At 41.0% G+C, this 72,089-nt stretch overlaps 1 protein-coding gene across 1 annotated transcript; it reads right to left on the bottom strand.

The window, feature by feature from the left end:
* Positions 1-15,089: 15,089 nt before the first annotated feature.
* pitpnm3 (PITPNM family member 3) lies at positions 15,090-70,625 on the bottom strand. Its single transcript, XM_063016455.1, has 19 exons — positions 70,543-70,625; positions 58,785-58,855; positions 57,888-58,108; positions 55,448-55,637; positions 53,228-53,350; positions 47,130-47,210; positions 47,026-47,081; positions 45,541-45,695; positions 45,063-45,233; positions 38,669-38,860; positions 37,324-37,472; positions 36,161-36,277; positions 24,821-24,937; positions 20,462-20,610; positions 20,186-20,335; positions 19,519-19,702; positions 17,795-17,923; positions 17,315-17,688; positions 15,090-15,173 (listed from the first exon to the last, which is right to left on the bottom strand). The coding sequence occupies exons 1-18, from the start codon at positions 70,622-70,624 to the stop codon at positions 17,374-17,376; spliced, it is 2,652 nt and encodes an 883-aa protein (XP_062872525.1). The 5' UTR covers position 70,625; the 3' UTR covers positions 15,090-15,173; positions 17,315-17,373.
* Between the last annotated feature and the right edge of the window lie 1,464 nt (positions 70,626-72,089).

Below are 72,089 nucleotides of genomic sequence, written 5' to 3'. Positions count from 1 at the left end.
TTTAAGGTCTTGTAAGGTCTAGTACACTCTAATAAGGTCTAGTATGGTCTGTTAAGGTCTAGTAATGCCATGTAGGGTCTGTTAAGGTCTAGTAAAGTCTTTTAAGGGCTAGCAAGGCCTAGTAAAGTCTGTTAAGGTCTAATAAATTCTAGTAAGGTCTGTTAAGGTCTTGTAAGGTCCAGTAGATTATGTTAAGATGTAGTAGGGTTTGTTAAGGTCTAGTAAGTTCTAGTAGGGTCTGTCAAGGTCGTGTAAGGTCTATGAGGGTCTGTAAAAGTCTAGCAGGGTCTGTTAAGGTCTATTAAGGTCTTGTAGGGTCTTTTAAGGTGTTGTAAGGTGTAGAAGGGTTTGTTAAGGTCTTGTAGGTTTTTTAAGGTCTAGTAAAACTATGTAGTGTCTGTTAAGGTCTAGTAAGGTCCAGTAGGGTCTCTTAAGGTCTAGTAGGGTCTGTTAAGGTCTAGTAATTTCTAGTAGGGTGTAGTAAGGTCTTTTAGGGTCTAGTAGGGTCTATTAAGGTCTAGTAAGGCTGTTAAGGTCTAGTACGGTCTGTTAAGGTTTAGTAAGGTCTAGTATGGTCTGTTTAGGTCTAGTATGGTCTGTTAAGGTCTAGTAAGGCCATGTAGGGTTTGTTAAGGTCTAGTAAGGTCTATTCAGGTCCTTTAAGGTCTAGTAAGGTCTAGTAGGTTCTGTTAAGGTCTAGTAAGGTCTAGTAGGGTCTGTTAAGGTCTTGAAAGGTCTAGTAGTGTCTGTTAAGGTCTAGTAAGGTCCATTAGGGTCTTTTAAGGTCTTGTAGGGTCTGTTAAGGTCTAGTAAGGTCTAGTAGGGTCTGTTAAGTTCTTTTAAAGTTCTTTAGGGTTCTTAAGGTCTAGTAAGGTCTTGTAAGGTCTTTTAAGGTCTAGTAAGGTCTCGCAGGGTCTGTTAAGGTCTGGTATGGTCTGTTAAGGTCTAGTAAGGTATAGAAGGGTTTGTTAAATAAAAGTCAAAGCATTTCCATATATTCCCAACATTTCCTGATTTTGGGTTGTACATGAAATACCCAAGGTGTTACTGAGGTGTAAAAGAATTACTATTTATTTTTTAGTATTTTTATTTTTACAGTCCAAAGGTGTAATAAACAAGCAGACATGAGGGCATGTATGGGCACGCTTCTCCACACAACTTTCAAAAAAGAAATGAGCTAATGCACTGACAAGGAATACAGGAAAAAAGTAATGATATAGAAAACCATTCCACCTGGAGTGTATCAGTCCTCTAGAGTCACAGGTGAATGTCATTAAGAGAATGGTGACAGTGTGACTCCATGCTCCCTCTGCTGACCAATATAGCCTGCACAGTAGGGCACAACTCTTTACTGTAATGGTTCTGTGGCGTTTGTGGGACTTACCACTCTTCCCTGACGTCACAGGCCTTACAGAGCAGTACAGAGCTAGGCCTTTAATAAGAGGCCAGCTCGTTAGGGTGAACGACCTGCAGCTGCGGCTCCCTTATTTAAGGGCACGCCGCCTGGCTGCAGGTGTCGCACCTTTTGTCTTGTTTGCTCCTTTTGTTTTGGGCACTGCGGTGTCCGTGGGGACTGCTGACGGCTCCCCCACGCTTCTTTTGTAGTTTTAGAGGTACCCCCGGTGGCATTAGGCCATCAGGGTGTGTAGACTGCAAGGTTGAGGTAATTAGCTTTTCTTTTACCTTCTTAGAAGTAGTGTGGTGCGATGTCGTGCAGTCCTCGTACTGTTTTTATTTTACCTGTTAGCATTTAGCATTAGCGGGTGAAGCCAGCCCCGTGACACGGCGCTGGTCCTCTCCCCGCTAATGTGTACCTAGCTAATCTAGCTGTGGTATTCGGCAGCCGGTGGGTGGCGTCTCGGTAAGACACTCGGTTGGTCTGCCAGCACCCCCGGTTCGAATCCGCACTAGGAGCTTGGGTAACTGTTTTGTTAACCGGTTTTCTTTACTCTGTTTTGTGTGCTTTAACAGATTGGCTCTAGCTGCGGCTGATGAAGGAGCCGTCTGTTACCCCGAACTGCGCCTGAGGCGATTTCGGGGCTTTGTAGCGTAAAACAAGTATTCTGGGATTCAGCAACCGCTGGGTGGCGACACCGCTAAGTGCGCGGCTGTCCTGCCAGCCGCCCCGGTTCGAATCCGCACCCTTTTGTGTGCTTTAACAGATTGGCTCTAGCTGCGGCTGATAACGGAGCCGTCTGTTACCTCGAACTGCGCCTGAGGCGATTTCGAGGCTTTGTAGCCGAAAATAATTGTAGCGCCTTAAGCGCATGAAGTCATCTGCTTCCCCCCGCGGCAGCAGCGCGCTGGTTACGCGCCCGGCTCTCACCCGAGCGGCCGGGGTTCGCGCCCAGCGTCTTTTAGTTTTCTTCTTTTCTTTTTGTTGCTGCCTGCATTCCCCAGCTAAAGTCCATCGGGGTTCCTTATGTTTGTTTTTGAGTTCTGTCTTGTGTGTGATGTTCTGTGTTTTTCTGTTTATAAATAAACTTTTATTTACTTTAACCTCCGCATTTGAGTCCTTTCTCTCCCACGTAACATTTACATGGGTAAATCTTCATTTAGCAGCAGTTACACAGAGGAATACATCAATCAGTAGCGTAACTACAGGGGGTGCAGAGGGGGGGGGGGGGGTGCAGAGGGGGGGGGGGGGTGCAGGTGCACTGGGGCCCATGGCAGGGGGGGGCTCAACCACCCACCTCACTAGCTGATATACTGATATATATGAAATTTGTTGAGGGGGACCCAATATTTTTTTTTGCACTGGGGCCCATGAGCTCCTAGTTACGACACTGACAGTGCAGTTTGTTTTGACATGCTTCTGCTGTTCTCAACATATTTGCATGAAAGAATTCTCATTTATGAATTTATTCATACGTTTATCTTTGATTACCACTTTACATTTTTAGATCTGGGTTGCAGTGTATCTCAAATCGATTTCAAAATGAGACCTTTTTACACACTCTTAACTGCAAGAGAGAGGCTGGGGATGAGAGGATTGCTGAAAAAAATTTAAAACATGGCAAACTGAACCTAAAGTTTATTAGGATCTTTACATCATGTTTTACACACTTTGAGTACATTCATGACAAGACAGGTAATTACTGGTTACACAAGATTCATTAGTTCAAGTCTTTAATGTCAAACACAGTCATGGACAATTTTGTATCTCTAATTCACCTCCCTTGCACATCTTTGGACTGTGGGAGGAAACCAGATCTCCCAGGGGAAATCCACACAAACACAGGGAGAACATGCAAACTGCACATAGAAAGACTCCCCTTAGGAATTGAATCCAACAATGCCACCCACCGAGCAATCATGCCACCTGTAAACTTAAAGAGAATTAAACCTCTGTCTGTCTGTCTGTCTGTCTGTCTATCTATCTATCTATCTATCTATCTGTCTGTCTGTCTGTCTGTCTGTCTGTCTATCTATCTATCTATCTATCTATCTATCTATCTATCTATCTATCTATCTATCTATCTATCTATCTATCTATCTATCTATCTATCTATCTATCTATCTATCTATCATCATCTAACTGTATGTTTAGTTTTGTTATCCACATAAATAAATAACAGTGCAGTGGTCAGCATAGAGCAAGACTTTCCCAGGCTAAACACTCAGTGGGAGATTAATTCCCATGAGCCTGCTGTTTGACCCTGCAGATATAATAAATGTGTGCACTGAATAGAAACATGTATTTAGAATAAATATATCTGATCTTCACGGTACTACTTATCTTTGTCCAAATTCCATGAATGTGCTGGAGACATGTTACTACTACTACTAATAATAATAAAGTAATAATAATAATAATTATTATTTTGCTAGTTTCATTAAGTCCCATTACTTACAGTTTTTCCCAATTGCGTTGGTGCATTTCTCTGATCAGAATTAAAATTCTCATAACTGTTAGTTCAGCCTCCACAAGATTTAGTCATTTGTGCACATCACAGTAGCAGCTTCTCATTTCTTCCAACAAATTGCAAATGCTTTTGGACATGCATCAATTGCTTCCATACAATTTTCTGCTGTTTTATAACATTATCATTTGCTTATGTCATGTCAGTCAAAATGAATTATACTTATGAATGCTGAATAGTCATCCCCTATTAAACTAATAATTCTCATTTCATTGCTTAAATCATTACATACAAAAATGTTGAAGTAGTTGTCAAAATCAGTCAAGCAAATCTTACCACAACATTTGCTGACTGTTTTAGACACTCTTTACAGGGACATAATCCCTGAGAATGAGAGGGGTCTAAATGAAGACCATCTGAACAAGTATGTTGTAATATGGGATAATGTGCGTTTTCACTACTCAGATTTGGTCAGACAGTGGTTTGCAGCACATGAAAGGATGCTGGTGGAATATCTCCCTCCCTACTCCCTGTTCCTTAATCCAATAGAGGAGTTTTTCTCTGCCTGGAGGTGGAAGGTACAGGGGTTGGACAAAATAACTGAAACACCTGGTTTTAGACCACAATAATTTATTAGTATGGTGTAGGGCCTCCTTTTGCGGCCAATACAGCGTCAATTCGTCTTGGAAATGACATATACAAGTCCTGCACAGTGGTCATTTTAAGCCATTCTTCTTGCAGGATAGTGGCCAGGTCACTACGTGATGCTGGTGGAGGAAAACGTTTCCTGACTTGCTTCTCCAAAACACCCCAAAGTGGCTCAATAATATTTAGATCTGGTGACTGTGCAGGCCATGGGAGATGTTCAACTTCACTTTCATGTTCATCAAACCAATCTTTCACCAGTCTTGCTGTGTGTATTGGTGCATTGTCATCCTGATACACGGCACCGCCATTGGATGCACATGGTCCTCCAGAATGGTTCGGTAGTCCTTGGCAGTGACGCGCCCATCTAGCACAAGTATTGGGCCAAGGGAATGCCATGATATGGCAGCCCAAACCATCACTGATCCACCCCCATGCTTCACTCTGGGCATGCAACAGTCTGGGTGGTACGCTTCTTTGGGGCTTCTCCACACCGTAACTCTCCCGGATGTGGGGAAAACAGTAAAGGTGGACTCATCAGAGAACAATACATGTTTCACATTGTCCACAGCCCAAGATTTGCGCTCCTTGCACCATTGAAACCGACGTTTGGCATTGGCACGAGTGACCAAAGGTTTGACTATAGCAGCCCGGCCGTGTATATTGACCCTGTGGAGCTCCCGACGGACAGTCCTGGTGGAAACAGGAGAGTCGAGGTGCACATTTAATTCTGCCGTGATTTGGGCAGCCGTGGTTTTATGTTTTTTGGATACAATCCGGGTTAGCACCCGAACATCCCTTTCAGACAGCTTCCTCTTGCGTCCACAGTTAATCCTGTTGGATGTGGTTTGTCCTTCTTGGATTACCCTGGATACCGTGGCTCTTGATACATCACAAAGACTTGCTGTCTTGGTCACAGATGCGCCAGCAAGACGTGCACCAACAATTTGTCGTCTTTTGAACTCTGGTATGTCACCCATAATGTTGTGTGCATTGCAATATTTTGAGCAAAACTGTGCTCTTACCCTGCTAATTGAACCTTCACACTCTGCTCTTACTGGTGCAATGTGCAATTAATGAAGATTGGCCACCAGACTGGTCCAATTTAGCCATGAAACCTCCCACACTAAAATGACAGGTGTTTCAGTTATTTTGTCCAACCCCTGTTTATGAACGGCATCCCAAACCCAAATGGCCCTGCTAGTGGCCATGGATGCAGCATGTGATGACATCACAGCAGAGTCCTGCAGAGGGTGGATTCGCCACTTTCCTTGCTGAATTGCCAGGGATGATATTCGCTGTGATGTCGATGAAAATATGTGGCCAGACAGACAGGAACGTCTGGATGTGCAAGAATGATTTACAGTACTGTGTATGTTGTATGTTCCAATTCAGTTCCAATATGTACTGCAATATTGTTTACAGTTGTGCACAGCTCTACCCAAAAGGTTTTTCTTATGTTTGTTGTAAATAAGTTTGTATTTTGCTTTAGCACAATGCTGTGAACAAATTAGAATTGCAGAGAGCATATGCAGTAAAAATGTGAAGCATATGTATTGAGTGTCTTGTACTCATTTACCTCACTAAATACAGTAATATGTAACTTAACTGTAGATTTCAAATGGGTGCTAATAGTGTACAGTGCTGTCTTGAGCATTTTCAGGTAGTGTCACCATGATCTGACTTTTTTACATTGGAAAACACTTACAGAGTGAACTGTCATAAAGAAAACATGACAAAGCCATTTAACTATCTTGTTCATAAACAATGGTGTCAGGACTTTTTATTTTAATGACACTGACACTTTCATTGACATGAATACTTGCTTTTGAGGAATGAACTATCCATTTTGAGCAAGTGACACGCTTTTGCAGGTTATCAACTAGGTTTTGCAGTTTGTACTAATTGTTTTGAGAAATGCACTTACTGTTGTGCAAATGTTAATAGTGATGTGAGAAATGCACCAAAGTGACTGAGAAAAACTGTAATGTGTCAATACCTTATTTATTACCTGCCTCATGGGATCACTCTAGATTTGCATACATTAAATAAAAGTCTATTTAATTATGACCAAGGTAAAATAATGAGACAAAAACAGCAATAAAGTAGAGCACTAAGTGAGAGTAGATGAAAACAGACAATGAAGCACTCACCTCAAAGCAAGTTCATGGCCTCACATCCTAACAGCAAAGATCCCATGGGAGCTGTTCCAGAATTAACCCTGACCATGTCATGCAAGCTTTCTGTTCAGCACATGCTGTTTTTCAGAGTTAAATGGACTCCAGTATTAATTATTAACAATATATATCTTCTTTCTGATTGTACTGAATACAATGTACCGGCAAAGGTATGTAGACGATCATTTTAACAAGTGAATTCTGAAATTTCTGACTCATTTATTGCTAACTGGTTTATTAAACAGTGGCAGTAAAATATGCAATACTGAAAAGCTCAGCAACCCTCAATAGGGCACTGTCATTAAATGCCATCTTTTCAATGAGCCAGTAAAGCATAAAGCATATGGAAAACATTCTCTCTGATAGTTTATAGATGTACACTGATAAGGCATGACATTATGACCACCTTCCTAATATTGTGTTGGTCCCCCTTTTGCTGCCTCATACACAACAAACTGTGATGCACTGTGTATTCTGACACCTTTCTAACAGAACCAGCATTAACTTCTTCAGCAATCTGAGCTACAGTAGCTCCTCTGTTGGATGGACCACATGGTCCATCAGTGAGCCTTGGCCGCCCATGACCCTGTTGCCGGTTTACCACTGTCCCTTTCTTTGACCCTTTTTGATAGATACTGGCCACTGCAGACCGGGAACACCCCACAAGAGCTGCAATTTTGGAGATGCTCTGACCCAGTCATCTAGCCATCACAATTTGGCCCTTGTCAAACTCGCTCAAATTCTTACGCTTGCCCATTTTTTCTGGTTCTAACAATTCAACTTTGATGATAAAATGTTAACTTGCTGCCTAATCAATCCCACCCACTAACAGGTGTCGTGATAAAGAGATAATCAGTGTTAATTACTTCCCCTGTCAGTGGTCATAATGTTATGCCTGGTCGGTGTATCTGGGTTTAATGGGTAAAACAACCTTCCAGTTGACAACCATAGTGTCAAGCATGTGGTTTAGTGAGGGGAGAATACTGGCCTGAGGTATTTTACAGTATTCAATCCAGGTTAAGGACCTTTCCCAAGGGGCCAACAGTGGCAACCTGGCAGTGGTAGGGCTTAAACCAGTGACCTTCTGATTACTAGTTCAGTACCTACAACTACCCTATTTTTATTGATTGGCCTGTGTGATAAAGCATGTTCCCGGACTACCATAAAACAAGTAGGAAAGGACACTCTTTATGGGTAATGTCGGGCGAATGGTCGAAAGCACTGAAAAAAAAGGAAAAAAAATAGCAGGAGCACAAAAGTTGTCCTTTTTCCCCCCCATCACCTTTATTTGTTTATTTAACAATCAAAATATTTACAAGCGCACCTTTTTTTCTAGAAAGAAAAAAAACATAGTAAACACGACCTCTACCACCAGAGGATATAGACTTATGACTGCAAAATCACCTTAGTCTCATTATCTTAAACATCCATTATCACAAAAGTAGCAAAGCGTTTATATCCACAGTCATGGACAATTTAGTGTCTCCAATTCACCTCACTTGCATGTCTTTGGACTGTGGGAGGAAACCGGAGCACATGCAAACTCCACACAGAAAGGACCCGGACCACCCCACCTGGGGATCAAACCCAGGACCTTCTTGCTGTGAGGCAACAGTGCTACTCACTTAGCCACCGTGCCGCCCCCAACAGGTTTGAGAGGGATTCAAATGTAACCTGCTCTCTTGCCCAACTTCAGCGCACAGCTGACCTGATGTTTAGTGTCAAAATGAAAGATCTCTGCAGCCATGTTCCAAAACCTATAGTAAAAGCCATATTAGAAGAGTGGGGGCTCTTACAGTAGCAAAATGGTCGCAACTTTATATTAATGTCTAGGGCTCTGGATGCGATGTTCAGGTGTCAAGTGTTATAAGCTTATGGCCACAACATTTGGTACAGTATATTCAATAGAAATGTTAGTTTTATGTGTATGCTTTAGCTCTGTATTGATTTTGCTGTAGTTCTTAGTAGTCTGTAGTTTTTCTCCCTTTTTAGCACGTCCAATTGCCAGATTGCATCATGCATCCTCTCCACCAATGCCGATCCCTGCTCTGATTGAGGAGAACGAAGCTAACCCACGCCCCCTCCGACACGTGAGCAGAATGCCGGATGCATCTTATCACCTACACTTTGACGAGTGCAGTGCAGTGCAGCTTAACGTTGTGTACAGAGAGACACACGCTAAGAGCACTCTTTTCTCATCTCTGTCGAGGCGCCACCAATCAGCCAGCAGAGGTCATAACTGAGAGAGAGACCCCATTCGTTGTTCATGTGGCCGCTCAGCCTCAGCCGACAGGCAGAGCTGAGATTCGATACGATGTATTCGAGATCCAGCTCTGGTTCCAGCGTGTGTTTTTACCGCTATGCCACCTGAGCAGCCGCTGTAGTTCTTTTTAACATAGTGTCTACTCATACTGATTCAAAAGAAATGTTATTGATTTTAACAAGCACAACTTTGTTATACAAATAAATATATTACAAATATACTTTGCATAACATATCCTGAATACCTAATTGTCTATATGTCTGAAAAGACGTACAACTGTACACACAATGTTTATAAGGCTTTACTGTAAAATCAATATACTGTTCATACTTAGTAATGTTTTACAATTGTTTAGACAATTGTTCACATTGTTCACGATAACAAATCACAAAAGCTCATTTAAAACAACCATATAAATACATTTGTACTTATATACAAATTTCTAGGCTCATATTTATCAGGCATATTTATCACACGCCTGCCTGAAAAAGGGGAAGGAATTACTACTCTTTATTATAAATATGTACAATAAATACAAAAAGATACAAGTTTACAGTCTTTACAATGTACGATTGAAGTCAAAAGTGTACATACACTTGTAAAGGGTGTCATGGGATTTCAATGATTTGTGCACGTTTTTATTCTGTGGCTATAAGAGACTTTTATTCATTGGTTCCATGAATTTGTGGGTTGTTGGATATATAATCAAGCAACTAAGATTTCTTTACTTTTATTTTCATGATGTAGAAAGTTGCAAATGTACAACCCCAAATCAGAAAAAGTTGGGACAGCATGGAAAATGCAAATAATAATAAAAAAAACACAGAGTATGAAGCTGAGATATTTCATGTTTTGTCTGGTCAACTTCATTTCATTTATTAATAAACATCCATTCCTGCATTTCAAGCCTGCAACACATTCCAAAAAAAAGTTGGGACAGTAAAGCATTTACCACTTAGTAGTGTTGCTACTTCTTTTTACCACACTCACCGCATTAATGCTGCCATCATAGAAGTGTAAATGACTTTTGCCAAGGGCACTGACACAGCCCCATACCATGCCAGACCCTGGCTTTTGGACTTGTTGCTGATAACAGTCTGGATGGTCCTTTTCATCTTTGGTCCGGAGCACAGTGTCAATTTTTTCAAAAAAAAAAAAAAAAAAGACCTGGAATGCTGATTCATCTGACCACAGTACGTGTTTCCACTGTGTGATGGTCCATCTTAGATGCCTCCAAGCCCAGAGAAGTTGACGCCACTGGACATGGTTAACATAAGACTTTTTTTTTGCACAGTAACAGCAAGTTTTTAAGAGGCATTTGTGCATGTAACTCTGTATTGTAGTGCTTGATAAAGGTTTGCCAAAGTAATCCCTCACCCATGTGGTTATATCAGCTAATTTTAAGTGGCGGTTCTTGATGCAGTGCCATCTGAGGGTCAAAGATCACGAGCATTCAGCTAAAGCTTGCGCCCCTGGCCTTTAAACACTGAAATTCATCCCGATTTAATCGTTTAATGATTTTAAGCACTGTAGAGGGAGAAACATGCAAATACCTTCCAATCTTTTTTTGATGTACATTGTTTTTAAACATTTCAATCATTTTCTCACACATTTGTTGTCAAACTGGAGATGCTCTGATCATCTTTGCTCATCAAAGACTCAGCCTTTCCTGGATGCTGCTTTTGTACCAAACCATAATTACAATCACCTGTTAACATCACCTGTTTGAAATCACATTACTATTTAGCTTTTTCACCTCATTACTAGCCCTAAAATGCCCTCGTCCCAACTTTTTTTGGAATGTGTTGCAGGCCTGAAATGCAGGAATGGAGGTATATTAACAAATGAAATGAAGATGAGCAGATAAAATTTAATATCTTGGGTTCAAACTGTCTGCAATGAAATAAAAGTCAAAGTAAATAAAATAAACTCTGTGTTTTTATTTTATTTGCATTTTCCATACTGTCCCAACTTTTTCTGATTTGGGGTTGTAATCTAATCTTGTGGCATGACATTCTAATTCTTCATTATTAAATCTGATTTAGTATATATGTTGGGTTCTATAGAACTAGTTACTAGTACCTAATGGACAGTTAAAGTTGCCTAGAATCCAAGGGCTATTTTGTAACAAAGCTGCCTAGATATTTTTTTTATTGTATGCCTTAGCTAATAGGTGCATTCAAACTAGCTATGGTTTTATCACAAGCTATAGTCAGTCATAATCACAAGTTAGAACTGTAAGGGTTGGCCCTGGGGCTAGTCCGACTCCAGCCACTAGGGGTCAACAATGAGCCGGCAATCAGGCCTAAACCTCAACACCTGTGAGCAGGTGTACCTCTTTTGAGCTTATTGGTCTTCAACCCACATTTGAGCCATTTTCTGGCTGGGTGGTAGAGTGTTTGCTTAGTAACACAGCAGCCTGGGTTTGAGTCCCACTCAGAAAGTCTTTGTTCTTTAATTTATTTATCTGTTCCACAATCAGATTACTGAGCATTTGGGTCCTATTCCTAACTAGTCTGGTAGCTCACCTGGTAAAGACACCTGTGTGGTACGCAGGGGTCTGTGTTCAAATCCACCGCTGGGCGAGCACCGTTACAAAAAATTATTCGATTTCCAAAACTGATTTGACATACAAGTCCCTTACAAGTGTATGTAAACCTCTGGCACACACAGCTGCACACATCCATAAATACACCCACACACTGCATTCATTTATACAAAAATGTTAATTACTTTGGTTAAGCAAATAATACATGCAATGCAATGATGAGTTCCTTTTATTATTACAAATGCAACCAGTAAAACACAATGAACTAAGGAGACATCTCGCTCTCTCTTCATTTAACTATTTATCTGCAGTCCTAAAGAATAGAAGCATTTTTAAGCATGTTAGTTTAACCAAATTCTTTTCTTTTTATTATATATGGATGTTGTGCATTTTCCAATGTATTATTTCAAAAATGCTTGTATAGTCTTTGTAGAGAACCGTTTTTCATATTCCACTAAACAAATTTAAAAGAAAAGCCCATAGGGATCTTTCCTCAGCAATCAACCAACACATCTGTAGAAATGTCTGTGAGTTTAGTCTCGTTCCCACTGCCACTGTGACTTTACATACATACATACATACAATACATAGGTACATTTTAGTTTAGTTAACTGTTTAGGTAGAAGTTGATCCATTCCAAAATGATTTGTCTTATAAGGTATTTAAAGAAGAGAAGACATTATTTACTTAAAGGTTATGATTACACTGCTGTTAGTGTGCTATACATCTTTATATATAAATGAAAAAACGTTGGCAGCAACCAACAGGTTTGTACATACACAACATTAACATACTATATTTAAAAGTTTAGGCCTAGAGATAACCAGATTACTCTAGCAAAACTTACAGCAACTCAACTCCTTTTAATGCCCATGGTTCCACCCTCTGCCAGTATAATAAAACTTTTTACATATGCAGCCTTATAGCCAGTAAGACCAACAGATCATGCCAAAAGGCTACAAATTATTTAATACGTATTAATTATTTAGTTACTTGATGCGTATTTTTCTGGCACACAGTATCATGGTCCTGGGAACCAGGATTTAAACCCTGCCTCAAATGACTTTCTTTGAGCAGTGTGGCATTTTCTTTCTGTGTCTGTACAGATTTTTAGCTTTGAAAAATGACGGCTGTTATTTTCATAATTACTTCAGAATAGCCCATAGTTGTAGTGCTTTTACTCTTTAGTGTACATGAATGAATTGTTAATATGTAAACGATATCATTATCAGATCAAGAAATTGGTAATAATGTGGCAGTACAGTAACAACATTGTAAACTACAATGATAACCATTACAATACAAATACAATTTAATCAATTTTGGGCTATAGTAAACAATTCTGTACTTAGCTATAGACTATGCCAACTATACAGTACCATAATCTATTAAAATTAGTGCAGTTGCCACATAAGTAGGAACATAAGCAACATCACAATGTACAGAATACACGTGATACCAGTGAGTTGCCCTACACTTTCAAGTTCTGAATCACAGCTTATAATAATAATGCTTTTTTGACACGCATTTGTAGCTTTGCATATGTTACAGATTAATATTAAGCACATATACACAGAATATTAGGCACAAGAGGAAACCACTTGCAAGAAACAGCAGATCTTGGGTCAAACTGCCACTCTGTCATGGTTTTAGCATACATCGGTTTAGCCCCATTAGACTAGTCTCATCAAATTATTGCCAAGAGCATAAGCTCTTGTCTTCAGCTGTGCAAATTACAAACCCTACTTCCAAAACAGTTGTAATGATTGGTAAAATGAAATAAATAAAAAAAAATCTGTTATTTGTTCATTCTATTGAATCAAAAGCAGAAAGTGTTTCCAGTGTAGTAAATTTGAAGAAATTTAAAATTAGATGCCTACAACACATTTAAAAAAACTTGGGTATGGAGGCAAAACAAGAGTAAAAAGTTGATAGAATATTGAAGTTACAGTGTTTTGAAACATTCCACAATAAGCAGGTGAATTGGTAATATGTGAGGGAATGATAATTAGATGTAAAATGAGAAAGGCTCAATCTGTATAAGCAATAGTGGGTTATGGGGCTGAGCGGTAAGACCAAAGATTTGTATCACAGTATTTTTTAAGATTCTGTTTCAAGGTATATCACGATATGTTTTATTTTTTGTATGACGGACTTTTTATATGTCTGTGGCTGTTTTTACTGTCATACACTGATCAGCCATAACATTAAAACCACCTCCTTGTTTCTACACTCACTGTTTATTTTATCAGCTCCACTTACCATATAGAAGCACTTTGTAGTTCTACAATTACTGACTGTAGTCCATCTGTTTCTCTACATACCTTTTAGCCTGCTTTTACTGCTTGTTCTTCAATGGTCAGAACCCCCCCAAGACCACCACAGAGCAGGTACTATTTAGGTGTTGGATCATTCTCAGCACTGCAGTGACACTGACATGGTGGTGGTGTGTTAGTGTGTGTTGTGCTGGTATGAGTGGATCAGACACAGCAGCGCTGCTGGAGTTTTTAAATACCGTGTCCACTCACTGTCAACTCTATTAGACACTCCTACCTAGTTGGTCCACCTTGTAGATGTAAAGTCAGAGACGATCGCTCATCTATTGCTGCTGTTTGAGTTGGTCACCTTCTAGACCTTCATCAGTGGTCACAGGACGCTGCCCACTGGGCGCTGTTGGCTGGATATTTTTGGTTGGTGGACTATTCTCAGTACAGCAGTGACAGTGAGGCGTTTAAAAACTCCAGCAGCACTGCTGTGTCTTATCCACTCATACCAGCACAACACACACTAACACACCACCACAATGTCAGTGTCACTGCAATGCTGAGAATGATCCACCACCCAAATAATACCTGCTCTGTAGTGGTTCTGTGGGGGTCCTGACCATTGAAGAACAGGGTGAAGCGCCCCAGTAGTAACGCCGCTTAACCGTTTGCATCAGATGCTTCCTCGTTGTTTAGTCAAAATGCTGTTCAATGCTGTTCTAAGAATTTGAACAGCCTTTTTCTCGGGAGCGCATGTAGGATGACGTAAAATGCGACCATGTACAGAGCTGGTTAACAAGTGAGCTGTATCTAATCTGCACAACGCTCCATAGCGCTTTTAACGATGAACAATATTATATGATTTGCTGCCTTACAGCTGTTGTATTAACTATGCTACGGTGTGGCGGTATATGAAAAATCCATACCGTACGAGGAATCAAAGACGGTATACCAAATGTACCATCAAACCGCCCAGTTTTAGTTATGACTTACCACTGTGTTCCAAAAGCTAACGGAACACAGTGATAAACATGCCTCTTTTAATTAACAAATCACAGATTTACAAAATGTCCCAACTTTTCTGGAAATAGGGTTTGTAATTGGGCTTCAGACACCCCAAGATTTTGGCTTAAATCTTAATGGATGTCCACTCAACTCACCCCTGGATTTAAATGCCTTAGAACAGGATGTGGATCATTTCCTCAATGGACTCCTTACAACAAACTCAAAACTTCCACACACATTACTGAATTTTAAAATGTTTGAAGCCCTGTTATTCATTAAGCTTTGCTTAAGACTTTAAGACAAGGTATTAGGTCAATACATGAAGTGGAATCTAAAATCCATGAAGACGAAGCAGGTTGCTTGGATCTGGGTACATCATTAGCTGCAGGCCGAGACCAGGCGAAAGTGCTGCAGGGAAGGAATAGAACAACAACAACAACAACAATGAGTTTCTGACTCATTATCAGAGCTGTAACACAATACGTGATCTGATACATATTGTAAAGCAGGCATAATTACACATTAAGTAACAGCTGGTTTTAAACATGCCTGTATATTAGAATGTAGCTACAGCCGGCACAAATGGACATTTGTATTCAGATTTGGGCATTGGTGAAAGCAATGACTAAGTGGGAGGACCAGTGAGCTCAGACAATAGAAATGCTGCTCCTAATAATAGCTCTACCTTGGGTTTGGTTATGAATATGAATAAGGCTTCCCTGTAGGAACAGAAGCTCTTCTTAGCACAGTAAATCAGAAGGATATCTCTGCTTCCATACAGCCTTTAATGATTCATATCTATGCCAGGACAAAACAGTCAATTCTAATAGAGAAATGTAATGCTTTGAAGATGCTTCTGTTCAGATGACGGCTCAAAGGATGTGCCTGCTCACTTCAAATTAAAATGATTTGCAAGCTGAAGATACAACAAAACATGAGTGACCTTCAAATGACTGTGTTACTCTGCTATGTCAATGCTGAAGTAAAGCTGAATTTACTCAAAAATATATACAAAACAACTTAGATTAATACTGGCAATATAAAGAGTTCGATTAAAACTTCACTCACTCACACACTTTCTTAACCGCTTATCCAATTAGAGTCGTGGGGGGTCCCAGCTCTTCAATGGGCGCAAGGCACACAGTAACACCCTGGAGGGGGGCCGGTCCATTCATGTTGTTCTTCAAAGGTCAGGACCCCCACAGGACCACTACAGAGTAGGCATTATTTAGGTGGTGGATCATTCTCAGCACTGCAGTGATGCTGACATGGTGGTGGTGTGTTAGTGTCTGTTGTGCTGGTATGAGTGGATAAGATACAGCAGCGCTGCTGGAGTTTTAAACGCCTCACTGTCACTGCTGGACTGAGAATAGTCCACCAACCAAAAATATCCAGCCAACAGTGCCCTGTGGGCAGTGTCCTGTGACCACTGATGAAGATAGATCAGCGATCGTCCCTGACTAGGTAGGAGTGTCTAATAGAGTGGACAGTGAGTGGACATGGTATTTAAAAACTCCAGCAGCGCTGCTGTGTCTGATCCACTCATACCAGCACAACACACACCAACACACCACCACCATGTCAGTGTCACTGCAGTGCTGAGAATGATCCACCACCTAAATAGTACCTGCTCTGTGGTGGTCCTGTGATGGTCCTGACTATTGAAGAACAGGGTAAAAGCAGGCTAAAAAGGTATGTCGAGAAATAGATGGACTACAGTCAGTAATTGTAGAACTACAAAGTGCTACTATATGGTAAGTGGAGCTGATAAAATAGACTATGTGTAGAAACCAGGAGGTGGTTTTAATGTTATGGCTGATTGGTGTATATGGATTACTGGCCAGTAGTGTTTATACATTCAATTTCACAACTATAGACAATAATATAAGCCCCCTTCCCCCAGTGCTTTAACAGAATCCAGTCTTCTGGGGGGAAGGGGAGTGTAATTACATTCTAGGTGTTCCCCTATTTTTTGTTGCATTTTCCACAATTTTCCTCCCAATGTAGTCGTATCCAATTAGCCGTTTGCATTACGCTTCCTCTCTACTGGTGTTGATCTTCGCCCTGGTTGAGGAGAGCTGAGACTAACGTATGCCCCCTCCGACACATGTACAGTAGCCGACTGCATGTTTTCTCCTGCACGAGATGACATATGCAGATCAGCTTTGTGTACTAACAGCCACATCAATCAGCCAGCAGAGGTTGTAACTGCCTCAGTTATGAGGTCCCGTCCGGCTCCCACCTGTGTAAACAACAGCCAATCATTGTTCATGTAGGTGCCCAGCCTGTTGGAAGGCAGAGCTGAGTTTCGAACTAACAAGTCTAACTAACGCTGCCATGTTCCCCTGTGTCTGCATACTTGCTGAGTTTGGTATTGGGAAGAAATATCCCAGGAATAAACCCTGACCTCAAATCCAAACATCAAACACCTTTGAAGTTAATTGGTACACTAACTGCAAGCCTGATCTTATTAATGCTCTTGTAGCTAAACGAAAGTGAACCTAATTAGTCATGTTCCAAAAGCCTTATTTAGCATAGAATAGACGTACCTAGATCTTGCCCACTAAGAAACCTTCTCTTCCTCTACACTGATTTTCTCTCTTTGTGGTCAGGGAGTGGTGTCCCCCCGATGCATGCCCCCCCGCATCCAAATTACGTGACCACCTCTTTCTTCAGCCTCTTTATCAGATTCAGGTTGGCTTTGTGCACGCTCTGGTTTGTGATTCAGAGCTGTGGGTGGCTCAGCCTGCTGCACAGACATGGTGCGACGAAGGTGGGTGCGCTTGGAGAGGAAGTCTGGCTTTGCAGACAGGCCGAAAGAGCTCTTACGCAGCACCATGCGCATTGACGAGTTCTTCTTGACCCGGGTCCGGTGACCAAATTGCAATGAAGACAGGTGCACTGCATATCCATCACTGAGAAACTACACAAGAGGAAAAGGAACAGGCCAAGTCAGGATACAGAGAAAATAAAACAGCAACAATCAGCATCAAGGGATTTTTGGTACATATTTTATCAAGCTGTCTCACCTGACACTGGTTTTGGTATTTCTTGGATGGTCTGCCCACTATATATATTTGGTCAGGGCTGAGACCCAGCATGCTGTAGACAGAGATGTCTTTCATTGAGCCGTAGGCTGAGTTGATTTTAATGTGACACTAATAATGGGAGAAAATATGTGGTGTTATGTACGAATGAAAGTAAACATCTTACAATTGTTAGCTAATAACCAGCTGATCTGTCTCTTAAATGCATCCAATATACTGTATAGTGTTCAGTTTTGAACACAGTTTCTATTCAAACAGGTTCAAGATTAGGTTTGAAAGGCATTGAGTTTTAAGGTATATTTTCCCATAAGAATGTATAAGAAACCTGTTAATGCGTTCCATGGTCCCGTGGAACTGCATATATTTTAGGCTAATGAAAAATAATGGGGTTGATTTTGACACTTATACACTGAAAATAACACATATGATATTAAAAACCCTGAAATACAATTGAAAACAGTTAAAAACCTGCTCTGTTCCTTTACTTACATGCTTGATCTTGAAATACTGAATTCAGTTCAGTAAAGGCACATTCACATGAGAAGTGGCACAATAGCTTTTGCGCTGCTGTGCTGTTATTTCCTATGGAGTGTGCCAGTGCACAAAGCTTAATGTGACTTACTGTACTAAATGTCATTAGTGGAGAGAACTTATGAGCAGTAATAATTAAGAGAGGTTTAGTGTTTATATGTCAGTCTTTTAATACATTAAGTCACATTGAGCATTTTTTAACGATAAGCGTTTTAGACTCTTTCCGAAAAGCTGATTCTTACAAGTTTAAAAGTGAAACAGAAGAAAAAATCCAGCTAAACAAAGATACATGTGGATGCTTTCTGAGTGAATTTGACCGTTATTCCACACAAATGCAGATTCGTCTCATATGCGCACTTTGATGATGTTTTACTGCACAGTTTCAGCCAAGCACAGAGCAAAGCAGCGGTTGGTCGCACATGCTTTGAGTTTAAGGTAAACGTTGAGTTTCAGGGTACAAATTTCTCTGCAAAGGGCTTCGAGTTTCAAAAATTTCCAACAATTTCGAGTTTAGGGGACGTAGAGTTACAAGGTACCACTGTATATACAGTAGATGCAGGTGGGGCAGGTTGAATATTTCAAATTGCATCTGTAATGTGTTAATATTACCACCATGCACATTTCTCATAGGTTCTAAGAATTATACAGTGTACATTTACAAAGTGTGCTGATTTCACCTACAGGCACTCTTTTTACGGGTTCTAAAACTTTCTTCAATTATATAGCAAATACATTGCTTTGGCCCCAGGTTTTCTCTAATTATAAATATTAAAAATTAGAACTACCTTCTTACTGCAGTGTATGCTGTGCTGACTACCACTTTTACCAGTGTTTTGTAGTTAGCTGTTTTTTTTTCACTCATGGGCACTCTCGGCAACGTTTTAGATCCTTTTCCCTTCATGTACAGTCACACTTCTTACACATTCACCCACAGTCACAAGTTTCTTTTTTGTATAGTAGGCTTTCATTGTTCACATGCTCTCTTTTCAGAGGTTCTAGAACTTTTTACTTTTATATTGTTTTATGGCTTTATAATTTATAGTTCATTCCATAAGAATACAACTACAATAACACTCATCTGTGAGAGAGTGTGATGGTGAAACATGAATACATGTAAGACAATAAAAAATATTGCAGATCTAGGAAAAAACATGGAAGAAAAACACCCAGTTTACCTCCTGCATCAGATTCCTGAGAAAGATAGTTTTCTGGCGCAGTGGGTCATGCACCAACCCCTCGGAGAAGAAGATCATGCCCTGGGGGAAGTTGTGCTGAGAAAGCCATGAAACCACTCTCTGTTTCTGCATGTCTGGACGACCAGTGATGTAGATGATCAAATAGCCCAGATCCTGCCAATGTCTACATACAACATACAATATTAGGAATATGAGAAGAAGAAGATCTGTTATTTTATATACTGTATGTATTGGTGTAGGCAAAAGCTGCAAATATAGTTTCCCAACACTGATATCTGCATATCTGATTTCTACTTTATTTAAAAACTGGTTTAAGTTTTGGTTGTGTGCTGTGCCACAGCTGAAAGGTCATGAGGATCTGCGTTTAAACCTTGCCTTCAGTTCTTTCTAAGAATGACTTTAAAATTCTTCTAGGTGTGAATAAGTAAGTGTGTAGTGCCTTATAATGTAGTGACACCCTGTCTTGGGTATATACCCTTTTCATGCCCAGCTTTCCTAGATGGAGCCAGACCTGTCATGGCCCTGAACATAACCAAGAAGTTAAATTATACTAATTATTATTAGTATATTTTGAAGTACAATTCCCTCACTCCAGTATAATGCCCAACATGCACACAATTTTGGCCATATTGTGAACACTGCTCACCTGACCACATCCACAGCTCCAGGTCGCACTTTAGGGTCACTGCCCATGATAGACACACTAGCAGCAAAGGATCCATCAATGCTAAACACTACACACTCCATCCCTCTAGGCAGCACTGTCAGAAAAGCTTCTGCACAAGTTTGATCTCCTCTAAAGGTCAGAAAAAATTTAATCAAAGGGTTGCAAAGTTTTAAGAAACACCTTAAAAAGGCTGTTCTGTGTTTACCATGAAGCAATGGTAAATAAATATCAGTAAGGACACTGGCATGTACTTACTTGACAACCATTTTAATGGGATATACACCGACAGGCAGCTTTTTGCTGTCAGGGATGGTATAGAACACTCTGCCACTGCTGTTGGTGACCTCAGTGTCAAAATGTACCCAACGTCCAGACTGAGGCTGAGTCATCAGGTAAATGTCAACCTGGCAGAAAAAATATAGACAAATATTTTCAAGCTACAGTAAATATCAAACTTTACAAAGAAAGCTACCTTTGAAAAGGTCATGTATGTCATGGCAATCTTTGCAAACGGTTCCCTCTCTATGAGTAAATACATAGGAACATACTTTTCCAGTTATTTAACAAATCAACTTAGCTAAAAACATACAAACACAAAAGTATAAGGATCGCCAATGTTTGCAGTGACCAACCTAATAGCATTTTGAATGTAATGCCTGCAAAACACTTAAAGAATTTGGAATATACACGTTTACCTCTGTGTTACACACTCATTTCCTATGACTTACAATTTTTTTTAAATTTTCTAATTTTCTCCCCTAATCTAGTCGTGTCCAATTACCCTGATTGCGTCCTCTATACTGATTTGACCCTTCACCGCTGACTGAGGATGCCTCTCAACTGACAACTGACTCCGGCACGTACAGTCAGTACAGACTGCATTTTTCACCTGCATGAGTCAAGTCACTGTGTACGGAGGGCCACACCCCCATCAGCATAATTCCTCAGCCCTGTGCAGGCGCCATCAGTCATGTTATGAGGACCTATGGTCCGACTTTTTACCCCTATGAACAACAGCCAATCGTTGTTCATGCAGCCACCCAGCCCGGTCGAAAAGGCAGAGCTGAGATTTGATACTATGTATTCGAAACCCCAACTCTGGTGTGCTAGTGTACTTTTTACCGCTGCGCCACCTCAGCGGCCACAATTTTTAATCATTTGGGACCCAAGGACTTCAGCTGCTCAACAGTCTGTGGTCATAGTTGTTTGATTTTCGTCATGGTACATCATACATTTTTAATAGGAGAATAATCTGGACTGCAGCCAAGCCAGTCAAGCACATGTACTCTTTGTCTGGAGCATAATGCACCAAGCTGTTGCGGTCTTGGGCAAGCCAGTGTATCTCATCCCAGTTCTTGCCTGCCGCTGCTATCTCCTTCTCCACCATGTGCCCAATGGCCTGCCTCTCTTCCTCTTCCCTGGTGGTGCCCTTCTGAGTGCAGCATGTGGATGTCTGGTTTTGCTCATGTCTCTGCTTCACCTCGTCTACAATGTTGTTGATGCCTGTGCCTCTGCTTATTTCCTTGTTGGTGATACCCTGTTCCCAGTGGATCCTGAGGATTCTACGGAGGCATCACCCTTCAAAGCCTCTATCTTCTTGTTGGTTCTCCAGGTTTCCAAAGCATATAGGAGAACTGAGCGGACGTTTGATTTGTAGATTTGTTGTAGCACATGCAAAATAAGGGCTGGCATAATCTTGGTAAAATGACCATAGACTTCCTGGGAAAAGATATTGCCTTGATGGTAGCATATGCCTAAAATTCTATTATATGCCTCTGCATTAATGGTACCTTCATACACATGCAAGTCACCTATGCTGTTCACCCCCATATCATGACAGATGTTGACTATTGCACCTTCTGGTGCTTTTGGACTTCAAGCAACATACTGGAGGTCTTTTTCTGCTTAGCAGCAATATGCCACCAATTGCATATAATTGATGTATGACTTTGTGTAATGCAGTAACAAATTGCTTGACTTGATGCAGTGGTAGACTGTGTTAAATGACAATGGTTTTCCAATGTACACCTATAGTCCATGTATCTATATATATCTGACTGTTTCTCATGCAGTGCCGTCTGAGGGCTCAAAGATCATGCACATTCTAAGTGTAGGACTACACAGATTGAGATGTTGACTGGATGTTTTTGGTTGGTGGACTATTCTCAGTCCAGCAATGACAGTGAAACTCCATCAGGATTGATGTGTCTTATCCACTCATACCAGCACAACACACACTAACACACCACCACCATGTCAGTGTCACTGCAGTGCTGAGAATGATCACATTTAATGCATTAAATGCACAGGTGGGGGGCCATGATTTACCTATAATTGCAAAGACTGTTTGGTGGATCCTCCAATGCCGTGCCGCTCAGGTGGCGCAGCGGTAAAATACGCTAGCACACCAGTGCTGGGATTTTGAATACAATGTATCGAATCTCAGCTCTGCCATCCGGCTGGGCTGGGTGGCTATATAAACAACGTTTGGCTGTTGTTCATACAGGGTTAGGGAGCCGGAGAGGAAGCTCATAACTGATGCGATTACAACATCTGCTGGCTGGTTGATCGTGTCTGCACAGAGTAGAGGAATAATGCTGATCAGGGTGTGGCTCTCCGTGTACAGGGCTGATTGGCATATGAACTCGGTTGGTGCAGGTGAAAAAATGCAGTCGGCTACTGCTCACGTATCAGAGGGGACGTGTGTCAGTTCGCTCTCCTCAATCAGGGGCGGGGGTCAGCACCAGTAAAGAAATAGCATAACGCAATTGGGTAAAAACTGGACGCGCTAAAAATCGGGAGGGAAAGGGGAGAAAATGCATTAGAAAAACAATGCCATGTATAAAACATGTACAGTGTATCACAAAAGTGAGTACACCCCTCACATTTCTGCAGATATTTAAGTATATCTTTTCATGGGACAACACTGACAAAATGACACTTTGACACAATGAAAAGTAGTCTGTGTGCAGCTTATATAACAGTGTAAATTTATTCTTCCCTCAAAATAACTCAATATACAGCCATTAATGTCTAAACCACCGGCAACAAAAGTGAGTACACCCCTAAGAGACTACACCCCTAAATGTCCAAATTGAGCACTGCTTGTCATTTTCCCTCCAAAATGTCATGTGATTTGTTAGTGTTACTAGGTCTCAGGTGTGCATAGGGAGCAGGTGTGTTCAATTTAGCAGTACAGCTCTCACACTCTCTCATACTGGTCACTGAAAGTTCCAACATGGTACCTCATGGCAAAGAACTCTCTGAGGATCTTAAAAGACGAATTGTTGCGCTACATGAAGATGGCCAAGGCTACAAGAAGATTGTCAACACCCTGAAACTGAGCTGCAGCACAGTGGCCAAGATCATCCAGCGTTTTAAAAGAGCAGGGTCCACTCAGAACAGACCTCACGTTGGTCGTCCAAAGAAGCTGAGTGCACGTGCTCAGCGTCACATCCGACTGCTGTCTTTGAAAGATAGGTGCAGGAGTGCTGTCAGCATTGCTGCAGAGATTGAAAAGGTGAGGGGTCGGCCTGTCAGTGCTCAGACCATACGCCACACACTACATCAAATTGGTCTGCATGGCTGTCACCCCAGAAGGAAGCCTCTTCTGAAGTCTCTACACAAGAAAGCCCGCAAACAGTTTGCTGAAGACATGTCAACAAAGGACATGGATTACTGGAACCATGTCCTATGGTCTGATGAGACCAAGATTAATTTGTTTGGTTCAGATGGTCTCAAGCATGTGTGGCGGCAATCAGGTGAGGAGTACAAAGATAAGTGTGTCATGCCTACAGTCAAGCATGGTGGTGGGAATGCCATGGTCTGGGGCTGCATGAGTGCAGCAGGTGTTGGGGAGTTACATTTCATTGAGGGACACATGAACTCCAATATGTACTGTGAAATACTGAAGCAGAGCATGATCCCCTCCCTCCGGAAACTGGGTCGCAGGGCAGTGTTCCAGCATGATAATGACCCCAAACACACCTCTAAGACGACCACTGCTTTATTGAAGAGGCTGAGGGTAAAGGTGATGGACTGGCCAAGCATGTCTCCAGACCTAAACCCAATAGAACATCTTTGGGGCATCCTCAAGCGGAAGGTGGAGGAGCGCAAAGTCTCGAATATCCGCCAGCTCCGTGATGTCGTCATGGAGGAGTGGAAAAGCATTCCAGTGGCAACCTGTGAAGCTCTGGTAAACTCCATGCCCAGGAGAGTTAAGGCAGTTCTGGGAAATAATGGTGGCCACACAAAATATTGACACTTCAGGAACTTTCACTAAGGGGTGTACTCACTTTTGTTGCCGGTGGTTTAGACATTAATGGCTGTATATTGAGTTATTTTGAGGGATGAATAAATTTACACTGTTATATAAGCTGCACACAGACTACTTTTCATTGTGTCAAAGTGTCATTTTGTCAGTGTTGTCCCATGAAAAGATATACTTAAATATCTGCAGAAATGTGAGGGGTGTACTCACTTTTGTGATACACTGTATATTGACATCATTATTGTTTTAACTAGATTTAGTTTATCATTTTATTCTTCATTAAAATGTTCATTAAATAAGTCTGTACAAAGTGAAGAATTCTGTGCTGTATGCTGCTTTCATACCTTTTCCCCTGTCAGCGTCACCATGTCCAGAGGGCCATACATAAAACGACCAACCAGAGTCTGCTGCCCTTCCTCCGTCGCAATAACATCGTTCACCCTGTGGTTGGCTGTGACATTCTGTGGAGACAGAAGTAGATCTCACAGTCTTCTTTTTTTGTCTTAAACTATCTGTTTTGAAGTGCAAAAAACTAAAACAAGATGTCAGTGTGTGTGTGCACATGACGATGCTCCTTTTTCAACATACAGCCACATTTACAGCCAAAGGATGCAAACACCCTTTCTTATTTATGGTTTTAGCTGTTGTACTCACTTTCACTGAAAATATGTGTGTAAAAATCAAGCATACAGCACTGAAATGCAAAATTAGGATATACAGTGTATCACAAAAGTGAGTACACCCCTCACATTTCTGCAGATATTTAAGTATATCTTTTCATGGGACAACACTGACAAAATGACACTTTGACACAATGAAAAGTAGTCTGTGTGCAGCTTATATAACAGTGTAAATTTATTCTTCCCTCAAAATAACTCAATATACAGCCATTAATGTCTAAACCACCGGCAACAAAAGTGAGTACACCCCTAAGAGACTACACCCCTAAATGTCCAAATTGAGCACTGCTTGTCATTTTCCCTCCAAAATGTCATGTGATTTGTTAGTGTTACTAGGTCTCAGGTGTGCATAGGGAGCAGGTGTGTTCAATTTAGTAGTACAGCTCTCACACTCTCTCATACTGGTCACTGAAAGTTCCAACATGGCACCTCATGGCAAAGAACTCTCTGAGGATCTTAAAAGACGAATTGTTGCGCTACATGAAGATGGCCAAGGCTACAAGAACATTGCCAACACCCTGAAACTGAGCTGCAGCACAGTGGCCAAGATCATCCAGCGTTTTAAAAGAGCAGGGTCCACTCAGAACAGACCTCGCGTTGGTCGTCCAAAGAAGCTGAGTGCACGTGCTCAGCGTCACATCCGACTGCTGTCTTTGAAAGATAGGCGCAGGAGTGCTGTCAGCATTGCTGCAGAGATTGAAAAGGTGGGGGGTCAGCCTGTCAGTGCTCAGACCATACGCCGCACACTACATCAAATTGGTCTGCATGGCTGTCACCCCAGAAGGAAGCCTCTTCTGAAGTCTCTACACAAGAAAGCCCGCAAACAGTTTGCTGAAGACATGTCAACAAAGGACATGGATTACTGGAACCATGTCCTATGGTCTGATGAGACCAAGATTAATTTGTTTGGTTCAGATGGTCTCAAGCATGTGTGGCGGCAATCAGGTGAGGAGTACAAAGATAAGTGTGTCATGCCTACAGTCAAGCATGGTGGTGGGAATGCCATGGTCTGGGGCTGCATGAGTGCAGCAGGTGTTGGGGAGTTACATTTCATTGAGGGACACATGAACTCCAATATGTACTGTGAAATACTGAAGCAGAGCATGATCCCCTCCCTCCGGAAACTGGGTCGCAGGGCAGTGTTCCAGCATGATAATGACCCCAAACACACCTCTAAGACGACCACTGCTTTATTGAAGAGGCTGAGGGTAAAGGTGATGGACTGGCCAAGCATGTCTCCAGACCTAAACCCAAAAGAACATCTTTGGGGCATCCTCAAGCGGAAGGTGGAGGAGCGCAAAGTCTCGAATATCCGCCAGCTCCGTGATGTCGTCATGGAGGAGTGGAAAAGCATTCCAGTGGCAACCTGTGAAGCTCTGGTAAACTCCATGCCCAGGAGAGTTAAGGCAGTTCTGGGAAATAATGGTGGCCACACAAAATATTGACACTTCAGGAACTTTCACTAAGGGGTGTACTCACTTTTGTTGCCGGTGGTTTAGACATTAATGGCTGTATATTGAGTTATTTTGAGGGAAGAATAAATTTACACTGTTATATAAGCTGCACACAAACTACTTTTCATTGTGTCAAAGTGTCATTTTGTCAATGTTGTCCCATGAAAAGATATACTTAAATATCTGCAGAAATGTGAGGGGTGTACTCACTTTTGTGATACACTGTATATACTGATCAGCCATAACATTAAAACCACCTCCTTGTTTCTACACCCACTGTCCATTTTATCAGCTCAACTTACCATATAGGAGCACTTTGTAGTTCTACAATTACTGATGGTAGTCCATCTGTTTTTCTACATACTTTTTTAGCTTGCTTTTTACCCTGTTCTTCAATGGTCAGGACCCCCACATGACCTCCACAGAGCAGGTATTATTTGAGTGGTGGATCATTCTCAGCACTCCAGTAACACTGACATGGTGGTGGTGTGGTAGTGTGTGTTGTGCTGGTATGAGTGGATAAGACACAGCAGAACTGATGGAGTTTTTAAATACCTCACTGTCACTGATGGACTGAGAATAGTCCACCAACCAAAAATATCCAGCCAACAGCGCCCCGTGACCACTGATGAAGATCTAAAAGATGACCAACTCAAACAGCAGCAATAGATGAGCGATCGTCTCTGACTTTACATCCACAAGGTGGACCAGCTAGGTCTAGTCTAATAGAGTGGACAGTGAGTGGACACAGTATTTAAAAACTCCAGCAGCGTTGCTGTGTCTGATCCACTCATACCAGCACAACACAAACTAACACACCACCACCATGTCAGTGTCACTGCAGTGCTGAGAATGATCCACCACTCAAATAATACCTGCTCTGTGGTGGTCAAGTGGGAATTCTGACCATTTAAGAACAGGGTGAAAGCAGGTTAAAAAAGTATGTACAGAAACAGATGGACTACAGTCAGTGATTGTAGAACTACCTTTATAAGGAAAAAATATTAGCTAAAGCCAGCTTTACACTACCAGTGCTTTCAGTGCTTTTCATGATCATTACTGGTCACACTGGATAATTGTCAGATTATATGATAAATTTCTAATGACTGACCTGTAATTAGAGTCATGTCACGTTATTAATCATAATATAACATGAAATGCCCATTCTTCAAATAGAACACAATTAGAATCTGTGCTGAATGTCATTGTAGGGGTCAGGCTAACCTGAAATATACAGTAGGTATAAATGAATGTAATTAAGCTGGTAATTTAAATGATCATTTGCTAAATAGCTTCAAACAATATAACAGTCACAGTGTTGCATACGCCATCCTCCTATTGGTGTATTTTAGATTAATCTGGCAGCAACACATTGTAAGATATTGATGCAAAAGAAATTCTGACACTTTTTTGGCAGCAGGTTTTGCTCACAGCAGGATTAAATTGGCTGCCTGTAAGCATGTCACACAGTCCATTCCAAGACCATCAATCCTTATTCATAATGAGCAAACCAGTAATTGCTCAGTGCAAAGGCAGCCTAAGGCAATATAATAAAAATAAGTGAAAAAGCAAATCTTTGAAAAATATGTATATTTTAGGATTTTTTTATTAGTATTAGGGGAAGTGTGGTGGCTGGGGGGTAGCTCTGTTGCCTCACAGTGAAAAGGTATTGTGTGGATTTTTTAAATTGAACATATCAGTTTATTTGTGTAAAATGTCAGATTCGTATCCTTAACAATGAATATGGATTTACACCCATGAGCCATAACATTAAACCACCTCCTCTCACTGTCCATTTTATCAGCTCCACTTACTATATAGAAGCACTTTGTAGTTCTACAATTACTGACTGTAGTCCATCTGTTTATCTGCATGCTTTGTTAGCCCCCTTTCATGCTGTTCTTCAATGGTCAGGACTCTCCCAGGACCACTACAGAGCAGGTATTATTTGGGTGGTGGATCATTCTCAGCACTGCAGTAACACTGATATGGTGGTGGTGTGTTAGTGTGTGTTGTGCTGGTATGAGTAGATAAGACACAGCAGTGCTGCTGGAGTTTTTAAACACCTCACTGTCACTGCTAGACTGATAATAGTCCAACAACCAAAAATATCCAGCCAACAGTGCCCTGTGGGCAGCGTCCTGTGACCACTGATGAAGGTCTGGAGGATGACCAACTCAAACTGCAGCAACAGATGAGCGCTTGGCTCTGACATCTACAAGGTGGACCAACTAGGTAAGAGTGTCTAACAGAGTGGACAGTGAGTGGACACGGTATTTAAAAACTCTGATCCACTTATACCAGCACAACACACAAAGCATGTAGAGAAACAGACGAACTATAGTCAGTAATTGTAGAATTACGAAGTGCTTCTATATGGTAAGTGGAGCTGATAAAATGGACAGTGAGTGTAGAAACAAGGAGGTGGTTTTAATGTTATGGCTGATCAGTGTAATCTGCTCATCAGAAGCTTGTTCATACCCATACCCATTCTTTTTATTTGAATTGTTATGCTAATTATATAATTTGTAATAAATGAAGCTTGGAGTTTGGAATTTTGGCCCCCACTGTATATATTTAAATGTGACATAAATTGCAAAAAAAGAAATAAAAATGCTTTGTGCAAATCTGGTTTTATTGTGAAATAACATTTCATATGATGATGTGAAATATATACTGTGGTAACTCGACATCCCCTAAACTCGAAATCTTTGAAACTCAACACCCTTCACCGAGAAATTTGTACCCTTAAACTCTACGTTTACTTTAAACTTAACATGTATTTGACTGCCGCTTTGTTCAGCGCTTGGGTGGAGCAGTGTGGTAAAACGTCATCAAAGTGCAAATATGAACAGAATCTGCATTTGTGTGAAATGTATCTATGTTTAGCTGGAATTTCCTCCTGTTTCACTTGTAAACTTGTGTTATAGCTCGGGGTTCTGAGAAATCAGCTTTTCCGAGAGTCTAAAATGCTTATCGTTAAAAAACGACACTAAACCTCTCTTAATTATTACTGCTTATAAGTTGTCTCCACTTATTGAAATGCGCCTTTGCTGAATGGAATACGGCATTCCAAGATCAAGCATCTCCACGATTAAGAAGTACAAGGAAACAATAAAGAAAGGTATTTAACTGTTTTCAATTGTATTTCATTGTATTTCAATTGATTTTCAGTGTGTAAGTGTCAAAAACAACATTTTTTTTACATAAGCCTAAAATATATGCAGGTTTCCCAAACATCCTTATGGGAAAAAATACCTTAAAACTCAACACCAATCCCAGAACAAATCCTGAGTTTCAAGGTACCACTGTACTGATAAAATGTATGGTATTCTGGTGGCATGTATAGAATTGAATAAAAATATACAAGAAAAAATCTAACAAAGTCTATCAGTAACAGAGAAGGAATATTCATTGACCCATACAAACAATTTTGGGATTAGATGAAAAACATCTAGTTTTCTTGACAAATGTCCATGGGCATGATTATTTAATCCCAAGCCTCAGTTCTTAGTGGAACATCCTTTTTCATTAATAACCTCTAATAACGATTTTGGTTAAGTGCCAACAAGCTTCTGACATATCTCTTGTGGCAATGTGAAAGCTTCCAGCGCTTTGCAATTTGATGGCTTTTGTGCTGCAGCAGCTTTCTTTAAATCTCACTGAAGATATTCTATGGGATTTAAATCTGGAGTCTGAGAAGGCTCTAGGAATGTTTAAAGCCTTAGCAATCCTTTTACACACCTTGCCCTTTTTGTGCAATGAAATTAATTTCTGTCTCAGATTTTGTGACAGCTTCTTAGTTTTTACCATGGTGGCAACACACCATGAATACATCTCTGGGTGGTGTTTATATATTACATCACAGCTAAAGCAAATTAAGGGCCATTAGTACATTTCTAATACAAATCAGAAAAAGTACGGATTTGATGGCAGACAGTTTGACCCCAAGATATTTCATGTTGTGTCTGCTGAACTTCATTTCATTTGTTAATATACCTGTTAATATACCTCCATTCTTGCATTTCAGGCCTGCAACACATTCCAAAACAGTTGGGACAGGGGCAATTTAGGGCTAGTAATGAGGTGAAAAAACTCAATAACGATGTGATTCAACAGGTGATGTGAACAGGTGATTGTCATCATGGTTTGTTACAGAAGCAGCATCCAGGACAGGCTGAGTCTTTGATGAGCAAAGATGATCAGAGGATCTCCAGTTTGTCAACAAATGTGTGAGAAAATGATTGAAATGTTTAAAAACCATGTACCTCAAAGAAAGATTGGAAGGGATTTGCATATTTCTCCCTCTACAGTGCATAATATCATTAAACAATTTAAGGAATCAGTTAGGAAGCTGAACGCCCATGATCTTTGATCCACATGGGCAAAGGATTACTTTGGCAAACCTTTGCACTACAATCTGGAGTTACATGCACAAATGCCACTTAAAACTTTACTGTGCAAAAAAAGAAGCCTTATGTTAACCATGTCCAGAAGCGGCGTCGACTTCTCTGGGCTCTGAGGCATCTAGGATGGACCATCACACAGTCACAGTGGAAACATGTATTGTGGTCAGATGAATCAGCATTCCAGGTCTTTTTTGGAAAAAAATTTACACTGTGTGCTCTGGACCAAAGATGAAAAGGACCATCCAGACTGTTATCAGCAACAAGTCCAAAAGCCAGGGTCTGTTTATCAGGATGTTTATTAATAAATGAAATGAAGTTAAGCAGACAAAACATGAAATATCTCAGGTTCATCCTGTCTGCAATGAAATATAAGTCAAAGTAAATGTAAGAAACTGTGTATTTTATTATTTGCATTTTCCATACTGTCCCAACTTTTTCTGATTAGGGGTTGTACATTACAGCTATAGCAAATTAAGGGTCATTACTAAATTTCTAATGAATAAGCCAATTTTAGGTCATACAGACTGGCAGTAGGTTTTAGAATCAGCTGAGTTATGTAGGGGTTTAATAACTGTGACATGGCAGTATTAATGCTACTCTAAAACATCATTCATTTATTTATTTAATCATTTTCTGTAACATAGAAGCATAATGCCTTTAGCTCAGACCAGGATATTTTTAGTTCATCTTCCTGGGCTCAGCTGCCGTCTGCACGGCCACTAGAGTAATGTGAGTGAGAAAGTGTGAAAGCAGTTTTAACACCGGGCTGTTCCTGCTTCACTCACACTGAGAACCAAATGAGACCATTATTATCAATAGATCAGCCACAGAGTGTTACGACTAATTACAGTGGAAGGTTAGCAAGCTCATTGTTTGAAGGGCAAAGAGACAAACACATCAGAGACGTGGGTGAGAACACGGTGCTTAATTATGCCATCAGGCTTCCACTGAAGCAAGGGTTGCATGTGTATGAGATAAACAGACAGCAGGTATGGCACGGATAAAAAAACAAGCATGTGGGAGTGTTAATATGTGTGCACAAACAAAAATAAGACAGACATGCAGTGAAAAAAACAACAGTCTACCACTATTCATTGTTATTCAATATAGAATATAATAGAATGCCTTTATTTGTTATTCATACATATACAGATGTACAATATAACAAAATTCTTTTTTTTGCATATCCCAGCTTGTTTGGAAGCTGGGGTCAGAGCGCAAGTTCAGCCATCGTACAGCGCCCCTGGAGCAGACCGGGTTAAGGGCCTTGCTCAAAGGCCCAACAGTGGCTGCATGGCAGAGCTTGGATTCAAACTCTCAACCTTTCAGTTGATAGCCCAAAGCTCTACCCACTAGGCTGCCACTATATGGAACACTCCTCCTAATCATGGCGTTCAAGTGGTATAGCCACACCTATTGCTTAGAAGTACATAAAATCTAATATATAAAAAGGAATTATATAATTATATGCTTCCAACATTGTGGAAACAAAATAGGAAAAGCCCTTCAAAATTTTAACAGTCTGCACAAAGCCCTGACCTCAACCCCACCAAACACCTTTGGAGAAATTGGAATTAGTTGTCCAACATCAGGGCCTAACTTCGTGAATGCTCTTTTAAAATAATAAACACCCATTTTAACAGGCACAGGGTGTGTTGTGTTCTTTTATGAAAGAAAAGACTCAGATCACCAACTAACAGTTACTTATTTATTCAATATGATGAGAAGATGAGATGAAAAGTGTGTTCCCAGCTGGGGGCTCTATCTCCAACCACCATTAGCACACAAGCATCAGGAAAGTTGAGAAGAGCAGCCCCGAAAGTCTCCAGGTGGGGGCTTAAATAGTCTTAACCACACCCATAGTCCATTTGTCCATTTCTTTGTTTCAGTCCATTTCTTCTCATCACCTCTTCCATGGGCCCGCTGCCTGTTCCTGAGCACTTCTCTTGTCCTTGTTTACACCAAAATATGGACTTCCTCTGGTCTACTGTCAATTCATTATCTTACACAATGTTATCTGACTCCCCTTATCCTATACTGTACATTCTGACCTAGCACATCAAGTGCCTCTCAGCTGAGAATGGTTTATCATAACAACTTTATAATTTATCATAACAACTTTAGTGTCATAACGACTTTAATGAACACACACACTCTTGTTAAAAAATTTAATTGCCACGGTTGACAGTTAGCCTTTCAAAACCCCATCAGTACCCCAAGGTGATGGATCTTTTCTAAACCCCAACAGGTGCTCAAAGGGTGCAGCAGTAGAACACACTAGCCCACCAGTGCTGACAATTTAAACTTGTTAGTTTAATTCTCAGTACTGCTAATGGCCAGCCAAGCACCTATAAAAACAGTAATGAGCTTGTCTACAGTAGGGAGGTCATAAGGAATCCCCATAACTGCTGCAATTATTGCCCCTGCTGGCTGATCAATGGTGATTGCACAGGGACTAATGGGGTGTACACTATATTGCCAAAAGTATTCGCTCGTCTGCCTTCACACGCATATGAACTTGAGTGACATCCCACTCTTAATCCATCGGGTTTAATATGATGTCGACCCACCCTTTGCAGCTATAACAGCTTCAACTCTTCTGGGGAGGTTTTCCACAAGGTTTAGGAGTGTGTTTATGGGTATTTTTAACCATTCTTCCAGAAGAGCATTTGCAGTCTCCGCTCTAATTCATCCAAAAGGTGTTCTCAGGTTGAGGTCAGGACTCAGGCCAGTCAAGTTACTTGCACAAATGCCACTATATGATGTCGACCCACCCTTTGCAGCTATAACAGCTTCAACTCTTCTGGGGAGGTTTTCCACAAGGTTTAGGAGTGTGTTTATGGGTATTTTTAACCATTCTTCCAGAAGAGCATTTGCAGTCTCCGCTCTAATTCATCCAAAAGGTGTTCTCAGGTTGAGGTCAGGACTCAGGCCAGTCAAGTTACTTGCACAAATGCCACTAAAAACGTTACTGTGCAAAAAAGAAGCCTTATGCTTATCATGTCCAAAAGTGGCATCAAGTTCTCTGGGCTCGGAGGCATCTAGGATGGACCATCACACAGTGGAAACGTGTATTGCGGTCAGACAAATCAGTATTCCAGATCTTTTTTTTTTTTGGCAGAAATGAACATTGTGTGCCCTTAGACCAAAGACAAAAAGGACCATTCAGATTGTTATCAGCAAGTCCAAAAGCCAAGGTCTGTCATGATATGGGTTGTGTCAATGTCCTTGGCAGTGATGGCAGCATTAATGTGGAAAAGTACAGGGGTTGGACAAAATAACTGAAACACCTGGTTTTAGACCACAATAATTTATTAGTATGGTGTAGGGCCTCCTTTTGCGGCCAATACAGCATCAATTCGTCTTGGAAATGACATATACAAGTCCTGCACAGTGGTCAGAGGGATTTTAAGCCATTCTTCTTGCAGGATAGTGGCCAGGTCACTACGTGATGCTGGTGGAGGAAAACGTTTCCTGACTCACTTCTCCAAAACACCCCAAAGTGGCTCAATAATATTTAGATCTGGTGACTGTGCAGGCCATGGGAGATGTTCAACTTCACTTTCATGTTCATCAAACCAATCTTTCACCAGTCTTGCTGTGTGTATTGGTGCATTGTCATCCTGATACACGGCACCGCCATTGGATGCACATGGTCCTCCAGAATGGTTCGGTAGTCCTTGGCAGTGACGCGCCCATCTAGCACAAGTATTGGGCCAAGGGAATGCCATGATATGGCAGCCCAAACCATCACTGATCCACCCCCATGCTTCACTCTGGGCATGCAACAGTCTGGGTGGTACGCTTCTTTGGGGCTTCTCCACACCGTAACTCTCCCGGATGTGGGGAAAACAGTAAAGGTGGACTCATCAGAGAACAATACATGTTTCACATTGTCCACAGCCCAAGATTTGCGCTCCTTGCACCATTGAAACCGACGTTTGGCATTGGCACGAGTGACCAAAGGTTTGGCTATAGCAGCCCGGCCGTGTATATCGACCCTGTGGAGCTCCCGACGGACAGTTCTGGTGGAAACAGGAGAGTTGAGGTGCACATTTAATTCTGCCGTGATTTGGGCAGCCGTGGTTTTATGTTTTTTGGATACAATCCGGGTTAGCACCCGAACATCCCTTTCAGACAGCTTCCTCTTGCGTCCACAGTTAATCCTGTTGGATGTGGTTTGTCCTTCTTGGTGGTATGCTGACATTACCCTGGATACCGTGGCTCTTGATACATCACAAAGACTTGCTGTCTTGGTCACAGATGCGCCAGCAAGACGTGCACCAACAATTTGTCCTCTTTTGAACTCTGGTATGTCACCCATAATGTTGTGTGCATTGCAATATTTTGAGCAAAACTGTGCTCTTACCCTGCTAATTGAACCTTCACACTCTGCTCTTACTGGTGCAATGTGCAATTAATGAAGATTGGCCACCAGACTGGTCCAATTTAGCCATGAAACTTCCCACACTAAAATGACAGGTGTTTCAGTTATTTTGTCCAACCCCTGTACATTGAGATTTTGTATCCTTTTTATATTCAATATTACTTTTTACACAATGGTAAAAATAACCATATTCGATATATCAAGTATGCGTAGAATATACAGATTACCATTTGAGAACATTTAGCATAAAAGCTCTGCGCGGAACGCTTTCCTTCATGTATGAGCATGTGGACTCATACAGGGAAATTGAATCACTGAATCAACAAGTCAGAAACGACTCTTTTCAAATGAATTATTCATTGGAATCGAATCAGGGAGCTGTGCTCTTTTCTGTGGTAAAGATGAATTCGTTTTGCTCACTCTGTTTCAGTTCATTTGTTGAAGAGATGTATAATCAAATGTATAAACCAATCAGAGCTTCTGAATTCAGATTTTGGGCGGAATTTCAATCTCTCTCTTCATTGGTTGTTGTATAAGTTTTTTAGTCATATCGCACAGCCCTAATTCCAACTATTTTTGGTATGTGTTGCAGGCCTGAGATGCAGAAATGGATGTGCATTAACAAACACGCAATTGGGTTCTTATTGCGTGCAATGAAATGAAAGTCAATGTTTTTTTAAACGTAAAGATGCATCCCCTCAGTCATAAGATTAGGCATACCTGACTCGTAAAAGTATCTGCAAGTGCTGCTTACCCTTAGTTTGACATGAGTACGTCTCCGTAGCCATTTCTCTCTTGTACCGGAAGGAGAAAAAGAGGTGAACTCTAAGTTGTCTGCCTCCTGAGACTTCACACAGTCACAATGCATTACCTGTCGATTATATAAGCATGCATGAGCAATTAGTAATCCCACTTACAGTACTTAGCAGATAAACACACACTGCCTTTTTTTATTTACTCAAGGTTGTGTTCATTTTAAGACAAGCAACCAAGCCATTGTTTTTCCAATCCATCATGCATCTTTTTTGCTACAGTAATTAACACTGTGGAGAGCGAGACACGCCCCCTCCGACACGTGTCCAGTAGCCGACTGCATCATGTCCATTCCTTACTCGCCTCACCTGCATGAGGCTAGTTTATATGCGGATCAGCTTTGTGCATGGAGAGCCACACCCTGATCAGCACTCTGTGCAGACGCCATCAATCAGCCAGCAGGGGTCCAGTTATGAGGTCCCTATCTGGCTTTTCCCAACCTGTATGAACAACAAGCCAATCGTTGTTTATATAGCCGCCCAGCCCAGCTGGATGAGTTCGAAGTGTCAGCTCTGGTGTGCTAGCGTGTTTTACTGCTGTATCACCTGAGCGCCCCCAAATTAGCATTAGCTTAATAACGACCTTTTTGTTGATTAATAATTTGTATTTGGTCAATCATTAACTGTGGTTCTGTGACTGGGTGAAGTACTGCCAATCAGCAGTATTCTAAAATAATGGAATTTTTTTGAGACTCTATGGTCCCAACAAGGGCTTTATGATGACACTTGGGACCAGGTGGCAGGTCAGCCATCTAAGCTGGAGGATCTGGGCGAAAAGTCAATGTTCCTGCACACGGGCAGGTCCACAAAGTCAGCTGATGGATTTGGGCAGACAAAAGAATCCATGTACTTAAACGAAAGAAACTAAACTAAAGGTTTTGAAAACTGCTGTATAGAAGCATGTGTAAACACAATGTTCATTGACTTGCTTTGAAAGCCAGATCTGCTACATAGTAGCTTAATAAGCTCAGAGTGCTCAGTAAAATTCCTCTGTAAAAACTTACCTAATCAGTGTGCATTACAACTGTAGGCATCAAGATTATTGATGTATTGATGTAAACTCAGTCATAATATTCAGACATAACATTTTAGTTTTGTTTGTTACCTGTCTGAGAAGAAAGGCCACCACATCAGTGGACTCCCAGTAGGACGCATGGAACAGATGAGGCAGAGCCACAGTGGGAAATGCTGTTAGGACATCAGGACAATACAATGCATAGTCTAACCGTTTGGAGCCCCACCAGCTACTTGTGACTGAAATCACACACACACACACACACATACACACATACACACTGACTCAAACTGGGTAGAGGTGTAATAGTATTGCATAATGTGTTTATACACTGATCAGCCATAACATTAAAACCATCTTCTTTGTTTTTACACCCACTGTCCATTTTATCAGCTCCACTTACCATATAGAAGCACTTTGTAGTTCTACAATTACTGAAAGTAGTCCATCTGTTTCTCTGCATGCTTTGTTAGCCCCTTTTCATGCTGTTCTTCAATGGTCAGAACTTTGGTCCCAGGACCACCACAGAGTAGGTATTATTTAGGTGGTGGATCATTCTCAGTACTGCAGAGACACTGACATGGTGGTGGTGTGTTAGTGTGTGTTGTTCTGGTATGAGTGGATAAGACCCAGCAGCACTGCTGTAGTTTTTAAACACCTCACTGTCACTGCTGGACTGAGAATAGTCCACCAACCAAAAATATCCAGCCAACAGCGCCCCATGGGCAGCAACCTGTGACCACTGATGAAGGTCTAGAAGATGACCAACACAAACAGCAGCAATAGATCAGCGATCGTCTCTGACTTTACATCTACAAGGTGGACCAACTAGGTAGGAGTGTCTAATAGTGTCATTGTCACTGCAGTGCTGAGAATCATCCACCACCTAAATTATACCTGCTCTGTGGTGGTCCTGTGGGGGTCCTGACCATTGAAGAACAGAGTAAAAGTAGGTTAAAACAGTATGTAGAGAAATAGATGGACTACAGTCAGTAATTGTAGAACTACAAAGTGCTGATAAAATGGACAGTGAGTGTAGAAACAAGGAGATGGTTTTAATGTTATGGCTGATCAGTGTATATATAGATGTTTCACCACACCCAAAATAAATAATAAGCTGTAAATAGTTGGCAACAGCATGGGTAAGGGTCTTTCCTGTTCTTGAATGACAATGCACAGTGTGAGGTCCATAAGGGCATGGTTTGATGAGTTTAGTGTTTGGGAAATCCAGAGACCTGACCTCAGCACCAAATAGTTTTGGAATATGATGTCCAACAAGTTTATTTTTAGACGCCTACATGCCCATGACCATATAGTGTACAGTCTATCATACACTGTTCCTCTATATAATAATTATTTTAAATTTGTGAATAAACACCTCAGTTGTGTTCTTATTGTTTGTGGGTGTGTGGGTGGACTGGTTCCATATACTCACTGTTGGCAACAGTGCAGCTAAGCTTGCTCTCCCAACAACCAGATGCTTGACTGTCTGTGCTGGTCACACTTCCTTTCCGGCCCTCACTAACTACCTGCTTCACTTCCCCATCTGTACCAGCTACACATGGGGAAGAGGGGGTTCCAGTTTCTTTATCTAGAAACACATCAGGGTGACTGTGGATGCCATCAGCTGGAAAAAAGAGATGTGAAATTATGTGTTACATAAAATGTTCATGATCATTACTTTACTAATGTAGATATTTGTCTATGGTCACTCATCCATATATAATTACAAACCCCATTGGGACTTTGGGACCTTCCAAGAAAAGTTTTTTAACACACAGTAAAAAGAAACAACTGTGATTCATTAACTTTCTTAAATGTTCATTTAACTGATAAGTTTTTACTGCTCTTTTTTTTTTTTACAAATCATTACTGATCATTGTTTTTTTACAGAAACAGTTAAATAACAGTTTATGAGAATTAACAAATTACTGATTCTTGTTTTTTTTGCATTTTAAAAATGCCCTAGCTTTTCCAAAAACAGGGTTTGTAGAACAAAACTCCCATCAAACATAGTACGGCATGAAGAAATTTAGTGGTGGTCTAGCTAATGCCTAGTTCACACTACATGACTTTTGCCCTGATTTTCGCTCGCTGACTGGTCGGCGCTAGATTTGCCGGTTTGGGAGCAACTCGGCGTTCACTATGCGATCGAAACTCGGCTCTCAATCGCTATGTGTGAACTACTTAACAACTCGATCCGAGCGGCGAGATTTCTAGCATGTCAGATATCCTAATCTGAGTTGCCCAACTGGCAATGAGTGCTATGTCGAACAGCCAGTGAGAACGCAAGATACGGGGTGAGGGGAAATGCAGGGGAGGAGTTGTAAAAAGGTGGGACAGGGACATAATATAGTTTATATCAGAATACATCAGCACACAAGTTTTACAGTATTTCTGACCTGATCGTTCTTTACAAAATATAACACCAACGTTGCATTGCAAAAATATTTATTAACCTCCAACTCACTATAGAACAATCCATGCTGTTTACGTAGCCAAATCCACTCAGATTCATTATTTTTTCTTCTTGATTTTACGCTGCACATCAGCGCACAAACTTTAATCACTCGCTACATGTTGACGTACATTTTTGGATGTGATATTATTAAACCTGTCGTCACTTCTCGCGTTTGTTTCCGTGACAGAACGTAGTTTGGGAGACCAGAGAAGCTCGCCTGCGATTCCAGTTGGTGAAAGATGGTGTAGTGTGAAACCCCCTATCGCCGATCAGTCGTGTAGTGTGAAAGCCACACCGACTTGAAAGACTCCCGATTACAAGAGATCCAGCTTTGTAGTGTGAACTGTACAGCGACTTGACGACTTGCAAAGTCGTGTAGTGTGAACTTGGCATAAGGGAGGACAAAGAAACAAAGCACACATTACTGCTGATTGCCACCCTCTAGATTGCTTACCTGTAGGTGAAAGAAAACATCAGCTTTTAGTCTCATGGGTTCTAAAATCACAAAGAACTAAGATGGTTCTCTCAAACAACAGTTTAATACCTGTCTTGCATTTACAGTTTTCATATTATTTATCTGTCTAAAATGAGCTTAGCCTCTGCATGGGACCAGTGTGAACCATGTTAATGAGAACATCCAGAAGACCATTAACAAGCAAACAGGGGCAGCTATTCCTGGGTTATGGAGACATTAATCTCATTTAAAGGCCTGCAGAACGGCTCTGTGTTGATGGTAATGATGAAACTAGCATACTCATGGGAGGCAGCATTAGAGCCACTACATGTGGCTGCAGTAATTAATTACTGCATTAAACCTAAATGAGTGAGTGTGTGTGTGTGTGTGTGTGTGTGTGTTTTGAGTGGGGGTTAAGTATTTGTATGCTGATACATATCTTCATAACTGTAACCTTCTTTTTGTCATCCACTTAAACGTTTTGAAGGCTATGCTTTATCTTTATTTGGATCTAAATAATCACAAAACTAAAGTGTTAATAAGGGTCAAGTCTTAATGATGTATATAAGTTAAGGTTTCTGTTACAATGTAAACTGTTAAAAACCAGAAGTTTACATAAAATCATAAGAGATGTGTTTCATGGCAGTACTTTTTCTGTGACACAATGAAAAAACCATTTATACACCTATTGACTTCTAGAAGAATACTGTGTGTTTTTACAGCGATCAGCCATAGCATTAAAACCACCTCCTTGTTTCTACACTCACTGTCCATTTTATCAGATCCACCATATAAAAGCACTTTGTAGTTCTACAATTACTGGCTGTAGTCCATCTATTTCTCTGCATAGTTTTTTTAGCCTGCTTTCACCCTGTTCTTCAATGGTCAGGACCCCCACAGGACCACCACAGAGCAGGTATTATTGCAGTGACACTGACAAGGTGGTGGTGTGTTAGTGTGTGTTGTGCTGGTAGGAGTGGATCAGACACGGCAGCGCTGCTGGAGTTTTTAAATACCGTGTTCACTCACTGTCACACTCCTACTTAGTTGGTCCACTTTGTAGATGTAAAATCAGAGACGATTGCTCACCTATTGCTGCTGTTTGAGTTGGTCACCTTCTAGACCTTCATCAGTGGTCACAGGATGCTGCCCAAGGGCCGCTGTTGGCTGGATGTTTTTGGTTGGTGGACTATTCTCAGTCCAGCAGTGACATTGATGTGTTTAAAAACTGTGTCTTATCCACTCATACCAGCACAACACACACTAACACACCACCACCATGTCAGTGTCACTGGAGTGCTGAGAATGATCCACCACCTAAATAATATCTGCTCTGTAGTGGTCCTGGGAGAGTCCAGACCATTGAAGAACAACATAAAAGGGGGCTAACAAAGCATACAGAGAAACAGATGGATTACATTCAGTAATTGTAGAACTACAAAGTGCTTCTATATGGTAAGTGGAGCTGATAAAATGGACAGTGAGTGTAGAAACAAGGAGGTGGTTTTAATGTTATGGCTGATTAGTGTATAATACAATATGACAAAATCATCTTTGTCAAAAATGTACATAGAGTGACATACATTTTTGTGGTGGTAAAGTAAGCCCATTAAATTATGAAGTATCCTAAACATTATGTTCCTTTTTTTCCTTAATTTAAGATTATTCAATATTTATTTAATTCTATTTTTATACCATTCAGGCTCAAGCTGGATTCTAAAAATCTCCTAAGAGCACACAGGAGAGGTTTTGAACTCTCAGCGGTAACGCACCTGGAAGATCTTTTAAATTACCAGCTCTGTTGGGCTTCTGCCTGCTGGTTCACTGGCTTTGCATTGTATGGTGTATGTTTCCCACTGACACCTAAACAAGCCGCAAGCTTGGTATATTATGTTTCCGCCGGCTTGTGTGCTGGCATTTTTTGACTTTTTTTTCGTGGAGCTTTTTCATTTTGGACAAATTATTAGTAGTTGTAATGGGGCTGGACGTAAATACCCACACATTGGCAAAAATAAAAAAAATTCACCATATAATCGAGGTAGAATAATACTGGGTCTCCAAACAATGTAACAAATAAAATACACAAAACATCAGCAGCCTGCAACAGAGAAAGTGAATAGAACAGGGATAGCACAGAACTGAAAACTGGATTTCACAATATACCAGGCTGTTCTGGCAGTCTGTGACAAGCCAGCTCTCAGAAAAAAAGAAAGAAATGGAACCTTCCAAACCTGTGGGTTCCAGCAATGCACAAACAGCACCCTAACCCCAGAAACAGATGCACCAGTACATAATGTGGATTTACAGTTGGAGTACGCTCAGAAAAAGGGATGTCACACCACATATGGAGCAAGCTGCTCTCCCTGGGAATTTACAGAACTAAACAGAATGCTGGCATCGCACACCAGCAAAAAAACAAACTGGACCAAGCAGCCCAGCACCACATGTTTTTAGAGAAATGCAAGCATGCCAACAAAAGAGCTTTCGAAACTGAGAGAGAAAAAATTAGAGGAACAATGAACAAGCCATTAAAAATGCCTCTGAAAAGGCACCACCAGTCGAAAACTGAATCATTGATTATCATATAATTTCTCATTATTATATTACAAAAAGCAAATAACTCATTAAGAACATTTTTTGAAAAATAATTACCATTAGATCTTTAAATTAGTGGTATAACAACAATACATTTGCAATCGCTACCTATATACCTGCATATCAACCCTATAAATCAACAAACAACTAACCTTTCATGCATCAATCCAGAAGCATGGCAAGTCTATAGCGCAAATGGGGGCACAATTTAGGAAATAGAGGGCTAAGACAGGTGGAGGTCAGTTATCTGCAACAAGCCTTACTGTAGAAGAAAAAGCAACACTGAGAATAATAGGCCCAACAGCGACTGAAGGGATATCTGGGGGAGTAGATGTATGTTTAAAGTTCCCATCTACCCCACCTCGGCCTGCAACCCCTGTGCAACCTTCACTTTGCAGCAGTCCTGGGTCATCTCCTGGGCTTCCTCTGCACAGTCCAGATCAACAGGACTTCATGGCCATGCAGCTTTCAATGGCAGAGTTATAGCTAACCAATGCCATCTATTTATTTGGAAGTTATACTGCCCTCTGAACAAGCATTTAATTTATTTCATTTAGATGTGTACATCAACAACTGATCTCATGTACTTCAATAAAACAAAATTATTTTTTTCAAGTGAATAAAATGATGTAAACACTGAAATAGAACATTGCATATTTTTAAAGTCAAATTTGAATGAATATGTACAGTATATGAATATACAGTATATATACAGTATATATATACAGTATATATATATATATATATATATATATATATATATATATATATATATATATACAGTATATATACAAAGGTAATGTTGCTGTGTATAGAACCAGTGCGTCTGTAAGATTTTTTTTAAGCAAATTGGCTGAATTTATCGTTTTTTTAGTAAGCTACGAACAGAGGGTTACGGGAAACACTGGTAAATTTAAGAATGTTCTTAATATGAGGTTACGAAGTACTTAGCATTACAAACGTTTTGGGAAACACACCCCAGAAGAGTTGTTACATGACCAGTTTGTATAGATTACATTAATTGTAATCAGGGCAGCTGTAGCCTAGTGATTAAGGTACTGGTCCAGTGCCACTCTTTGGCCCTTAATTGCTTAGATTGTATACTGTCACAACTGTAAATCGCTTTGGATAAAAGGCGTCTGCTACATTCCGTAAATGTAATTGTGATGGGCATGAAATTACAGATTGGATGTCTAATTTACCTGTCAATCATAAAATATGAATGGTTAAAAATATGCATAGTTACATTTTAAAATTGCTATACATTGTAACACTTCCATTATTTGATACTCTGATAGCATTTTTCCACCAAAAGAACTCTTACGTTCTGTTCAGGTTTCTTTGAACCTTGGTGTTTTTTAGAAAACCGACCCGCGTTTCCACCAGTTTTTGAGAACCAAGTCAATGGTGGGTGTTACACAACGGAAGTAAAGAGTAGCAACATGATGGCGGAGCGTGTAGATTACCTGCGAGCATTTGTGCTGTTGATACAGATGTTTGTTTTTATGCAAAAAGCATCGCTTAATTATTGCTGATAAGAAGACGTAGACGTGTTTCATGCTTCGCTCTCACCACGACCCTCAACGCAAATAGCCGCTTTACTGATCGCTCGGCTTGAGTGGTGCGGTGAAACCTCACTAAAGTTCCACGTCAAGAACATGCATTTGTGTGAAATAACCATTAAACACAGTCTAAAATACAATACATGTATCTGTGTTTAGCTGTATTTACGTATTTACGTGTGGATTTACGTGTGGTTATGCAGCTCGGGGTTTTGAGAATCAGAGTCGAAAAAGCTTAGCGTAAAAAAAGCGTAACGTGTCTGAATGTACTGAAGTATGACATAGTAACTCTAAATTTCTCCCCGTTATTACTGGTTATAAGTGCTCTGTACTGCCCAAATTTATCGCTAGTTGTTTTAGTACAACAAGCCACGTTACGCTTTATTTTTCACGTTAATCGTTCTTCATATGTTCTTGGTCACCTCATATCACACAGTTCATCTCTTTTGAGGCGCTTTGAAAATATCAGCGGCAAACTGGCTCAGAATTCAATCAGGTGAACTTAAAAAATGGAAGTTCAGCGTCAAGATCCATATGAGACAACAGCACAGCGGTTTTGCAGCTTCTCACATGAAAGCACCCAAACCTCTATACTGTGACACGTCCACAGAAGACGTCACGGTTCGTGCTGAAAAACCAAGTATTCTGTGGTGCCAGATTAGAACGCTAGTTCACTGTCTGGAACCCCTTTTTCGGTGGAAACACGCGGAACCGGTTCAAAAAGTGTGTGTGAAGTGGGCCATCATTTCATCCTCACCGATTAGGGTGGATCGGCCATCGCCTAGTGGGTAACGCTGGTATCGAGGCACAGGAAACGGCGGAAGTCTGTGAAAGTAAGAATTCAGGAGGGGCTCCAGTCTGGATGCTGAGGGGTCAGATGGGTAAAACAGATTGAAGATCTGAGAGCAGGCAGGCCGCAGTTGAGTCACTGACAAAAAGAGACCAGAAGAAAATATTACTATATACTATATAATAGTACTATAAAATGTGAAATGCTGTTTCATATAAAGTAAAGTGGTGAAAACTGATAGGTGACTGAATCTGTAATTTGGTGTAAGCAACACAGTTCACTCTGCTGGAATTGTAGACAGCCTGCCGAGGAGAAGTAAGCAGTCCATGTAGAAGACAACACAGTGAAAATTATGCTACAAATTTCCATATAAATGAAATATGTGAACAAAATAAAATGCTATGCAGTCATAGGTTTGCATGGAGGGTTTTAGTTTAAGACTCACTCTGTACTGAAGGAAGTACAGTGTGTCTCATGGCTAACACCAGTCCAAGTGGACTACCGAGCAGGAAACACTCAGAAACCTCGAAGTCAAAACAGTCTGGATTCAACATTGGACTGATGCCTTCAGAGCTTAGGTCTACTCCATCCTGGATTACACTACACACACAAACACATATATGAACACATCAATGGTTTATGCATGAACAAAAAAAATATTTAGGAAAACAACTATTATATTAGTCCTAATAACAAAGTGTGTAATTTATACACTGTCCATTTTATCAGCCCCACTTACCATATAGAAGCACTTTGTAGTTCTACAATTACTGACTGTAGCTCATCTGTTTCTCTGCATGCTTTGTTAGCTCCCTTTCATGCTGTTCTTTAATGCTCAGGACTCTCCCAGGACCATTACAGAGTAGGAATTATTTGGGTGGTGGATCATTCTCAGCACTGCAGTGACACTGACATGGTGGTGGTGTGTTAGTGTGTGTTGTGCTGGTTTGAGTGGATAAGACACAGCAGTGCTGATGGAGTTTTTAAACACCTCACTGTCACTGCTGGACTGAGAATAGTCCACCAACCAAAAATATCCAGCCAACAGCGCTTTGTGGGCAGCCTCTTGTGACCACTGATGAAGATCTCAAAGTTGACCAACTCAGACAGCAGCAATAGATGAGCGATCGTCTCTGGCATTACATCTACAAGGTGGACCAACTAAGTAGGAGTGTCTAATAGAGTGGACAGTGAGTGGACACGGTATTTAAAAACTCCAGCAGCGCTGCTGTGTCTGATCCACTCATACCAGCACAAAACACACTAACACACCACCACCATGTCAGTGTCACTGCATCGCTGAGAATGATCCACCGCCTAAATAATACCTGCTCTGTGGGGGTTCTGACCACTGAAAAACGGGGTAATAGCAGGCTTAAAAATTTTGTAGAGAAACAGATGGACTAAAGTCAGTTATTGTAGAATGACAAAGTGCTTCCATATGGTAAGTGAAGCTAATAAAATGAACAGTGAGTGTAGAAACAAGGAGGTGGTTTTAATGTTATGGCTGATCGATGTATATAAATCATTTTAAATGCCTTAAATAGCCTTAAAAAATCTTTGGTAACAGACAGTGACCAAGGACACAAATCAATCCCAGGTCTTATTGTGGCACCCACACACATCATAGCTTTTCAAAGTAATAGCATCCACACATAATAAAACTATTTCTAGCAGACTAAAAAGGAAGATGGGCTTCATCCTTTTATAGCAAACACTGATAAATTACAGGGTAAAGCAGGCTGACAATTCATTTGTATTGCAGCCCGAATCAAACAGTACCATTATGCTCTGTCCTATCAATGTAATGCATGGACCTGAGCCAAATAGTTAAATAAATATGCTAAAAAATTGAATGTATTTAATAGGTCACAATATTTGATGAACGTTCAGGGCTCATCATGGCGTGAGTGGAATCTATAAAAAGTACCTGCTAAAAAATGAATGATGCTGGCTGTTTGAAGAGTCTATGTCACACGAGTCACTCTGTTTGCGAATGAGCCGTTTATTCCGTGGACGATTCCCACCGGGCACCGAGATGTCAATATTGCTTTTGCTGAGTCGCTTGCTAGAACTTAAACTTGAGTCTGTCTCTCTCAGATACCCCGTGTTGTCCTGAAGATAAAGTGAGTATTAAAAAAGCATCAGCATTGCAGTACATACAATAATCCAGTTCATTTAAAAAACAATGACACCTTATAATAAATAATAAATCTGAAATACTATACATTTACACCGACCAGGCATAACATTATGACCACTGACAGGTGAAGAAAATAACACTGATTATCTCTTCATCACGGCACCTGTTAGTGGGTGGGATATATTAGGCAGCAAGTGAACATTTTAAGGATTTGAGCGAGTTTGACAAGGGCCAAATTGTGATGGCTAAACTACTGGGTCAGAGCATCTCCAAAACTGCAGCTCTTGTGGGGTGTTTCCAGTCTGCAGTGGTCAGTATCCATCAAAAGTGGTCCAAGGAAGGAACAGTGGTAAACCAGTGACAGGGTCATGGGCAGCCAAGGCTCATTGATGCACATGGGGAGCAAAGGCTGGCCTGTGTGGTCCAATCCAACAGACGAGCTACTGTAGCTCAAGAAGTTAATGCTGGTTCTTATAGAAAAGTGTCACAATACATAGTGCATCACAGTTGCAGGGCTGTTTTGGCAGCAAAAGGGGGACCAACACAATATTAGGAAGGTGATCATAATGTTATGCCTAATCGGTGTACAGTGTATCACAAAAGTGAGTACACCCCTCACATTTCTGCAAATATTTCATTATATCTTTTCATGGGACAACACTATAGACATGAAACTTGGATATAACTTAGAGTAGTCAGTGTACAGCTTGTATAGCAGTGTAGATTTACTGTCTTCTGAAAATAACTCAACACACAGCCATTAATGTCTAAATAGCTGGCAACATAAGTGAGTACACCCCACAGTGAACATGTCCAAATTGTGCCCAAATGTGTCGTTGTCCCTCCCTGGTGTCATGTGTCAAGGTCCCAGGTGTAAATGGGGAGCAGGGCTGTTAAATTTGGTGTTTTGGGTACAATTCTCTCATACTGGCCACTGGATATTCAACATGGCACCTCATGGCAAAGAACTCTCTGAGGATGTGAGAAATAGAATTGTTGCTCTCCACAAAGATGGCCTGGGCTATAAGAAGATGCATGGTGGCCAAGGTCATACAGCGGTTTTCCAGGACAGGTTCCACTCGGAACAGGCTTCGCCAGGGTCGACCAAAGAAGTTGAGTCCACGTGTTCGGCGTCCTATCCAGAGGTTGGCTTTAAAAAATAGACACATGAGTGCTGCCAGCATTGCTGCAGAGGTTGAAGACGTGGGAGGTCAGCCTGTCAGTGCTCAGACCATACGCCGCACACTGCATCAACTCGGTCTGCATGGTCGTCATCCCAGAAGGAAGCTGACGCACAAGAAAGCCTGCAAACAGTTTGCTGAAGACAAGCAGTCCAAGAACATGGATTACTGGAATGCCCTGTGGTCTGACGAGACCAAGATAAACTTGTTTGGCTCAGATGGTGTCCAGCATGTGTGGCGGTGCCCTGGTGAGAAGTACCAAGACAACTGTATCTTGCCTACAGTCAAGCATGGTGGTGGTAGCATCATGGTCTTGGGCTGCATGAGTGTTGCTGGCACTGGGGAGTTGCAGTTCATTGAGGGAAACATGAATTCCAACATGTACTGTGGCATTCTGAAACAGAGCATGATCCCCTCCCTTCGAAAACTGGATAACGACCCCAAACACAACCTCCAAGATGACAACTGCCTTGCTGAGGAAGCTGAAGGTAAAGGTGATGGACTAAACCCAATTGAGCACCTGTGGCGCATCCTCAAGTGGAAGGTGGAGGAGTTCAAGGTGTCTAACATCCACCAGCTCCGTGATGTCATCATGGAGGAGTGGAAGAGGATTCCAGTAGCAACCTGTGCAGCTCTGGTGAATTCCATGCCCAGGAGGGTTAAGGCAGTGCTGGATAATAATGGTGGTCACACAAAATATTGACACTTTGGGCACAATTTGGACATGTTCACTGTGGGGTGTACTCACTTATGTTGCCAGCCATTTAGACATTAATGGCTGTGTGTTGAGTTATTTTCAGAAGACAGTAAATCTACACTGCTATACAAGTTGTACACTGACTACTCTAAGTTATATCCAAGTTTTATTTCTATAGTGTTGTCCCATGAAAAGATATAATAAAATATTTGCAGAAATGTGAGGGGTGTACTCACTTCTGTGATACACTGTATATCTGCAAAGATATAAACAGTTCCTGTTCTCGGGTGGTGTAGCAGTCTATTATGCTAGGCCACCACTGCCAAGATACTGGTTCAAATCTCAGCATGTGCTACACAAACTCGGACGACTACACAAACATGATTGGGTATTTCAGTGGGGGGAACAAAGCCCTGTCCAGTCTAGTGTTTCTGAGGAAACCAAACCCACCACAAGCCTGACCAGGATAAAGCTGTAGTAAAAATAAAAATGAAATGAAAAAAAGGAACAATTCTATATAGTAAGGAAAACTATTATACTAAGTATAGCCGCTTTGTTCAGCATTACGCTTGAGCTGTGTGGTAAATTGTGATCAAAGTGCGCATATAACACGAATCTGCATTTGTGTGAAATAAACGTCAAATTCACTCTGAAAGAATTCACATGTATCTGTGTTTAGCTGTTTTTTTCCTGTTTTACTTTTAACTTGTGTTGTAGCTTGGGGTGCTGAGAAATTGTAATAATCAGCTTTTTTGAGAGAGTCTAAAATGCTTATCGTTAAAAAAAGCTTAACGTGACTTAATGTATCAAAAGAACGACACAGAAACACTAAACCTCTCTAAATAATTACTGCTTGTAAGTTTTCTCCACTAATGAAATTCCTCGCTTGTTGTGTTAGTACAATAAGTCACAGTTAGCTTTGTGCACTGGGACACTCCTTAGGAAATAGCCAGCGCAAAAGCTATTGTGCTGTTTCTCATGTGAATGTGCCTTTACTGAACGGAATGCGGTATTCCAAGATCAAGCATCTCCACGATTAGGAAGCATAATGAAACAATAAAGAAGTAAAGGGGCAGGTTTTATTGTATTTTTTATTAATTACTAACTGTTTTCAATTGTATTTGTGTTTTTTTTTTTTATTATATTTGTGTTATTTTCAATGTATAAGTGAAAACAACCCCATTATTTTACATAAAAGCCTAAAATACAGTGGTACTGTAACAGGGGGCTAAGGACAGGACAATAGGGGTGGACACACACGCAGAGGTGTATATGAAAACAAAGGATATTTATTAATAACAAGACAAAACCAGAACATACAATACCAAACAAAACTAAACACAGCTAACAAAGGCTAAATGGCTAACTAAGGCTAAATGTGGCTAACAAAGCTAACTAAGGCAAACTAAACATGAACAGAAACACAACATACCCAGAAACAAGGAACATGGCACATGGCACAAGGAAACAGAGGAAACAGAGGAAACAGAGCAAACAAAGTCCAACAGAGTCATGAACAGAAGACAAACCAAAATAGTTCCCAATGAGTCCTCCAGCTTTCCTCTTTTATGGAGAGCAGCTGGAGCTAATCAGTTCAGGGGAACCAATCATGAGCTAGGGCGTGGCACTTCAGGAGCACCAGAGCACACAGAGGCTTTCAGTGTTACATAACCCCCCCTTAAAGGCACTCCTCCTGGAGTGCCTAGAAAACAAAAAACACAAGGAGGTCCTGGACCCTGCGGGGCAAATTTGAAGACATTTAGTATATCTTGAGGCAGGCACGACAAAAGCGACAGAACATGGGCTGCTGACAGAAAACCAGCCAACGAGGGTTCAGAAGCACCCTCTGGGGTTGCTGACTTGACAGGAGCGCTATCGGGGGGCGCCAACTCGGGAACAGGAGCGCCGTCAGGGAGCACCAACACTGAAACAGAAGCGCTCTCGGGGGGCACCAACTCTGGAACAGAAGTGCCATCAGGGGGCACCAACAAGGAAACAGAAGCGCCGTCGTGGGGCGCTGACGGGGAGCCAGGAGCACCACCTAGGGGTGCCGACGGGAGTTCAGGAGTGCCGTCGGAGGGCAGCAACAAGAGTTCAGAAGCGCCGTCGAGAGGTGCTGATTTGAGAGCAGAAGCGCCATCTGGGGTGCCAACGAGAGTTCAGAAGCACCCTCTGGAGGTGCCGGCCTGAGAGCAGAAGTGCCATCATGGGCGTCGACTCGGGAACAGGAGCGCCATCGGGAGGCGCAAACTCAGGAACAGAAGCGCCATCGGGGAGCGCCAACTCGGGAACAGAAGCGCCATCGGGGAGCACCAACTTGAGGACAGAAGCACCATCGGGGGGTGCTGACTTGAGGACAGAAGCGCCATTGGGGGGCGCCGGCAAGAGTTCAGAAGCACCATCAATGGGTGCCGACGTGGGACCAGGAGCGCCATCGGGAGACGCCAACTCGGGAACAGGAACCAGCTGCGTGGAGCCTGGCGAAGAGGATTCGGGAGTCAGCTGCGTGGAGCTTGGCGAAGAGGCTTCGGGAGTCAGCTGCGAGGACCCTTGAGAAGAGAAGAGGCTTCGGAAAATTCAATTCGCATAAGGCCCTCAAACACTTGCACCCCGTTCAGCTCAGCTCCCCCTTCAGACCATAGCTTCCTAGCCCATTCACGAGCTTCCCCCCTCAGCCGAGACATCATGAACAATACTTGTTGTTTCTCAGAGGGCTGAGGGTCGCTGAGGTACTGCAGGTAGAGCTTGCACTGACAAAGGAAGCTTTCAACACCGAGGTTGCTTCCATCATAAGGAGCTGGCCTACTAAGCGTGCAGGTCTGAGGGAAACCAATGGAGTCATAGTCCGGGAACGCTTGAACAAAAAACATCTCGCTGTGTCCAAAGAGGGGAACTATTATGTAACGGGGGGCTAAGGACAGGACAATGGGGTGGACACACACGCAGAGATGTATATGAAAACAAAGGATATTTATTAATAACAAGACAAAACCAGAACATACAATACCAAACAAAACTAAACACAGCTAACAAAGGCTAAATGGCTAACTAAGGCTAAATGTGGCTAACAAAGCTAACTAAGGCAAACTAAACATGAACAGAAACACAACATACCCAGAAACATGGAACATGGAACATGGAACATGGAACATGGAACATGGAACATGGAACATGGAACATGGAACATGGAACAAGGAACATGGAACAAGGAACAAGGAAACATAGAGCAAACAAAGTCCAACAGAGTCATGAACAGAAGACAAACCAAAATAGTTCCCAATGAGTCCTCCAGCTTTCCTCTTTTATGGAGGGCAGCTGGAGCTAATCAGTTCAGGGGAACCAATCATGAGCTAGGGCGTGGCACTTCAGGAGCACCAGAGCACACAGAGGCTTTCAGTGTTACAGGTACCTTGAAGCTCAACATCAATTGGTTCTGTGACTGGTGTTGAGTTTAAAAGGTGTTGAGTTTAAAGGTATTTTTTCCCATAAGGATTTATGGGAAACCTGTTAATGCGTTCCATGGTCCCGTGGACTTGCATATACAGTATTTTAGGCTTATGTAAGGTATGTATGGTATTGTTTTTGACACTTATACACTGAAAATAACACAAATATAATATAAAAACACAAATAAAAAGCTGATTCTTACAATTTCTCAGAACCCTGAGATGTAACACAAGTTTAAAAGTTAAACGGTAAAAAAATCCAGCTGAACACAGATACATGTGGAAGCTTTCAGAGTGAATCTGACGGTTATTCCACACAAATGCAGATTCGTCTCATATGCACACTTTGATGACGTATTACCGCACCGCTCAAGCCGAGCACTGAACAAAGCAACTTGGTAATTTAAAATTAAAGAAATAAGGGGACGTTGAGTTACAAGGGGGACGTTGAGTTACAAGGGGACGTTGAGTTACAAGGTACCACTGTATATGCAGTTCCACAGGAGCAAGGAACACATTAACAGGTTTCTCAAACCTCCTTATGAGAAAAAAATACCTTGAAACTCAACTCGACTTTTAAGCTCTACACCACTCCCAGAACCAACTGACGTTAAGTTTCAAGGTATCACTGTATTTCACAAGTCTTTTTAGTGTGAATTACATACCTTTAGACTCTCCATACTGTTGTGTCTGCTTCTGTGACTGCAGCTGACATGCTGTGGGCAGTTGCTGAAACAGAGAGCATCAAAACACAGCACACCACCCACACAGTCACCCAACAAACATACCTGAAAAAAGACACACACACACACACAAAGCTTTGTAAAAACAGACAGTACTATTAGTCAAAAACATAACATTATACAGGCTTTCTGGTTAAAGGGGAACCAACACATTTGATTTACAGATATTACGACGGCGTACCAGGGCCACCTTAAAGAATTTTTGTTTTGTTTTTAAGTTTCGATTTTGAGATTAAAGTTGAAATGATTATGAGATTAAAGTCGAAATGATTTCGAGAGTAAAGTCGAAATATTATGACCATTAGCAACCTCCTTGTGTTAAATGAGGGATGTTCATGATTTGGTAAAGTTATACTTTCATATTGGTTTCACAAATAAAAATATTCTCAAATCTCTTTATTTATTTATTTATTCTCAAGCTGCACACTCTTTGGTGATAATATTTCGACTTTATTCTTATAATCAGCTCAACTTCAATCTCTAGATAATTTCGACTTTATTCTCATAATCACTTTAACTTTATTCTTGAAATTGAAACTTATATGACCTTATTCTTGAAATCAAAACTTTAAAATATTTTTTACGCCGCTCAGGTGGCGCAGTACGCCAGCACACCAGAGTTGGGGTTTCGAATACATCGTATCGAATCTCAGTTCTGCCTTTCCAACTAGGCTGGGCGGCTGCATGAACAACGATTGGCTGTTGTTCAGGGTTAGAGGGTAAGAAAGTTGGATCATAGGTCCTCATAACTGGTAACTGGTGCGACTGCGGCCCCTGCTGGCTGACTGATGGCGCCGCCACAGTACTGAGGAATAATGCTGATAGGGGTGTGGCCCTCCATACACAGTGCTCGTCAATATATATATATATATATATATATATATATATATATATATATATATATATATATATATATATATATACATATATATATATTTATTTATTTATTTATTTTTTACAGTGGCCCTAATACGCTGTCGTACAATATTCTCCAGACCTTTTCAGTAATAAATTATGCAGCTTCCCGTTCATGCCACCACCTTCATTTATGAATAATGAGTTTTCCCTTTGCATTACACACACGCACAGTAATATTATTGCTCCAGTTTACTCTGGAATTAAACATTATTAAATTGTTAATTCTTTGTAGGTTTTTTAATATACTTTAGACATGTCCAGTGCCCCCCACTCCGTTTTTTTTTGCATTATTAACCTCTGCCTCATGCATGACATTCAGCTGGCCAAAAAGAACCGAAGACTAATGCATGACCACTTCGACATGTTTAAAAACATCAGCATTTCCTTTTCTCTAGTCAGCAGCAGATTTCTACAAAGAGATGTAATGCTCAAAACACTGAACAGTATTCTTCTGCGTATGCCTTGATTAGACAGGAGCAGTCATTGTTGCAGCAGCAGCAGCAGCAAGGGAAATCCACATTTAACCTTCCTTTCAGAGCCAATTCTGTCTATAGAGCACTCGACAAGGCTGGTGGCACCATTGAGAGTTGAAACCGGATCTCGGCAGTGGTGAACTAGCGTAATGGATTGCTGTGTATTTGTTAATAGTCAAATGTGAGTGTTAGCTTTTATTATGATATCATACACTGATCAGCCATAACATTAAAACCACCTCCACCTCCAGCCCCACTTACCATATAGGAGCACTTTGTAGTTCTACAATTACTGACTGTAGTCCATCTGTTTCTCTGCATGCTTTTTTAGCCTGCTTTCACCCTGCTCTTCAATGGTCAGGACCCCCACAGGACCCCCACAGAGCAGGTATTATTTAGGTGGTGGATCATTCTCAGCACTGCAGTGACAATGACCTGGTGGTGGTGTGTTAGTGTGTGTTGTGCTGGTATGAGTGGATTAGACACAGCAGCGCTGCTGGAGTTTTGAAATACTGTGTCCACTCACTGTTCACTCCATTAGACACTCCTACCTAGTTGGTTCTCCTTGTAGATGTAAAGTCAGAGACGATCGCTCATCTATTGCTGCTGTTTGAGTTGGTCATCTTTTAAACCTTCATCAGTGGTCATAGGACATTTCTTATGTATCTAATATGTATCTTATTCGAAAATTAAAACTGGTCTTTGAAACAACAATATCAGCAATAGCAAACTGTTTATTTTAGTAACCAACCTTGCCAGTGAAACCTTGCCCATCAGGAGACCGCAAAAAGTCGTGGTAGACCTGATTGGCTTGGGTGATGACAGCTGCCACTGCATCCTGGTATTGTGGTGTAGCAATGGCAAGAAGGGGGAGAGCAGCCAGAGGCAAGTGGTCCACACTGCTTGACAAAGAGCTCTCATCATAGCTGTAAGGGTTCAGGCTGTGACGATAAAAGGGTAACAGGTTATGCCTTCAAATGAACACCACAATGAAACAACAAAGCAAAGTGTCCAAAACCTCAGTGCAACTCAGATTAAGAAATCTAGCTGTGTCAGCATTGAAGTAACATCATGTAATCTGCTGGTAGGTACTTTTCAAAAGTCTGTCTGTCTGTCTGTCTGTCTGTCTGTCTGTCTGTCTTTATTTATTTATTTAATTACAACCCCAAATCAGAAAACGCTGGGACAGTATAGAAAATGCAAATTAAATAAAACCCAAGATATTTCATGTCTACTCTGCTCAACTTAATTTAATCTGCTAATATATCTCCATTCCAAAAAAGTTGGGACGGGGCAATTTAGGGCTAATAATGAGGTGAAAAAACTATTTTCTAACTAAACTAATTATGTGATTCCAAACAGGTGATGTCAACAGGTGATTGTCATCAATTGTCATGACAGGTGAGTCTTTAATGAGTAAAGATGATCAGAAGATCTCCAGTTTGTCAACAAATGCTTGAGAAAATTATTGAAATGTTTAAAAACTGCGACGTCAACCCCGTACTGTTGCACATCTTAAGACGTGTTTGCAGAAAGAATGGGACAAAATAAAAGCTGAAACACTAAATCACTTGGTATCCTCGGTGCCAAAACGTCTTTTAAGTGTGGTGAAAAGGAATGGCAACATTACAAAGTGGTAAATGCTTTACTGTCCCAACTTTTTTTGGAACGTGTTGCAGGCCTGAAATGCATGAATGGATGTTTATTATAAAACATGAAATATATCAGGTTTATCCTGTCTGCAATGAAATAAAATTTAAAGTAAATTTAAGAAACTAGGGTTTCTTTTCTTATTTGCATTTTTCTGTCCCAACTTTTTCTGATTTGGGGTTGTATTTATTTCTGTCTGTCTGTCTTTTTATATTTATTTAAAAAACACAGCTTCAGAATCACTAGTAATGACTGCCTGGTCTCAAAACAGCCAAACTTCAGCTTGGATCAATTTTCAGTATTTTCACTCAGTAACACAACTGAAGGCTGCCAAAAACTTTTGGAGGTCAATAAGGGTTATTTGTTGGCAGGGCTAATACAGTTTGTATGTCCAATTAGTAGAAAAATTGACAGGAAAATATAAAAACATTACAGCCTATAACACAGCACCAGAAAAATTATGCGTATTATGTATTTTCCATTGCCTAAAACCATGTCCCATGGCATACCTTTAGGACTAGTAACATAACATTTTTTAAAAAGAGGCAATCAGGCTTGTTATTAAATAAGAACTAAGGAAGGGTCTAATCTTCATATAAACCAGGATGGGTCAAGGCTCACTACTTTACAAAAATGGGTCAAGGCCCTGCAGCTTATGCACAGTGAGCCTGATAGAGTTAGGCAGGATGATAATTAGACTCCTAGTGAATAGCTTGTACCGATAAAATTGGTATAGCTTTTTAATTTGATCTACACACTTATTACTGCCCCTTTGGGATAAATTAAAGCTTTGCTAGCAAGTCAAACCAGGGATAGGGTTTACATAAATACACAGTGGACAAATACATAGTCAAGTAACATAATTATGACCACGTCCTACTTTTAAAGGTGGCAGCGTGTAGCTCATGAAGGAAGTCACGTTTCGTGAGCTGGCTTGGTGGGTATATAAGGTGTGCGATAGGCTGTCTGCACATATATTACTCGTTGCTGTCATGGGTAAAATTATCTTCCCAGGACACCAAGACAATGCGACATGTCACACAGCTAGAAATCTCCGACACTGTTTGGACGACCATTACCAAGATTTCCAAGTACTACCCTGGCCCCCTAATTCCCCAGACTTGAACTCAATTAAGCATCTGTGGGACCACCTCGATTGTTGTGTTCGCTCCATGGATCCTACCCCCCTCCACGCACCCTCCAGCAGCTGTGGTATGCACTGCAGTCAGCATGGCTCCAGATACCTGTGACAACCTACCAGGACCTTACTGAAGCATGCCCAGCCTGTCTAGCTGCTATCCATGCTGCACACGGCATTTACTCTGGGTATTAGCTGGTGGTCATAATAATGTGACTCAACTGTGTAGTTCAAGGGGTTAAAGACAAATCTATAACCAAATAAAAGTGTGTACATGGTTAGAGAGTACAGGGTAGAGCTTTGGATACACTGTACCTGATCAGACCGAGCTCTTTTTGTGCTAAATACTACAAAAGTACACTTTTCTAACAAGAGAGTCTTTAAACCACTGTACGTTAATTACCTGGAGACCAGAGAGAAAGCCTCTGAACACACAGCAGGACAGGGTACCAGTTTCATCAACACATGATGGGTGGCAGCCTCAAAGTGTGCCTGTGCTACCTTATCCAGCACTGAGGCCAGAGTTGTTACATCTGCAGCCTTTGCACTTGGGTCACCACCAGCTGGGTCTAGAATGTTACCTCCATGCACCACTAGCACAAGGACCTGGGTGTTACACTTTGTCTGGGAGAGAATATATATAGGTGAAATTACATCAGCAAAGAAAGAGTTGGTCAGACAATACCACTGTTTAATGAACTTGATAAAGTAGTTTGAGATAATGTATGGTGTCAAATAATAATGGTGAAAGGACAAAGATAATAATTGCTAAATACATTATATTGATAACACAAATGTATAGGTTCAGCTAGATCAGAGGAAAAAAAAAATGTTTTTTCCATATATGTTACATGTAAGGTGATATATTATTATATACATCCGGATATATGTAATATATGTAGATATAAGTGGGTGGCACGGTGGCTCGGTGGGTAGTACTGTCACCTCACAGAAAGAAGGTCCTGGGTTCGATCCCCAGGCCGGGCGGTCTGGGTCCTTTCTGTGTGGAGTTTGCATGTTCTCCCCGTGTCTGTGTGGGTTTCCTCCGGGAGCTCCGGTTTCCTCCCACAGTCCAAAAACATGCAGTCAGGTTAATTGGAGACACTGAATTGCCCTATAGGTGAATGGCTGTGCGTATGTGTGTGTGTTTGTGTGTATGTGTGTCTGCCCTGCGATGGACTGGCGTCCCGTCCAGGGTGTTACTGTGTGCCTGGTGCCCATTGAAAAGCTGGGATAGGCACCAGCCCACCAATTGGATAAGTGGTTGTGAATGAGTGTTTAGGAATGGTCCCAACCTTACCTCAGTATCCTCTAGTGCGTCAATGCTACCCTGGTGGATACATCTAGGCTGGTCAATATGGCACAAGCTGTCTGAACAGCATGTTGGAGAAAGAAAATGAGAAGAGCGCTATTAGACAGATCGATTCATACAGATAAACATGTTACACAGACATAAATAGTTTTTTGGCCAACTGACACTTTTACGATTATTAAAAAAAACAAAAAAAAAAACTTTTAGACAGCATGAAAAAATATCTATCCCCATTGTTAAAATTAGCATGCAAGCCAAATAGATTATAATAATACATAATTTTATTTGATGTAAAAAATAAGAACATTACAAGTAAGCACAGTGTGGAAATGTGAACCTGTAGGTAGATTGAGAAGCTTTGACCTAATGTGTACACATGCAAACAAATGGAAAAATTAAATTAAAACAACATGAGCAATCACAAGATTATACACCAGTCTTCTGCTGTTTTGTCCAGACACATTCTTACAATGAGTTTACCGATCCATGCAAAAACCAGAAAGAGCAAGCTTCATCTACAACCCCAAATCAGAAAAAGTTGGAGAAAGTTGGAAAAAAAAATTGCAGTGTTCCGTACATTTACTTTGACTTTTATTTGATTGCAAGTTTGAACCTGATATATTTCATGTTTTGTCTGGTCAACAACATTTCATTTGTTTATATACCTCCATTCCTGCATTTCAGGCCTGCAACACATTTAAAAAAAAGTTGGGACAGAGGCAATTTAAGGCTAGTAATGAGGTGAAAATGATTAAAATGTTCAAAAACAATGAACCTCAAAGAAAGATTGGAAGGGATTTGCAAATTTCTCCATCTACAGTGCATAATATCATTAAATGATTCAAGGAATCGGGAGGAATTTCAGTGCGTAAAGGCCTAAGGGCGCAAGCTTAAGCTGAACGCCTGTGATCTTCGATCCCTCAGACAACTCTGCATCAAGAACCGCCACTCAACAATAGCTGATATAACCACATGGGTGAGGGATTACTTTGGCAAACCTTTGTCAGGCACTACAATACAGAGTTACATGCACAAATGCCACTTAAAACTTTACTGCCCAAAAAAGAAGCCTTATGTTAACCATGTCCAGAAGCGGCATCAACTTCTCTGGGCTCGGAGGCATCTAAGATGGACCAACACACAGTGGAAACGTGTATTGTGGTCATATAAATCAGCATTCCAGGTCTTTTTTTGAAAATAATGGACGCCGTGTGACGATCCCGTACTGTAGCACTCTTAAGACGTGTTTGCAGGAAGAATGGGACAAAATAAAACCTGCAACACTAAACTGTCCCAACTTTTTTTGGAATGTGTTGCAGGAGTGAAATGCAGGAATGGATGTTTATTAATAAATTAAATGAAGCTAGCCAGACAAAACATCAAATATCTCAGGTTCATCCTGTCTGCAATGAAGTAAATGTAAGAAACTCTTTTTCTAGTCAAACTTTTTTTTGATTTAGGGTTGTAGAACAGTGTTTTTCTGTCACCTATGTGGATTGGAGGACTACTTGGAAAAATACTTTATTATTGTTATTTCTTTTTTACTTTTCACTTTGTGACTAATACTAAAAGTAGGTTAAAGGTCTCAATTCTCTTACCAGTGTTTTACCAAAATAAAATGTAGCACACATCAAAGCTCAAAACCTAGAATAAGATCAGAGGATTATTCCCTAAGTAGCTGCGGAGGATTACAACCCACTCTTGTTTCCAGTATTAGTTCAACTTTCCACACTATGTTATGTGTTCATTTTTACAGTTTTCATGTTCTCATGTTCTCAGTCCAATGACCTTTGTTTTATGGTAATAGCATGGCTGTCACATTTAGGCCTCTGCCACGCCCACCTCTCCGGGAGCACACTCACTCAGGCCTGAGCCAACGCCCCATTTTCCATTGGTTCTCCTAGCCAATTAGCTCCAGCTGCCTTTCATTTCAGTGAGCATAAGAGGGGAGCTGGGGAAAGGCTCAAGGGGGGTTATTGTACTTTGATTTTGGTGACTCTGGCGATTTGTATTTGCTCCATGTTCCTTGCTGTTGTTTATCGGTATGTAGTGTTTTTGTTTGTTTAGCCCTGTTCACTTTGTTAGCCTAGTTAGCTTGTTTATTTTTGTGTATTTGGATTTTAACGTCATGTTTTACACTCTTTGGTTACATTCATGACAGACACACGGTAGTTACACAAGGTTCATCACTTCTCAAGGTTATATCGAACACAGTCATGGACAATTTTGTAGCTCCAATTAACCTCACTTGCATGTCTTTGGACTGTGGGAGGAAACCAGAGCACGCAGACACGGGGAGAACATGCAAACTCCACACAGAAAGGACCCGGACCACCCCACCTGGGGATCGAACCCAGGACCTTCTTGCTGTGAGGCGACAGTGCTACCCACTTAGCCACCATGCCGCCCGCCTAGTTAGCCCTGTTCACTTTGTTAGCCCAGTTAGCCTTGTTTGCCCTGTTTAGCTTAGTTATTCTAGTTTAGCTGTGTTTCACCTTGTTTTAGTCTGGTTTGCTCTGTTTGTCCTGTCTTGTTTTCTAGTTTGTCCAGTTGTTATTAATAAACTTTAGTTTTGTTATCATCTCTGCGTGTGTGTCCGCCCCTCTGTCTTGGTTCTAGCCTGGCATTACAATAGCACACAGCTTGTAGCTGTACCTACTGCCCAAAGATTTTAAACACTTTACGAGCAAACAAGGCTTGACATCTATTAAATTCATAAAAGGATAGGAAATGAAAGATGAAATGCATATAAAATACAAAGAATAACATTTCAGGTTTTTAAGTGCACTTGTAAAAGTAAAGAGGGCAGTGTTAAATATTTTTTATTTATTTAAAAAAGCCAGTGAAGGATTTCCTCTGATTCAAAAGCAAATGCTTAAAAGCAGAACAGCTTACTGAAACCATCAGCTATGCACCCAAATCATGGAGTATATATGTAATATATAGCATATAATACATAGCATATAATATATAACATTACGACCACTGACAGGTGAAGTGAATAACACTATCTCTTCATCACGGCACCTGTTAGTAGGTGGGATATATTAGACAGCAAATTAACATTTTATCCTCAAAATTGATGTGTTAGAAGCAGGAAAAATGCACAAGCGTCAGGATTTGAGCGAGTTTGACAAGCGTCAAATTGTGATGGCTAGACGACTGGGTCAGAGCATCTCCAAAATTGCAGCTCTTGTGGGGTGTTCCCGGTCTGCAGTGGTCAGTATCTATTAAGAGTGGTCCAAGAAAGGAACAGTGGTAAACCAGTGACAGGGTAATGAGCGGCCAAGGCTCATTGATGCATGTGGGGAGCGAAGGCTGGCTCTTGTGGTCCGATCCAACAGACGAGCTACTGTAGCTCAAATTGCTGAAGAAGTTAATGCTGGTTCTGATAGAAAGGTGTCAGAATACACTGAGTGCATCTCAGTTTGTTGTGTATGGGGCTACATAGCCGAAGACCAGTCAGGGTGCCCATGCTGACCCCTGTCCACCGCCGAAAGCACCAACAATGGGCACGTGAGATTCAGAACTGGACCACGGTGCAATGGAAGAAGCAGGCCTGGTCTGATGAATCATGTTTTCTTTTACATTACGTGGATGGCCGGGTGTGTGTGCATTGCTTACCTGGGGAACACATGGCACCTGGATGCACTATGGAAAAAAGGCAAGCCGGGGGAAGCAGTGTGATGCTTTGGGCAATGTTCTGCTGGGAAACCTTGGGTCCTGACATCCATGTGGATGTTACTTTGACACGTACCACTTACCTAATAGGATAGGATAATGCGCCCTGCCACAAAGCAAAAATGGTTCAGGAATGGTTTAAGGAGCACAATAATGAGTTTGAGGTGTTGACTTGGCCTCCAAATTCCCCAGATTTCAATCTAATCAAGCATCTGTGGGATGTGCTGGACAAACAAGTCCGATTCATGGAGGCCCCACCTCCAAAATTACAGGAGTTAAAAAATCTGCTGCTAACATCTTGGTGCCAGACACCACAGCACACCTTCAGGGGTCTAGTGGCGTCCATGCCTTGACAGATCTTGGCAGCAAAAAGGGGACCAACACAATATTAGGAAGGTGGTCATAATGTTATGCCTAATCATCAGCAGAGACACACATCCTGTAGCGGGTCATTAACAGTGGCCAGAGAGCCATTGGAGTCCATCATCTCAAAGTTCTTGCTGCCTTCACAGAGCTACCACCATCTGTGATGACCAAATGCACCCCTTCAACCAGCTGTTTACTGCCTTCTGGACACCACTGCAGAAAAATCATACTGCTCATACTCCCAGAATGAGGAGCTGTTTCTTCCATAGAGGAAAAAACCTCCTTAACCAGACCTCAGGAAAGTCATCCTTACTTACAACAGCAACCTACACTGACTCACAGGCACTCTGAATATTCCATAGCACATTCTTAGTGCATTTTAACACAGTACTACTGTATATGCATATCATTGCATTTTCACTGTATATTGAATACTATATATTGTGTATATTGTGTGTATTATCCATAGTACAGTGTAATGTACACTGATCAGCCATAACATTAAAACCACCTTCTTGTTTGTACACTCACTGTCCATTTTATCAGCTTCTTTTACCATATAGAAGCACTTTGTAGTTCTACAATTACTGACTGTAGTCTACCTGTTTTACTGCATGCTCTGTTAGCCCCCTTTCATGCTGTTCTTCAATGGCCAGAACTTCCTAGGACCACTACAGAGCAGGTGTTATTTTGGGTGGTGGATCATTCTAAGCACTGCAGTGACACTGACATGGTGGTGGTGTGTTAGTGTCTGTTGTGCTGGTATGAGTGGATCAGACACAGCAATGCTGATTGAGTTTTTAAACACCTCACTGTCACTGCTGGACTGAGAATAGTCCACCAAGCAAAAATATCCAGCCAACAAAGCCCCGTGGGCAGCGTCCTGTGACCACTCATGAAGGTCTAGAAGATAACCAACTCAAACAGCAGCAATAGATGAACGATCGCCTCTGAATTTACAACACAAGGTGGACCAACTAGGGAGGAGTGTCTAATAGAGTGGTCAGTGAGTGGACACGGTATTTAAAAACTCCAGCAGCGCTGCTGTGTCTGATCCACTCATATCAGCACAACACACACTAACACACCACCACCATGTCATTGTCACTGCAGAGCTGAGAATGATCCACCACCCAAATAATACCTGCTCTGTGGTGGTCCTGATCATTGAAGAACAGAGTAAAAGCAGGTTAAAAAGTATGTAGAAAAATAGATGGACTACATTCAGTAAGTGTAGAACTACAAAGTGGAGCTGATAAAATGGACAGCAAGTGTAGAAACAAGGAGGTGGTTTTAATGTTATGGCTGATCGGTATACAGTTGGGGGAAATAAGTATTTGATCCCCTGCTGATTTTGTAAGTTTACCCCCTTACAAAGACTTGAACAGTCTATAATTTTTATGGAAGGTTTATTTTAACAGAGAGAGACAGAATATCAACAAAAAATCCAGAAGAAAAACATTAAATAAAAGTTATAAATTAATTTGTATTTAATTAAGGGAAATAAGTATTTGATCCTCTACCAACCAGCAAGAATTCTGACCAGATCATTGACAAGCTCCTCCCGTGTAATTCGGGACTGACCTCACCTTTCTCAGAATCATTCTTACCCCACCAGGTAAGATCTTGCATGGAGCTCCAGAGTGAGGGTGATTGACTGTGATCTTGTATTTCTTCCATTTTCAAATTATCGCACCAACAGTGGTCTCTTTCTCACCAAGCTTCTTGCTGATGGTCTTGTAGCCCATTCCAGCCTTGTGCAGGTCTACAATCTTGTCCCTGACGTCCTTTGATAGCTCTTTGGTCTTGCCCATGGTGGTCGAGAGATTTGAACGGAAGAAACTGATTCTGTGACAGGTGTCTTTTATACAGGGACAGGACTAATTTGTGTGCCTCATGGGCACATAACCGGTCTGTGGGGGTCAGAATTCTTGCTGGTTGGTAGAGGATCAAATACTTATTTCCCTTAATTAAATACAAATTAATTTATAACTTTTATTTAATGTTTTTTTTCTGGATTTTTTGTTGATATTCTGTCTCTCTCTGTTAAAATAAACCTTCCATAAAAATTATAGACTGTTCAAGTCTTTGTAAGGGGGTAAACTTACAAAATCAGCAGGGGATCAAATACTTACAGTATTTCCCCCACTGTATATCAATCACTATTGCACATATTTTTCCTTGTTTCCATGACACCTCATGTGCAACTTTTCGGCCAGGGAGATTGTCCCCGTGGAGCCTTCTACTACCTCTCTATATCTCTTATTTGTGCATACAGACATATGCACATATGAAAGCACCGCACTTTGCTATTTTTACCTCTGGACTACACAATACATTTAATTTCTATTCTTCTATTCTTCTTTTTGCTTCATATTCGAGAAGAGCACACTCAATCTTATTGTACTTGTACAATGACAATAAAGGTATGTCTTTCCGTATTCACTGTGGGTGATTCTTAGAGGCTATTAAGGCGCTTCTCAGAGAAAGGGACATGGAGACTTGTCAGATTAATTTAGTCAAATACATGGACATCCTTGACAAAAATCTGCTTCAGAACCAGCTGCGATGACATTTCAACTGCCTTTCAATGCATTTCAATGCGACAGTGACACATCACTATGTTTCATGCTGACAAGGCTTTGAGACTTATTGAATAAAAAGCCAGCATAATGTAGTAAATGGGGCAGCAATATAAAACAGTAACTTTTACATCTAGCAGAGCTACTTTGGCTTTCAGAATGTCAATGTATGTAGGTTTTAGTATGTATAAATAAAATAATTCTTGGCTGTGCTCACCAATGAGTATTTCTCATCACCCTTTTCCCATAAACAAAACATTACTAATATGTGCAATTGCAGTATTTTTACATAGCAAAAAAGTACATCAGACACTATATTAAACATTTACATACTTACGATTAATATGAGGTACTGAACAGGATATGAACAAGTGCTCTACTGTTCTTTTTTTGGCTTTCTAATCAAGCATCACTGCTTTAAATTGAATTATGACAGCTACAGAAAGCCTTCCCAGAAGTGTGGAGGCTGTTGGAGAAACGCAGCAGTGGGATAATGTGGTAGTGCTTGGGTCGAATCAAATCCTGTTACGGCTGCATTCTGAAGCAGTTGCAGAGATTTACATGGTCAGCAACAGTACTTGAACAGGCCGTGGTATTTAATTGATGTTCTATCAATATTAAGAGGAGCAATATGAGTCAAAACAATTCTACAACACCATACACCACCAGCAGCATCCTATAGTAATAACACAAGACAAAATTTGTGCATGGTCTGTTACAATCAATCATGCCACAGTTAAAATCGCTCTTGTTCTTGTTTAAGATGATGTTCTTGCCCTATTCTGGTGTTTTATGTAAACATGAACTAAATTGCTTTTCCCATGACTTTCTTTTTTGCACTCCCACGCTCGACCTATGAATTTTTAAAATTTCGTTTCTGCCACATGACTGAGCAAATGTACAAATGATATACTGGGCAGTAAATGTATATGCAAATTCTAGATTAACATTTTCAAGATCTAAATGTTAATGCAGCCGTTTTTAACGCTGTCAGGAAAGGACCAGCATTGTTTATAACACGTTCAAAATCAAGTTAAAATTTTACAGCAAATTTAGGGGCATAACTTAACAGTTACACTGATCAGCCATAACATTAAAACCACCTCCTTGTTTCTACACTCACTGCCCATTTTATCAGCTTCACTTACCATGTAGAAGCACTTTGTAGTTTTACATTTACTGACTGTAGTCCATCTGTTTCTCTGCATGCTTTTTTAGCCTGCTTTCACCCTGTTCTTCAATGGTCAAGAACCCCACAGGACCACCACAGTGCAGGTATTATTTAGGTGGTGGATCATTCTCAGTGTCTGATTCACTCATACCAGCACAACACACACTAACACACCACCACCATGTCAGTGTCACTGCAGTGCTTAGAATGATCCACCACCCAAATAATACCTGCTCTGTGGTGGTCCTGTGGGGGTCCTGACCATTAAGAAACAGGGTGAAAGCAGGCTAAAAAAGTATGCAGAAAAACAGATGGACTACAGTCAGTAATTGAAGAACTAAAGTGCTTTGATATGGTAAGTGAAGGTGATAAAAATGGACAGTAAGTGTAGAAACAAGCAGGTGGTTTTAATGTTATGGTTGATCGTGTATATATGGAAGTAATTCCAAACCTAATTAGGGACCTTATTAGGAAATCATAAGCCAAATCAAACCTAATGTCTCACTTCAAGCTCAGAAAATCAGACTAAAGCTTTTTTTTTATTTTGAACATATTATGAGAAGAATCAAGAATTAAAAAATACAATTAAGCTTGGAAAAGTTGAAAGTAAAACAAAAAGGAGATGGCCAGCAACAGGTTTAGTGGATACAATTATAGGAACAAAGAACAAGTCATTTAGAAGCCTGAAGACCCAAACAGAAGACAGGATGTTCTGGAGAAACGTTATTCGATTGGTCACCAGAAAGCGTAATGAGGGCACTTAACACTAAAAATATCTCTTGATGCATGCTCAATAATCCAGGTACACAAATCCACAAAGTTGAATCAGTTCATCTAGACACAAGTTGTTGTAGAGATACGTTTCGCCACTCATCCAAGTGACTTCTTCAGTCTGAGTTGGTGGTGAATACCCCAACCTTATATGCAGCTGATTTGCATGCAGCCGATTTGCATAGTAATTAACACTAATAATAATTACTTACTTAAATTAGTACAGAAATAGTGAATTTATTAATCACTCAATTGAAAACAATGAAAACCGATAATTAAATTTTAGATAGTAGGAAGAAATAGACTATATGTGTATGTGTGTGTATAATGTTGTTTCTAAAATTAATGAATAATAAAATAGTCTAATGACCCAATGTAAAGACAGGGCATTGCTGACCATTCATTCATTCGTTCATTCATTGTCAGTTGTACCACCATGCTGGACTGGCATTAAATCTAATTAGACTAAGAATGATTGGACTGGACAATACAGATTTAGAGTTAGTTGTATTCATGAATGTAATGTTTTCAACAGGACATGTGTGTGTCTTTAAGAGAGGTGTATAGTGGGAGATGCTCTGTTACTCTGGGGGTTGCGGCGGTTTTGCAAGTTTGGCACATGGAAGGGGGCGCATGTCGAAAAAGGTTGAAAACCGTTGTGTTAGCCCACCACAGCCTGCAGGGCATTTACACAGACATGACTGGCTATGTCTGAATGGGTTGCGGAAGCCCTGAGATTGGAGTCCATTCCAGAATAATAAAGTGACAGGCCACACAGTACATATACAAATTATTTTAAGATTTTAATTGCATACAAATACAATTTTAGACATGGTAATGAACAGACTTGTTTTTTTACTAATGTAATTACCAAAGGTGCTAACTTACTACACTTACTGGAAATTTACTTACTACACTTACTGGAAATTATGATTTCATTACCCCCACTGGAGCAGACTAATATTTAAAAGACTAGTAGTAAGTCTAGTAGTAAATGTTGTACAGCAGAAATGTAATCTTACTGCAGCTATGCATTAATGGCTTGCATTTGACAGACCTCATGTTCTAACGGTTTCTGTCTGCTATCAGTGCAACACGCACCAGTGGCATTTTTGTGCCCTTCACCAGCATAATTGCCTAATTAACATCTACTTTTAGCACATCAGGATGTGACAAACTAATTAATGTGGTGTTTACTAAACAGCTTTCAATGCTGAATCCAGTTAGAAAAGCAGAATGTTTTTTCTTAATTCATTTCGGTGGCTTAGTGGGTAGGACTGTCGCCTCACAGCAAGAAGGTCCTGGGTTCGATCCCAGGCAGGGTGGTCCGGGTCCTTTCTGTGCGGAGTTTGCATGTTCTCCCCGTGTCTGCGTGGGTTTCCTCCCACAGTCCAAAAACATGCAGTCAGGTCTATTGGAGACACTGATTTGCCCTATAAGTGAGTGTGTGTGTGTGTGTGTGTCTGCCCTGCGATGGACTGGCATCCTGTCCAGGGTGTTACTGTGTGCCTTGCGCCCATTAAAAAATTGGGATAGGCTCCAGCACCCCCCGCGACCCTAATTGGATAAGTGTATAAGAAAATGAATGAATTTTCATAAATAAGTGTGATAAGCCAGAGGGCACAATGACTGAGTGGGTAGCACTGTCGCCTCACAGCAAGAAGGTCCTGGGTTTGAACTACAGGTGGAGTGGTTTGGGTCCTTTCTGTGTGGAGTTTGCATGTTCTCCCCGTGTCTGCGTGGGTTTCCTCCGGGGGCTCCGGTTTCCTTCCACAGTCCAAAGACATGCAAGTGAGGTGAATTAGGGATACATAATTGTCCATGACTGTGTTTAATATAACCTTGTGAACTGATAAACCTTGTGTAATGAGTAACTACTGTTTCTGTCATGAATGTAACCAAAGAGTGTAAAACATAACATTAAAATCCTAATAAACAAACAAACATATGACTTTAAATTACCAGAGGTTCACCTGGATAATTAAGGTTAATAATAAAGGTTCACACATAGAAATAAGTCAATGTCAAATGTAAAAATAATATTGATACTGAAACTTATTATTTAATGTATTAATACATCAATAGTGAACAATTTTCATGAAGTAAGTGCAAAATGGGCAAATGAACACATTTTAATCTGGGCTGTTATTATGGAGACAGAAAAATAAAACCTGCATATCAACATCAGAAGTTCAAAACCACATCCTATTTACATGTACACTGATCAGCCATGACATTAAAACCTCTTTGTTTCTACACTCAATGTCCATTTTATCAGGTCCACTTATAATATACAGTAGAAGCACTTTGAAGATCTACAATTACTGACTGTAGTCCATCTACTTCTCCACATACCTTTTTAGCCTGCTTTTATCCTGTTCTTCAATGGTCAGGACCCCACAGGACCACCACAGAGTAGGTATTATTTGGGTGGTGGATCATTCTCAGCACTGAAGTAACACTGACATGGTGGTGGTGTGTTAGTGTGTGTTGTGCTGGTATGAGTGGATCAGACACAGCAGCGCTGCTGGAGTTTTTACATACCATGTCCACTCACTGTCCACTTTATTAGACATTCCTACCTAATTGGTCCACCTTGTAGATGTGAAGTCAGAGACGATCGCTCATCTATTGCTGCTGTTTGAGTTGGTCATCTTCTAGACCTTCATCAGTGGTCACAGGACGCTGCCCACAGGGCTCTGTTGGCTGGATATTTTTGCTTGGTGGACTATTCTCAGTCCAGCAGTGACAGTGAGGTGTTTAAAAACTCCAGCAGCATTGCTATGTCTTATCAACTCATACCAGCACAACACACACTAACACACCACCACCATGTCATTGTCACTGCAGTGCTGAGAATGATCTACCACCTAAATAATACCTGCTCTGACCATTGAAGAACAGCATTAAAGGGGGCAAGCAAAGCATGCAGAGAAACAGATGGACTACAGTCAGTAATTGTAGAACTACAAATGGACAGTGAGTGTAGAAACACGGAGGTGGTTTTAATGTTATGGCTGATCAGTGTACAGTATATGTATGTATAAGTATGGTGGAGGGAGAGTTGCAATTTGTGGCTGCTTTGTTTTAAAGGGCCTACATTTATAATTACCAATAAAACCCTTAGTTTGCATATTTGGAAACTTTATCAAATAATATTATTGAGTTTCTTTACCTTGTGTGTGTTCAATCTGCCCCAAGTTCTCAATCTGTTCCACCAGGTCATTGGAGTTCCACTGACTCATTCCCAGCAGCATAGCAGTTTTCCCCTCCAGTACCTCTGTAGGAATTCAAACATAGACACATAAATACTAACAACAGGAAAAACAGCATAAGGTAGAAGAAACATTTACACTGATCAGCCATAACATTAAAACCACATCATGATTCTACACTCACTGTCTATTTAATCAGCTCCACTTACCATATAGAAGCACTTTGTAGTTCTACAATTACTGACTGTAGTCCATCTGTTTCTCTGCATGCTTTGTTAGCCCCCTTTCATGCTGTTCTTTAATGGTCAGTGAGTGTAGAAACAAGGAGGTGGTTTTAATGTTATGGCTGATCAGTATATATATATATATATATATACAGTGTATCACAAAAGTGAGTACACCCCTCACATTTCTGCAGATATTTAAGTATATCTTTTCATGGGACAACACTGACAAAATGACACTTTGACACAATGAAAAGTAGTCTGTGTGCAGCTTAAATAACAGTGTAAATTTATTCTTCCCTCAAAATAACTCAATATACAGCCATTAATGTCTAAACCACCGGCAACAAAAGTGAGTACACCCCTTAGTGAAAGTTCCTGAAGTGTCAATATTTTGTGTGGCCACCATTATTTCCCAGAACTGCCTTAACTCTCCTGGGCATGGAGTTTACCAGAGCTTCACAGGTTGCCACTGGAATGCTTTTCCACTCCTCCATGACGACATCACGGAGCTGGCGGATATTCGAGACTTTGCACTCCTCCACCTTCCGCTTGAGGATGCCCCAAAGATGTTCTATTGGGTTTAGGTCTGGAGACATGCTTGGCCAGTCCATCACCTTTACCCTCAGCCTCTTCAATAAAGCAGTGGTCGTCTTAGAGGTGTGTTTGGGGTCATTATCATGCTGGAACACTGCCCTGCGACCCAGTTTCCGGAGGGAAGGGATCATGCTCTGCTTCAGTATTTCACAGTACATATTGGAGTTCATGTGTCCCTCAATGAAATGTAACTCCCCAACACCTGCTGCACTCATGAAGCCCCAGACCATGGCATTCCCACCACCATGCTTGACTGTAGGCATGACACACTTATCTTTGTACTCCTCACCTGATTGCCGCCACACATGCTTGAGACCATCTGAACCAAACAAATTAATCTTGGTCTCATCAGACCATAGGACATGGTTCCAGTAATCCATGTCCTTTGTTGACATGTCTTCAGCAAACTGTTTGCGGGCTTTCTTGTGTAGAGACTTCAGAAGAGGCTTTCTTCTGGGGTGACAGCCATGCAGACCAATTTGATGTAGTGTGCGGCGTATGGTCTGAGCACTGACAGGCTGACCCCCCGCCTTTTCAATCTCTGCAGCAATGCTGACAGCACTCCTGCGCCTATCTTTCAAAGACAGCAGTTGGATGTGACGCTGAGCACGTGCACTCAGCTTCTTTGGACGACCAACGCGAGGTCTGTTCTGAGTGGACCCTGCTCTTTTAAAACGCTGGATGAT

Source organism: Trichomycterus rosablanca, chromosome 20, assembly GCF_030014385.1.
Source record: "Trichomycterus rosablanca isolate fTriRos1 chromosome 20, fTriRos1.hap1, whole genome shotgun sequence".
Taxonomy (NCBI): domain Eukaryota; kingdom Metazoa; phylum Chordata; class Actinopteri; order Siluriformes; family Trichomycteridae; genus Trichomycterus; species Trichomycterus rosablanca.
The sequence above is the reverse complement of the archived record's forward strand: the minus strand, read 5'-3'. Positions and strand labels throughout refer to the sequence as shown.

Coding starts and splice junctions, on each gene's coding strand:
- pitpnm3 (XM_063016455.1), bottom strand. CDS start 70,624: ATGCTGCTGGGAATGAGTCAGTGGAACTCCAATGACCTGGTGGAACAG. Junction 58,856..70,542: donor GCAGATTGAACACACACAAG/GTAAAGAAACTC, acceptor CATGCTGTTCAG/ACAGCTTGTGCCATATTGAC. Junction 37,473..38,668: donor TAGCTGCACTGTTGCCAACA/GTGAGTATATGG, acceptor GTGTGATTTCAG/TCACAAGTAGCTGGTGGGGC.